This window comes from Lygodium microphyllum, chromosome 8 (genome assembly GCF_053477565.2).
Source record: "Lygodium microphyllum isolate KBCC chromosome 8, Lygodium_microphyllum_v1.1.10, whole genome shotgun sequence".
NCBI lineage: Eukaryota > Viridiplantae > Streptophyta > Polypodiopsida > Schizaeales > Lygodiaceae > Lygodium > Lygodium microphyllum.
The window spans coordinates 153,138,423-153,210,511 of record NC_141142.1 but is presented as its reverse complement, the minus strand read 5'-3'; the positions used below and the strand labels follow the sequence as shown (position 1 = coordinate 153,210,511).

General features: G+C 40.5%; 1 protein-coding gene across 1 annotated transcript; it reads right to left on the bottom strand.

Moving 5' to 3' along the window:
- Positions 1–33,317: 33,317 nt before the first annotated feature.
- On the bottom strand, positions 33,318–36,762 carry LOC148033014 (uncharacterized). The gene has a single exon (XM_087683718.1). The coding sequence runs from the start codon at positions 36,657–36,659 to the stop codon at positions 33,546–33,548; it is 3,114 nt and encodes a 1,037-aa protein (XP_087539844.1). The 5' UTR covers positions 36,660–36,762; the 3' UTR covers positions 33,318–33,545.
- Positions 36,763–72,089: the final 35,327 nt, after the last annotated feature.

Below are 72,089 nucleotides of genomic sequence, written 5' to 3'. Positions count from 1 at the left end.
GCTTATGACCATACAACCTCTCATATGGAGTTACATCATGAATCCTTGCTATAGGGGTTCTATTCAACACTTAGACAGCAGTCACTACTGCTTTAGCCCAATAACCATTTGGCAAACTCTTCTCATTTAGCATAGCTCTTGTTGATTCTATCAGTACCCTATTTTTCCTTTCTACTACACCATTTTGCTGTGGTGTATAGCTGCAAGTTAACTGTCTTCTGATCCCATGTTTAGCAAGGTACCTACCAAAGTAATTAGAGATATATTCTCCACCTCCATCTGATCTAAGACATGAAATTTTACACCTCAACTCATTTTCAACATGCTTCTTGAAGTCCTTGAATGCATCAAACGCATCATCCTTATGTTTCAGTATAAAGCCAAGTATACCTTCTGAAATCATCAATGAAGGATACATAGTAATGAGCACCACCAAACGAAGCATTATGAGACGTACCCCATATATCTGAATGTACCAACTACAAGGGTCGTGAGCTATTATGTACATGTCTCATAAATGGAAACCGTGCTTGCTTTCCAAACTGACATGCATCACATACATGTCCAAATTCATGATACTTGAACTTAGGCAGTCCAAGCACAATCTCCTTCTGTTGCATAGATTTTAGCTTTTGTGCATTCACATGGCTAATTTTCTTATGCCATATCTCAACATCCTGTATAGCACCATCATCATGTGCAAAAATGGTTGCTTTCAATTCTGGAATCGACGCATCAAGAGTAAACATTCTGCCATCTCTTTGGCCTCTGGCAATCAATTTGCAGCCATTACCATATTCTTCAACAAAGCATCCATCTCTACTAAATCTCACCTACAAATTCTGTTCTGCCATTTGTCCAAATGAAAAAAGATTCTTGGTTATTGTAGGTACATGTAGTACATCATGCATGCTCTTTTTCTTGCCATCAGGCGCATCAACAAAGATACAACTCCTTTATGTTGAATAGTATGTTGAGTGTCATCCCCAGTAAAACATGTCCATGCAAACTTGCAACCATCTCATCAAACCATTCTCCATGGGGTGCCATATGATTTGAAGCCCCTGAATCAATGTACCATCTCTCATCTCTGTTATGCCTAGATGCATTCTTAGACACATGTTGCATGGCAAAAAACCTGTCAACCTGTTCATCATAAGCACCACTAAAAGATGCATAGTGCCCATGTTGTTTTCCCTTTGCCTTCATATCTCCCTGCTTCTTGTAACAATCCTTTGCAATGTGCCCATTACTGCCACAGTAGTGACAGTCCTTATCTCTGTTTGACTGATCATTTGACTGCCATGAACTAGATCCACCACCTCTACCATGGGGTGATCTCCCCTTGCCTCTAAAGCCGCCAAATCCATGCTATCCCTATGTATTTGTGCCATGCTAGGCAATCTGCTGATGCTGTCCATAAGTGTTTTGAGTGTCTCCTCGACCTTGAAAATAGCCACAACCTCTGCCACCTCTACCATGCTGGCTAGAGCAAAGAACAATATCTCTGCTTTGAGATGTACTAGAACCTCTATTCAGCCCAAGCTTAACTTCCTCATGTAGCAGCAAAGCAATCAGCTCATCCCAATTAGGGGATTTGGCTCTCACAGAAATAGACATATCAAATGATTTATACTCTTTGCCAAGTCCATTCAATGTCACTGCAATCATATCATCCTCAAACACTGAAGATCCAATGGTGCCAAACTGATCCACTATGTTCTTGATCTCTATAGTGTAGGCTTGAATGCTTCTGACATTCCATGAGATGTTATTGAATTGTTGCTTTAGCTGAATCTTTCTTGCATGTGTTACATTTCCATAATTCTTCATGAGTATGTCCCATGCATCCTTTGGGGAACTGCATCTAGTAATATGTATAACCATAGCATCTGATATACATAAGGAAAACCAATGTAACACCTTGCATGCTCTCTCTCAGTCCATAGCCTATGAGCCCTTTTCTGATCATTTTTCGGATTCCTTTCATGTATTTCAAGTTCAACCTCATCACCTGTATATAAGTCCCAATAACCTCTGCCAACCAAAACATTCTTCATACGGAACTTCCATAAATAAATTTTTTTGTTGTCTAGCTTTTCTCCCACAATTTGAGTGATATTGTTAGTGCCTTGAGCATTTTGCCATAGTTGCAACTTAGATATTCAGTGATATATACAACCTATAGGTATCTGACTCCTTTTCCTACAGTTCAGGACGAGTTTCTTGCTATTCAGGAAAGTTTCTTGAAATTCAAGACAGTTTTCCTGACAACATGCTTGCTATAAACCATATTCCAACAATGAAAAAACACAGTCAACTGAGCATAAACCAAGCTCAAATCAATTCAAAACATTCTATGGTAGTGGCAAAACATCCCAGCAACAAACTATATCCATACAATATCAATGTTTGTAATGTATGCAAGTAGCAGTACCAAATACAGCCAGCCCACTACTATAACTAGTAGTATTTTTTATGTTAAAACAAGAGTATTCAGATCTCAAAACAGCCCCAAAACATCTCATTGAGTTTCCACTCTATGTAGGAGTTGGTACATGTCCAACTGGTCAGAATATATTGTATGTATGTCAAGTGTAGATGATAGGTATCCTTCCTGTAGACAATAACCAGTCAATACCTTGGTATAACCAGCAACAAATTAGTCCAAACTTTGGACTTTCAATACTCACAAAATCCCAAAAAGCATCTACCACTCAAGTGGTATGATCCAAGCATTTGTCACTAGCAAATAAGCATCATAGATACTTCAACCCTGCAGGTATATTGTTTCCAAATTCAGGACAGCAACCAGTTCACTATTTCCATTCTGCAAATAAGCTTCAAAACTGAGCATTTAACACTCCAATATCATGATCAAATGCATGATAATAAGGGCATATACATTGTTAGGATGAAAGCCACCAGTGCCTTGGAATCACCTGTTGTTTACTATAGTAAACAGCCAGTCTGCATAGGTCAATGCTGAAAATCTCAAAATCTGTGAGGAATTTGAAAAAAATTTCTTATGAAAAGTTGTAGACCACGTCGAAATGGTCAGGAATTGCAAGCCATTTCTCCAAAAACCATTTCTGTAGAAAAATATAGCTTCTGCAAAAAAACGGGCTGGATGCATAGTCTCCTTTGATGACATTTTCTTTAGATCTGATGTCTTGATGTCAAATGGCCACTGCCAAGCCTTCAGGCTTCAGGCTTTCAAGCTCTGATACCATGTTGGAAGAGAGGGAGAGAGACAGAGTGGAGCGGAAGATGAGCCTCAGCTCATTGTTGTTCTTCTTCCATTATTCTTCCATCATACTAATTGAAAGAGACTTGCACACATATGTATGACTAACCAAGACTAATTGTGGTTGAGTCATTGACTACACTGACTTATTGAATGTCACACATGTGTACAGCTGTATCCAGCTAATGTCGGTCACACACATAAAGATAGACTGGCTGAAGAGTAACGGGAGCTTGATATTCTAACAAGATCATGCCGATGCTGAGGAGTGATGACCAATGCTATTTGGAGACAAATGGTGTGTCCAATCTTTGTTTGGAAAAAGAATACTTGAGACGTGAAACACGAAATATGGTGATAGGTTTCTTTTTTAATGGAAATTTGAATTCTTTTTTATATTTTATGATGCAAATCTTGTTCATATGTGATGAGAATTTTTTTGAAGCTTGGTTGTGATGTATTTCAAGGCTATGAATCATAAGATATACAATCAATGTCTATGCATGTGGGTAATTAATTTTAAAAAACCCAAAATGCGCGTTTTAAGAGAAAAACGGTGTTTTTCTTGGTTCTTCGGGTGATTAAATCATGTTCATATGGGATAATATTAAGTGTGATGATGGACCAGAGTGTGCATTAATTTCTTGAATCATAAAATTAAAAAATAGTATTTTATATGAAGAAAATAGAAAAATACAAAAAATGCTATTTTGGGATAGAAAATAAGAAAAAAATATTTTTTGTGCGTGAAAAATAGTAGAAAATTAGGATTATGTTTGTACAAGTATAATGGAGATAAAGTATGAGGATTTACCTCACCTTACCCCCATTTGTATGTTAGTGTGTATTTATTGCTTACGTTATGAATAAATATACATGGAAACACCTCTTAACCTACCCAGTGTAAGAAAAATCCTAAACGATAGGGAGATAGGGGGTTTTTAAATGTTGAATATGGTTCAAAATCTGACTTACTTGCTACACTCTTCATATAGGGTTTGATCTTATTTAAGTATTAAGAGATACAGTGGCATAGAATAGTCCGACACCACCTTATCATCGCAGCAAAGTCATTAGTAAAGGAAAATCATGGAAAGAATTTAGCACATTCACAATGATGATTTCATTTAAGTAAAATGTTTGTGTACTCAAAGTTATTCACTTTGCATGGCATTGCATCGACATGGTATATAGAGAATTATCTCTTGGATGCATAGCACTTGATTTCAAACTACTGACCCGCGATGAGTGTGAAGCTCCCTATGCTATAGGTTTAGTATTATCATTTTCTTGGGGATTGATTTGATGAGGAATATACCATCTTCTAAAATGAATATTGTGAAGAGTGGACTTTTGTGCATATGTGTTATATGTTGAGATGGCACATTGTGGGGCTAATCATCAGAGTGTAGGAGAGCCGTAGTGGGCCCACAACGATAAGTTGGGGGGTGCTCCCTTCATTTGTGTTATGAGGCTCTAACCACCTATTTGTTTGGGTATGACTTCTACTTAGAGTCAAGAAGGGCATACATATTTAGCAACTAAGCAAGAAGAGTTGCTACGAGCCCCATTTCAGGTCAGGATGGTAGACCAAAGGAGGTTACAACCTCTGGGAATTCTCAGGAAGCAAGAAATTCAAGTTGCTGGTCTGAAGTTCAGGGTAAGCTTTGTGGTATTAAGAATGTCAGAGATTGGAGATTCTTACAAGATGTTGTTGGGAAGACCATGGTTTAAGATGGCTAAATTAAAGCAGGATTGGGGGAATGATTATGTCTATATACCACGGGGATTGAAAGAGATTAGATTATCAACCATTAATAAGGTAATCTTGAAGAGTTACGAGGCTGCTCTTTAACCTGATCTCCATGCAATTGATTAAATCCACTTGCTGTCCACCTTGTTTCAAACTGAGCTACATGACAATCTGGATCTTCCTTCTTCCTGCCTGAAAATTTAGATGCCCTCACCTTTGGGTTGAACAATTGATTTTGATTCATATTTTGTTTCTTCTTAGGTTTCCTTTGAGGTGGTAAAGGATTAAAAATTCAAAGATTTATTAACTAAAACCCTTGCATTCCTTAACAGGAATGTTCTCCCTAGAACTGCATGCTGCAGTCTTTCAAGTGCCTCTTTTGGGGGAGTACCCCGATAGTCAGGAGGTAATATTGGTTCTTCATTATTTGATACATCTGGTATGCTGGAAGGGGTTGGAGGTGTAGGGATGCACTCTGCAGAGGTGGTAGGAGAATGATATATTGTTGTAGTGCCCTCAGCAAAACCCACCCCCAAAAAGATTATGTCCAACATCTGTGAACTCCTCTTCATCCAGCCTGCCTAATTGCACCACTTCATCTATATTATTAGACCTTACAGATTGCTATTGCTGTCTTGACAATGCCTCCCTCAATGCTCGAGATTTGCTCCTCGTGAAAATAAGATTGGAGGAATGAGGATAATTCTCTGACATAAAGACTCCCCATGCAAGGCACCTTGTACATCTTCAATGCCATTAGCATCCTAAATTCCTGCAGCCAAATTGTGTGAGTATTTCTTCCAAGTCGTATACCTAAATCATGAGAAATATTCTCATGAAACTGGGCAGGATCGCCAAAGTGTTATGAACCATTAAGACCATAACAAGAAATCCAGGAAATTAGCACCGCAGGGAACTTCCTGACACAATTTACAGCCATTACACATACCTAATCTTCAGGAATACCATGCAAACATGATCTACATATCGTAAACATCAATGCTGAACCACTGTCCTGAAAACTATCACACAGTTTATCATCATCATATTCACTCCTGATCAAATAACTTGAAACAGACATCACGAATATTCAGGACACAGATACACAGTGTTAGCACCAAACATAAGCGACCAGAATCTGGCGCTGTCCTAAAGAATATCTCATTTCTCATCACGTAGGAATACAAACGACACGAACTCCTGACTGTCAGGAAGGCGCCTGCATGTCAGGTAAAAACCTGAATGCTTCATATGACATCTTAGGTCACTTTCCATATGTTGGTTCTACATGTATGCTAGTACTAAGGTATAAAAGTACTAATATAGTGCAATTCGAGCCTCGACAGGTATCATGTTGGACTACAATCTAGAGATGGTATCTACAAATGTATTCTTTTGATAAATCAGCTCTGGTAGTATCTATATGCTCCTAGTCGTGAGGTCATGGGGTTGTTTAGGTGAGTATAGGAGGCCCGCCGACTAGAGTTGTAGAGCTAGTATCAGGTCCATTTTTGGTCTTGACATAGTTATTACTTCTCAACTTGAAGTGGAACCCCAATAGCCACAACCCTTGGCTATGATCCAATCATTTCTACCAAGGAACAAACCCCTAATGCTTCAATGAAATGGGATACAAGCACTATCAACCTTGCTCTTGCCAAGAAGTGTTATTCTTGATCAAAACCTCTAGCACACTTTAAAACTCAACTGATCAAGAGATCTCTCATGGAAATGGCAAATGAAAAGGTAGAAAAGAGGAATAGACCAACCAATAATTGAGTGCTATAGGAAACTAGATAATAAAGTGAAATTTATTTCCTAGGTATCCATGTTGACCTTGGCTATTTAGTCAATGAATATGAGAGGTTCCTAGAATAGCCATTAACATGGGAAGAGAAAGAACGTGTTTGCGCACATTACCTAGAAACAATTGCTGTATTCACATTGTATATATCTAAATATAACATTGAGGGGCTTCATTTAATTTCTTCATTCCACATTGAGAATTTTGAAAAGAGCATGGACAAAGCACAAGCATTACAATTAAAGGAACAAAGTTGAAGTGATTTTGACAATGAATGATACACCATGCGAGCTTCAATCACAAGACTTGGAACTCAACTAATGACTACCATATGAGATTCTAGAAATGATTTGACATATATAATTTTGAATTTCCTCCAAGTGCTCACAATTGTATAAAATATTTAACTAATTATATCAATCCAATATCACTCTTTGTTAGATAAACTCCTCATGGAGATAGAAGTACACATTGATAGCGATTTGGGTAAGGGAGACATGGTACTTGCAATTATTTCTTACATATTAATCCTCCAAAAGACAAATCAATTTTTTATGCCTATGCTACGTTTCAATATAACCCATTAACTTGTTTGTAAACAATGAGGTAAACAACCAATTCATTGCAATTTTTACATATGAATTACCTTTTAAATAGAAAAATTCATTGTATCTCAAAATCAATACCCTTGCAATCCTCAAAAGCATTGCAAATTTTTTGTGCAAGGGGCAATAAGAAAATGAGCTACAATTGTGGTACTAATAAGTGGTAAACGTCTAAGTTTTTTTTTTTTTTGGCACAAGGATAAGATTCATGTTCTCTCAAGACGAGTGGATGTAAGATTTAAAAAATGTGATAAGCAGTAAAAGCTTGAGCTGAAAAGACTACACTAAGTAACAAAATTGCAAGGAGAGTTCAAAGACATAGAAATATTGAAGGCACAAGCACACATAGGAACCTCAATTGACCTGAAGGATATACAAGAAACCATCAACACCTAACTTCATCAAGCAAGATGTACCTATGATTTTTACCTCAAAGCTCTCTACTTCCTTAGAAGGATGTGCAAAAAGGCTCCTCCAAGAAGACCAATCCTCATCAATAGTTATGGTTCTTCATTGGCACTCAATACCCCAGGATCAAGGCTTGCGCTTCAATTTTCTTGGCTCAATATCCATTCCACATAAAGAGCCAAAATCACTATCATGATAAGCTTTACATTAATCTTTAGCATTTTTCATTCACTCATGTAAGGCTAAGAGGCTCATTGTATGGAACACACACACACACACACACACACACACACACACAAAATTTTATAAAAAAGAGAAGTAAGTACATATACACTCACAAGTAATACATTGTATGTAGAGATTCTTAGACACATACAATGGTCTGAATCGACTAGCTCTATCCCTAACCCCCTAGCCCTTCTTCTCAATTCTCCCATATTTATTAAGGGCCCATCGAGGATAAGACATACCTCGGGAGATTTAATCACTTACAATTAGTTCTATAATAGACATATTGGTAATTTTTCATTGTTTTTGCTAACGATGACATACTTTAATCTAGTTATACTTTTAGTCCCCTAAGTTATTGCACCTTTCTTTCTATATTACTCATTTACCCAGTGCCATCAAAAGCAATTATGAAGTAAGGTAGAAAAGGTACTTGAGGAAGAGTAGTTAGAACTACCACATGTAGTTGCAACCACTAGAGACCTTTTCCTTCAAAATCACTTTGTCTAACCTAGTAATGACATCTTCCTATAACCTTGTTTTAGCACATTTTTCCCACGGGGGGTCCACGTTATAGAACATGTAAGATACCACGTGAGTTCAAAAGAAAGGGTATTATATTTAGCAAAATTCACAATATTATATTTACAAAAAAATATTTTTAAATTATAATTTGAAAAAATCCTAAGTTTAGTAAAGTAAAAGGGATCATTTTAAGGCTTTATAGCATGTAAAGAAAGGGCATTTTTTAAATACCCTTTGAGCACATGTTATATAAATTATTTATTATAGATGCACCCACCCCCTAGGCTTTTTCCTCAACAATGATAATTCTTTCATCTTATATGTTTCCTTACTTCATAAACTATATCACTATAAAGAACCAATGAGCTCTCTTCTAAATCAACTAAGTATGCACATGCATTCACATGAGTACTTGCAAAATAATTTATAGATGATTTGGCTCCTCAAGGGTGAAATAACACTCCAAGCTTGACCCATCTACCAAACAAACAATCCATGTCCTACGAAAGAAGTATAATCCTAGTCCTAGGTAGAGAATGCATGACATGAGGTCTTCCATTGCATGTACACAAGTTTGCAAAGATACTTGTGCTATCACCTACACTTCAACCCCAACTTTCCCATCTTCTACAACCTCCGACCCTACTCCCATACCTATTCAAGTTATCCATGAATAGGAGCATCATTCAAGCATACATTAGCCAAGCATGATACCTAGTATCTTCATCTTAGCAATCACAACTTCAATCACCAACTATTGACTATCTAAAGTGTTCTTCATCAACAAATACCATTACTTCTCCAAGCTTCATGTCATGATTGTTCCCAACATTCCACATATATGTTGTATGCTAAAGCTGTAACATGTCCGCTTGTCCACTTGTGGGACACGTCTTAGCAACCCATCGGGAGGGGAGTCTAGAAAGCGCCACCTGGCACTCTCAAGGAATATCATAGGTTTTGCGATCTAGGTCTTCCCGAGTCTGCCCCAAAGTGGAAGTATTTGACCGTTCCCACTTAGGACCGCGACCTGAAGTCAGGGTTTCTTTCCTATTAGCCAGATGGAAGTGAGGAGAAGGGTTTCTCTCAAAGTTACACACATAAGAATGAGCTTGCAACTTTAGAATAGGATGAGAGAAATAAGAAGTTGAATGCATTATGCTATCACTATGGTAAGAAGGGACATTTGTGCAGGGACTATAAGGTGTTAGAAAATTCATGAAAGAAGAATAACAACAAGAAGAAAGATATGGACTCTTCAAATGAGTCATCCTAATACTCCTCCAAACTCCAACTCGAATCCTCCAATAAAAGTAAAGGCCAAGGCGTGGAAGGGATCATCTTCTACCACGAAGTGGAAGGGCCTGGAAGCCCCTCCTTCTACTACTTTCTAATGCAAGTAATTTGGTCATTGCTCATGACTATCCATTGCCAAAGAAGGAGTGTAAGAGGGTGGTAAGGTGAGGCAAGTGAGACTTATCTTTATATGTATATAGATGCAAAGGACTATAAGGAGTCGGTCGATTCATAAAAAAAGAAAAAGTTGGACATGGACTCTTTAGATGAGTCATCCTCATTCTTCTCCAACTCTGACTCAAATTCTCCAGTCAAGGCAAAGCCAAGGAATGGAAGGGGTCATCTTTTGCCAAGAAGAGGAAGAGCTTGGAAGCCCCTCCTTCTACTACTTTCTAGTGCAGGTAATTTACTCATTCCTCATGACTCTCCATTGCCAAAGAGGGAGTGTAAGAGGATGATGAGGTGGGGCAGGTGAGCCTCATCTATACAGGTATACACATGTAAAGGATCTAGAGAGGGACTTCTCTTCCGTATCATGTACATTCAAATTACCGATGTGGTTGGTACCTACATTGATATATGTTTCTAGTAATACTTGTTGGATATCTGTTAGTCCACCTACCCTAGTTTTATTGAAATATTTATTTAGTCATATTTTTAGTTAATGTGTTCACACTATGGACCGCTTGTATATTATGTATATTGTACCCTCTCTTTATTCTTAATAGACTATTATAGTGGAGAAGAAGAAGAATGCTTAGGGTATTCCTCTTGTGTGCATTATTTGTATGTTCTCTCTCTCTCTCTCTCTCTCTCTCTCTCTCTCTCTCTCTCTCTCTCTCTCTCTCTCTCTCTCTCTCTCTCTCTCTCTCTCTCTCTCTCTCCATTGTATTAAAGCAAGGTCTAGGCAAGGAGCTATGAGCCTTAAGCACAAGAGTCTACAAGGAAGCCTTGATGTAAAGTACACCTGCAAAGATCTCTCTCATCCAATCTTTGATTGATGAGATGTATTTGCAAGCCACTTGGACTTCTTAAGAGAGTATAATAGACCTCTGGTCTAAGTCTACATGGTTGGATTTGCATTTCCAATACATTTCAGTCTCTATTCTAGAGTTAAAGGCTACTTGGGTGCAAATCTAGACCTACAAAGATGTCCTCATATAACCTTTGATTGATGAGACTTATTTGCAAGCTTCGAGTACTTAAGAGAGTGTATTAGACCTCTAGTCTGAGCCTATGTAGTTGGATTTGGTAAAGAAGCTAATTCCCAGAGCAAACTATAAAATTGAAAATACAAGAGAATAGGCTAAATTGCTAAGAAACCATAGCCAAGTTGGTTAGGTCAAAATCATCGTACCATTAATGGTTGACAATCAGTTGTTGAAAGGCTGCAACATGGTATGCATCCCAATGTTATGGTGGCCAAGAGTATGCACCCTCTTAGATGGTGGGAGGTTGAGAGCTCAAACATGAAATGTTAGAAATGGAACAAAGATCCTTGGCAAGTTACAACTTAGCCTTTTATACTTAACCCTAGTAGACTAAATATTGGCTAAGGCATTAATACATTTTTACTCTATTACAAGCCATCCTAGCCTAGAAGAGCTTTGTCCCCAAAGCTGAATTAAGGACAAGATACAAGTATGAATATAAGGATAGCTTGAAATAGATGAAGTCATGTTGAAATAGAACTCCATGATGAAGAAGACCAAATAAGTCAATACAGAAGGACCATGCAAGTTGGAACAAACTACTAGAGGCTATCCAAAATAGGCTATAGTACAAATTTGGCCATATCTTGAAGTAGAAGTGTCTAATTTCCATGTGCAAGCTACAGAATTGTAGAGGACAATATGAATATCTAGCCATTCCATCAAAATTGAATTTTGATAAAGGAAAAGCAATTAATTTCAATAAATCTATTTATTATAGTAAATTGGTACTACTCATGAGTGAATTATCCTCTTGAAGAAGCCATGGAAATTGTTCTAAATACAAAGCATGCTACCAAGAAGACTCTTTCATAGGCAAACCCGTCCACTTTAGAAGACACTCCGAAAGAAATCGGTTCCTTAGAACCTTCTCTTTCTTATACCAACAATCTTTTCAGGTTCATAAATAATCAAATTGTCTTCATCAAGGCGAGGTAGTTCTTCAAAACTTGGATTTCATGGCCAACATACTTCTTGAGTTGAGATACATGAAACACATTGTGGATATGTGTATTTGAAGGTAAATCAAGTTGATAGGCAAGATCCTCAACTCACTTAATTATTTGGTATGGACCATAATACCTATGAGCAAGCTTATTATATCTTCCCTTAGGAGAAGCATAAAAGGATTTTGGAACCTTCAAGAAAACGCATTCATCTTTTCAAACTCCACCTGTCTTCTTTTCTCATCTGCATAGGCTTTCATTGTCTCTTGAGCTTTTCTAATGTTATCCATGCATTACTTCATGATGAGAGCCTCCATCTTCTCCAACTCTTCATTCATGAGCATGAAGATTCACATCATCATGAAATAATATGAAAGGCACTTGAATAACCATATAATGCTTCAAAAGGAGACATTTCAATGCTCATGTGATGAGTATTATTATAACAAAACTATGCAAGGTGAAGCCAATAGTCCCATTCATTTTTATTTTCATGGCAAAAATGATGCAAGTAAACCTCTAGCCCCATAGAAAAGAACAAACTCCTCCAAACACTGCCCATGCATTTAGTGTCATAATTGAACACAATCTTCATTGGCATTCCATGAAGACACATTCCATCAATTGATCAACCACTTGATTTGCTATAAATTGAGCCTTGGTTGGGATGAAATGGGCTGATTTAGTTAACCAATCTACAACCACATAAATGTTATTCCACCCATATCTTGTTGTAGGCAATCCCATTATGAAATCCAAGCTAATATCAATCCACTTCATGAGAAATAGGTAGTGGATGAAGCAAACCACTAGGAAGAAGCATGGAATCCTTATTTTGTTGACACAGAAGACATCTCATGACGTAGTCTTTAACATCTCTCCAAATATCCTTCCAATAAAAGCTCTTATAGATATTATCAAATGTTTTGAACAAACTATGATGTCCCACTAAAGGTGAAGAGTGCATCTCTCGCAAAATATGGTCTTTGAAAGATGATTGAGGAGCCAAGAAGACTCACCCTTAATACCATAAAAGACCATTATGTCACTTATAATTTAGATACTCTTCTCCTTTTCCTTGCTACAATTCCTTCATCATTTTGGATGCTTGCTAGTCAAGAAAATACTCTTCTTGAATTTCATGGATCCAATTCTTATGCAAGGCTGAAATGGTAGAAATAGAACATGCCCACATTCTTGATAAGGTGTCCGCTGCCACATTATCTTTTCCAACCATATAGGATATCTCAAAGGCATATCCTTGAAGAGTAGCTAACTATCTTTGTTTCGTAGGAGACAAAATTGGTTGTGAAAGGAAGTATTTCAACACATGATGATCACTTTTGACCTTGAAATGGCTGCCATAGATATAATGATGCCACTTTTTAGTAGCATGCAATATTGCCAGTTATATCTCTTGCTCATAAACATGTAATTGACACTCCTTTTCATCAAGCTTTCATCTTTCATAAGCTATGACTCCATGATCTTGACATAAAATAGTCCCAACTACTCTTCCACTAGCATCCGCACAAATGAAAACTCCTTAGAGAAATCCAGGCATACAAGGATAGGTGTTGAAATTAAAAGAGATTTCAACTCATTGAAACTTTTATCAACTATGGAGTCTCCAAATAAAGCCTATTTTTAAAGCCTATCCATCAATGGAGCTACCACATGAGCATAATTCTTTATGAACCTCCTATAGAAAGATGAGAATCCAAGGAAACCTCTCAAAGAAGTTGCACATTTGTAGGAGTAGGCCATTCTTTAACACATTTCACCTTGGTGGGATCCAATCTAATGCTTTGCTCTCCCACAATATGACCTAACTATTCCACTTTATATTCCATGAATGAACACTTTGTCATCTTGGTAAAGAGTGTGTGTCTTCTTAATGTATCAAAGACCTCTCATACATGCTTCAAAAGCTCATCCTTGGATTTGCTATAGATAAGGATATTATCAAAGAAAACAAGGATTGTTTTTAAACAAGAAGGGCTATAATATTTTATTCATGAGGACTTGAAAAGTAGTGGGCGCATTGGAAAGCCCAAATGGCATAACCAAGAAGTGGTATAAGCCCCTTTTAGTCCTAAAAGATATTTTGATCTCATCTCCTTGCTTCATTTGAATTTGATGATAACCCAAATAAAGATCTATTTTAGTAAAGATATTTACATCTTTAAGCTCATCCAAAAGATTATCAATTCAAGGAATAAGATACCTATTCTTGATCGTTGACTTGTTCAAATCCCTATAATCAATGCACATGCAAAATTATCCATCCTTCTTCTTAACTAAGAGCATAAGAGAGGCAAATGGTGTGATTGACTTGGTTGAATTAAACCCATTTGTAGCAATTCTTTGACTTGTCACTCCATCTCTTCCCTTTCAAACTTGGACAAGTGATAAAGGGAGGTTTATTGATGGGTTTGTGTTGGGCAACAAGTCGATAGGATGGTCAATCTCTCACTTTGGAGGCAAAGATAATGGTGGATAAAACAAATTCTTGCATTCCTCCAATAGCTCTTCCAATCTTGGATCCCTTTTCTTTGGAGAAGAAGATGGCTAATTGGCTTGCTCTTCATCTACTTTTGTAAGTAAAAGAGTGAAGATGCATGACTTGGCATCGATTTCCTTCCAGAATTTATTCATGGAGATGAGTTCTATATGTTCGTGGTCTATGCTATTCAATTCAATGTGTTGCCCTTTCCAATTAAATTCCATTTTTATTTGTTTCAAATCTAAAGTAAATTTGCCAAGGGTTTTTAGCCAATTACAACCGATATCAATGTCAATAGGCCCCATATCCAAAATAATCAAATCCACTTATATTGTGCAAGAGGGCACTAGTTCAATTGGAGTACATGGACACACTTCTTTACTAGACTCATATGCACCATTGGTATCTTGTATTTGCAAGGATGATTACATGTCAATGGGTAGAAACTTTATCCCACTCAAAGATTTACTATTGATGAAGCTATGAGTGCTACCCATATCTACTAGAATACGTGCAACTTTGCCATTAATGATACCCTTGAGTCTAAGTGTACTTTTCCCTTTGCATCCCATCCAACATCATGTGAAATAGCATAGAAGGAAGAATAAGAATCATTGCTGCCACTCGGATCAAATGGAAACCCGCCGTTCATGGGATCATAGAATCCTTCATTAGTGGCATCCTCTTATTCATAAATTTCTTCAACCATTGGATAAGCATCAAATTGCAATAAATTGACCTCTTATTCCTCTTCTTTAACTTCCACATCTTGAGTGATTGCCATATTGATTTTAGAATTCTTGGCTTTGCACTTCAGCTTATGGTCTTGGGACCACTTCTTCCCACATTTGAAACATAATCCTTTCACATGCATTTCCCTAAGCTTATAATGAGGAATAAAGTTGTTGTTATAACTATTTTGGGATAGTTTAGAAGCACTTTTAGCCCTTGAAAATTTGCATCTTGTCTCAACCTCAGTTCTAGAATTTTGCCCCTTCTTTTATGCATAATCTAAACAATTGCAAGACACAAGATCAAGGTAGTACTATTGTCAAATGTAGTGACTATAAACGGTATAGTATAGGTTCTACAGTAGTGTACATGCATGTGTGCATGTGTGTGCCAATGTTAGTGCTAGTGTTAGTGCAATGCAATAAGTGCACTCAAGTACATATGAGCATGCACAAGTGCATTATGTGAGGCTGGAGACAAGGATTATGAGTAGTGGACCTAGAATGGGTGAAGGGTGTGGGTACAAGTGCACAATAAGACACACAAAGTACACAAGTAGGTGCTAGTTCACACAAGTCTACATACCAGTACCAATGCATGCATGTTCATACTAGTGCACATACATATATGAGTGCACACTTGTGCATGCTAGTTCACTATATAAAGTGCCACCTTCCTTTTCATGCTCCCTTTCTTTGACTCTCCCTTGTGAATAGGGTGGGCATTGGGGTTAGAATTGAGAGGAAAAAGACTCTTGCAAGCACATGAGGTGTGGCACACTACTGTGCACTTGTGTATGCACTAGGGATTAGTAGTGCACTACGGGTGTATGATAGGATGTAGCAAAGTTAATCTAATCGTGGATGCACAATGGTATGTATGTGTAGTGAAAGTGATCATGCAAGGTTATGTGCAAAGTATACTGTACTAAGTAGGGTAGTTCACAAGTGTATGTACACCTATAATGCACAAGGATAAAGAGTGAAATGCAAATGATGGCATGTTAGTACACTTGGGTGATGGGTTCTATGTAAGTGCATGTGTGTTAGTGTTGTGCACTAGGCTGCTTAATGCACTAGGGTAAAGCTAGTACCCTACGGTGTGTGACGGTTTTAGTGATTGAGTCCTAAAGTGCCAAAGGGTGGATTTATTGCATGTGCAGGTTTCTACTACACATGCACACAAGTGCACATGCCAATGCCAAAGCTCGCACACACATGTGCATGCAAGTGGATATGCTAATGCAAGTATGTGTGCACTAGGTGGGTGCAAGTGCACAAGGGTGTGTAGAAGGATGCCTAATGATAATTAGGGGGCGATGTCTGAGGAGATTGCATGTGACTACAATATGGGTATTGGGTTGTAGGCAATATTTGAGAATAGGTGGCGATCCTCAACAAGATAGTAGTGACCCTAAATAGGGCAGTGTTCCACAATCAAGGCCGCAGTGATGGTATTCAAGATGCCATCTAGGGTTAGTCCCCCCAATGAAAAATAAATAGGTGTTTTTTTTGTTTGTTCTTTTAATATATATACACATATTAAATTAGACATTAGAAAAGGAAAAAGGGAAAAGAGGTCAGCAAGCCCTTGTTCCCCCATGGGGACACACATTGTATTTCTCTTTCTAACATGATTGTGTAAGCCCCCTACATGCAAAAAAGGGCTTACTTCTTTTTCTTCCAAAATCTTGTTCTCTCCTTTGTTGCCTAAGAGTATGTTTTTTCTCAATGCTAATGTGTTCAACACATGTTGTAAAAGTCCCAACAAGTCTAATACATTTCACTTCTTTTTATTGTCAATGACGAGTCAATTTTTTTTAAAAAATAATGTGAACTGTATTAATAGAGAGTATTTACATCAGCCACCAATGGTGGGGATGTGACCTAACATGCCAAAAGGCATAGCTAGCATTACTTCAATGCCTTATGCATTGCTTTAACGGGGTGGGGGGGGGGGGGGGGGGGGGGAGACATGATTTTTAAGGCCTTATTAGTGAGACATCTATGGACTTTCACCTAGGATTATTACAAAAAAAAAAAAATCATTTTTGTGCCATCAAATGGCCCAAATGTCAAGTTCTCTTGCAATGTTCCACATAATTGGTGAGCCTTCATTCATTGTACTCCCATCACTAAAGAGCATCATCTTAGCTGAGTCCATAGCATGAAAGCCAACCCTCTTGATTTATTTCTAGAGTTCCTTCTAGACTCCTTGAACTTCAACACTATCCCAAATCAGATGTTTGATAGTTTATTTCCCCTTGTACAAAGTCCACATAGGTGTGAAACATTGTTGGACTTGCTTAATCTCTCTCTTGTTGGAAACTTGTTTATTAATGTTTTCCACAAGACCAAGTTGATTCGCTTTTAAGGTGTGAGATGCCACACCCACCTGACCCTCCTTCTCCAAGACCTCATCCTAGTCCTCGAGTAGCTTGACTTCTAATATGTGCTCATCTTTAAGATGTGTCTACCATCTCTCAATGAGAAATCTTCACCCTTCTTGCAATCAACCAATTTCTTCCATGTTTTAGTTTAGTGACATATTTTTAAGCAGGCATGCCTCAGCCACGGTCTCATCCCAATATCATAATCAATACTAAGCAGTAGTCCATTGAGATGGGATGTCCTTCATTGTCATTGTAGACAAAAGGATTCATATATTCTTCATCTTCCTTGGATTCTTCAGTGGGTAATAATGGGCATCGGGGGGTCTAGGAATACTAGAGGGGTTGATCTTAGCCACTCTGTGATCTAGAGGAGCTAGTAAAGCCAATTGTGGAGCAAATGGGGCTTGCCAAGAGTAAGCAGCACCTTGATTATAATACTAGTTGGCGAAACTAGGACCAAGGAGCCTTCGTGAGGCTTTGTAATATGTGGCTTTGTGTCCAAAATGTCTACATTGTGCACATCCTTAGTGGTCTAAAGCATTTCAAAGGGGGGTGGTCTCCATCAGAGTGCATGCACTACATATGGTTTTGAGATTTTCAAGGAAGACTCTACCATGTTAAGAAACCATTGATGTTGTTTTTTGACATCGGCAATTAATTTACAATGTCTCTTTACTCTCTATCTATGCTTATCCTGCATGGCTATTTAGATGGGATCCCATTGTTTATTTTTCCCTATTATGCTCTCTATGTAGGTGGTCCACATGAATAGCCTCATTGAGGACATCATTGATGATGGACCAATTCAGCTCAAAGCTTTTGGCTAAGGTCTCATAAATCCTTTCATCGCAAATGCACTTGATCTCTATGGGTCAATGTGCTTCCTATCCCAATCATGATGGTTTGTGCAATATGGATTCAAACCTGGAGCATATTTGATGGGTCAAATAGTCTTCATTGCACAAAATTAAAGAGGGATTATTGTGATGAGCCAATTGCCCTTGCATTGAACAATATCCTATAGATGTTATCCATGTTTACTTGCGTAGTGGTAGGCTACAACTTGGTGTCATTGTTGAGATCAACCACGTAGTTGAGAGCAAGTGTTCCTAGTCCCGTTAGCTCTATCAGCTTCCATTGTAATGCTTCAAGGGTCATGCTTGAAACATCGAAGCTTGTACCTTACTAGAACCTATCAACCATGGCTTGAAAGTCATTAGAATTACCTCATGAGTTATCCATAGTGCTTGAGGCAACCCCCATGGTTTTCAAATTGATTGAGTTGATGATGTCATCAATGAGGTATGAAGCTCATGACCACTTCTTAAGCACATTGTTAACCCTCAGAAGAACAAGGTGGAAAATTTGGGAAATCTAAAGTAGAAGAAAAGGCTAATGCAAAAGTAGGAAAAAGTGAAACAGAAGACAAAGGTGTACCAAGAAAAAACTAGACACACAAGAAGTGAAAAAAATTCATAAATCAAGGAGAGAGGTGCACTAGAAAAAGTGCAAGTCAATACTTTTGTAAAAGAGCACAAGGCACACCATGATTTATTTTGTAAAAGAGTGCTGGCTCTCACCCATGAAAATGGTAAATGGTTAAAGGCACGGGCTGAGGCCATGCCAATAGGGAAAGAGAAGGAGAAGGGTTGGATGAATGGGTCAAGCCCTTACCAAAAAGGGGATGACCACCCAAAGGGAATTAGGGTTAGGGTTTTGTATAAAATGCAAAAAGTGAATGAAGAAGCTCATTCTTGTGTGTGGCCAAAAGTAGATCTCCTCTTCTTCTTCTTCTTCTTCTTCTTCTTCTTCTTCTTCTTCTTCTTCTTGCTTGAGCTTGTGCTTGAGAGAGAGTGTGTGAGTGTGTGAGGGTGAGGGACTGTGGTCGAGAATCTCTCTATCTTCTCCTCTCTTATTCTCTTCTCTTCTCTTCTTTTGTCTTCTTCGTGGAAATGGAGCTTGGAGCGTGGAGCTTGATGATTGAGCTTGCTTGAAGTTTACACTTGGATTGTGGAGCTACTCGCATGCTCAGGAGAGGAGGCAACTTGATTGGGCATGGAGGTAAGCTCAATACACCCATAGGTTGAGAGCGCCTAAGTACAGCTAGGTGAGCGATAGTCGTTGCATTTGGCTTGAAACGCTTGAAACAATAAGCAATCCATGGGTCTTGGCGGTCGAGCATGAGCTCCCACTACATTTTAGTTCCATTGTCGGGACCAACGGATTCAAGCCTTGAGTGCTTGTACGGTTCGAATTGAGCATTGAAGTAGGGTTTTTTCCAAACCGGTACTTGAGGTAGATAGATAGGAAGCGGGGGAGTTTGGAGAGGTATTCGATCTCCTTAGCAAGGAATTTTTTGGTTTTTTGGATTTGGAAAAGTGGGTTGGAGTAGTGTAGGTGTTTGTTTTGTGATTTGGATGCATTAGGGTAGGAAAATACAAAGAAAAATAGGAAAACAAGCATTAGGGTTTCTGCTTCATAACAAGGCAAGAGGGTTTCATTCGTTTGCCCATTTGTATTTAGGAGTTTATTTGCTATTCCAAGTATATACAATCCTTCATTAGGGTCTACTCTTACATCCTAGAAGTTTGTGTGACCCCTCATAACCAAAATCATTAGAATCAAGTTGATTTTCATCATCCCTGGAAACTTGTCCGCATAAGAATCAGACATTGTTACTAGAGTCTAATTCCCAAAATGGGACTTGGTCTGATTCCCACAGAATCGGATGGTTTGATTTTTGAACTCGAATATCCTAAAAAACCATCAGATCGGACACATGGGACTCGTCCCATCTAGACACTTAGACAATTGGACAATCAAATGGGCAAAGAATCAAAAGCATGAAAATTGAAAACACAAAATTTGAACCACTCGGACTTGGACCATCCAATCGGCCGATTGGATCAACCCAAAATCGGACGTCCGATTCTGATAATCGGACCTCTAAGAATTGGACAAAAATTTGTCAAAATTAGACAGGTGAACAAAATACAAATTTGATACATCTAACCCCTAAGACCGACCCAGAGACTATATAGAGTCCATAGCACATCATAGATCTATCACTGGGCTAAAATCTAGAGCAAGTCATTCAAAACTTAGCTACAAATAGTCATTCAAATCATACATGGTATTTAGCAGTAACGATCCTACAGGCCGGGGGGGATTGCCCCCCTAGGACCCCCACAAGGGGGCTCTGCCCCCTCCACACCTCCCCCAAGTAGGTTGGAGAGAAAATATGCACCATGAAAGGTCCTCCAAATTAGATCTTAGTGTAGTAATGGCTTTACACAAGCATAGATTCTCACTTGCAAAACAACAACCAAAAGCCCATACCCAAATAGAGACCCTACAACCTCAATGGGCCAATCTAGCCAACAAGAGAAAAAAGGACACACCACAAAAACATGTATATGTTGCATTCGGACTGCATCTAGTCAAAGCGAAATGTAACAACATCAAGCTACAGCTGTGAGGATGACTAGACATGATAGTCTTGATGATAAATGCACGTTGAACAACACTGCACAAAGACGACCCAAGATATCAGTAGAGAATCCACATGTATCAGAAGGCTTGAACTTGTAATTAGACTTGGGACTCTTGGACAAACCTATAGCAACAAAAGTACGAACACTCCCTTGTTATTGGGAAGAATTGAAATTTGTGTTTGTCAAGGCTTCTAAGGTAGCTACGGAGTTGATTGCCTCACCGAGGTTTCCCATGAACAAGTGCAGCAACAACGCCTCATCACCTCATATGACGAGCACACAACTTGTGCCAACGATCAAGAGATAGAAAACTTGAAACAGTTTGTAGCCAACAACTCCCCTTTCTTGAGAAAATGGTTCGGTCTTTGTCTCCAATGGGAGGTCAAGGGATGTCACATCATGTCAAATGCTGAACAACGATGCACAATCAAAACATTGGAGTATGACCCAACTTATGTTGCTCCAACCTCTTATAGGGTATTAACGACCATTCGTGACCAACCCATGGAAGAACATATTTAGTGACACCCCTACTTAGATTGCATCCTCATCGAGGAGGAATTGCACATTGCTAGTCACATGGACTCTAGTGACTTCTTGCTCGATGTCCTTATTTACATCACCTAGCTCGGCATCCGACCTTTCGACATGGACCGGTATGCTTAGATGAAATATAATCCAAACTTCTATGTTTGGCTCATGCAAGCACTATACCCATGTGCACAACGCCCTCTACACTCTAGCCTTCAATCCTAGGAATGACTCTTCTCAATTCTAAGGGGAAGGGTAAGGTAAATCAAACCAAGCACATAAGGAAAACAATAAAGGAAAAGCACACATTGGCAGGATGAAACAACTTGTGAGTGCGGAAAAGGTCAATAAAATTTGAAATCAATAGACTAATTCTTCACTCGAGCAATTTAGTTCTGCAAATATGTAGTTGTTTCCTTTTGTTTGTGACTATTCTGAATAACAGTAATGGCGAATATGGTTTCATGACAGGCACCCATCATGGCAGGACAAGAAAAGGCTGGCAAATTGAATTTTTCAGAAGAAGAACATGCAAAATACAGTCTTCTAGTGGAAACACGAGCCTTCAACTGGTTTAAGTTCCGGCATATCTTCAATCTAGAAGATGTGGCCATTGAAGAACGGGTTGTGAGGCAGATCATTGAACAATGCAATCTGCAAAAATACATGGAAGTAGTAGACTAGGGGGTAGACTACATTCACTATGCAGAGTTTTTGCGGACTTTCCACATGAACCACAACACCATAACTGTGCATGAGGGAGAGGAAACTCGTCAGGTGTAGATCGAATTGACCCCAAAGCTGGTGGAAAAAGCATTGGGCTTGGCAAACAAAGTAGAGAGAAAGCCAAAGAGAGATGTATATGCCTTGCTAGGAATGGACAAGGTGAAGGTCCACACCAATAATGATGTCAGCTTGGTGGATATTCTGGATCCCGAAGTCCAACTCCAAGCCAAGATGGTGCACACATTGTCGAGTAAACTAGCCAGGGAAAGGCTAAGAAGATGAAGAAGAAAATTGCATAAGAAAAGTAGGAAGAGGAGAGGAGGAAAAAAGAGAAAGAGGACTTGCAAAAGGTTCACAGGGAGTCCAAAAAGGCTGAGGAGGAAAGAAGAAGAAAGCACGAAGAGGAGGAGGAGGAGTCGAGAAGAAAGGAGGAGGAAGACATGGCCCTTGCAATGTGCAGGTCCATTGAGTAGCAGTCCAAGCAGGACGAACCAGAACCTACAAGCCTACTTAAAAATGAAGAGCCGAGCTCAAGCACCCACGTGCCATAGTTCCTGCCACCTACAGTGCGAGAAGGCAAGGGCAAGGCCCCAATCACCCCCACTCTCACTCCCCTGGCACCCACCACCACCACCACCACCATGTCCACACCTAGTTCTACGACCCAGGTGGACGCCAACAACCTAATGGCTTGGGTCCAGTACTTTGTGAATAAAGAAATGAGCCAAGGAGCCGGAGAAGGAACCCCTTTAGTAGGAACCAAAAGGCCAATAGCAGATGCCAAGTCGGAGCAAGACCCGAAGAGGCAAAAGGTGATAGCCTCCACAACCTCCGTTCCCACAACAAAAAGGCCACCCGAAGAATACGATGAATATGTCAAGGAGCTTCTCTCTCAACTAAAGAAATCCAAGGAGGAGAAAAAAATCACAGTAGTAGAGCTAGAAGCCAAAAAAGAGGCTATGGATACATCCCAGTTGGAGAAAGCACGCCAAATAGCCATGGGCCAAAGGGAAGTTAATGCGCTGAAGGAGCAACTACAAGCTAAAGAAAAGGCAAAAGTGAAATGGTAGGTGAGATTGGACGAAGAAACCGAGGCCATATGATGCCTGCGATGGCACAATGAAGAGATTATGGGGCTGTATGAAGATCTGCATTGAAATGGATAAAATCACTAAAGCCATAGAAGAACTGGAGGAGCTGAGGGAGGAAAGAGCTCGCATGTATGAAAGAGAGGTGGAAAGATTAACCCAAGAGGCTACCTCGACACATGAAGAGTAGCAGAAGCTAAGAGGAGAAATGGAAGATCAAAAACAAAGACTGACAATGCTAGCTCAGAGACAGGGGGAAAGCCTCAAAGACATGAAAAGGAGAGCAGAAGAATAGGCCAACCAGAATGAAAAAAGAGTTAAAACCTTGGCATGCTGTCTAGCTCAAGTAGAGAAAGACAAAATACTTGCTAAAAGTAGAGCAAAGGCTGCCCAAGTGAGCTTCCAAATGCAACAATGCGCCTTCCTGAATACCCTATTGGATGTCACCCAAGCAAAGGAAGGAGAATCCATAGAGGCCATGAAAAAGAATCTGGGGATAGCTCGTAGAGCCTTGAAAGCAAGACTATAGATGCTGCCAAAACCTAGGGGAGTTGGCCCATGCCTGGAAGAGCAACACCACTATCTCCTATTGGCAAGCGTAACCCCGCAGGAAGTGGATGCACTTGGATTCACCGATGAGGAGCAACAAGAGCCAAGGCAAGAGAGGGAGGTAGATATGAATTTTGAAATGGGACCACATGAGGAAGAGCTTGTCCTACCGCCTCCTTCCCCGTGGCTTGAACAACAACAACATGCAGACACCTCCGCAGAAAGAAAGGCGGAATTGAGGGAAATAAAAAGACAAATGGTAGACGAAACAAGAAGAAAATAGAATGCCAAGGGAGTGAGGGCACCCTAGGCACCTATCCCACCGTGTGCGGATGATACCCCAACAAGCTTCCACACCGACCTTGTAATCTAGGAGAGGAAAGAAACGGCCAGGAGCCCCTTCGACTTTAACTTCCAAATCCCCACCACCCTGCGTAGGATTTTTCCTATCAAGGTGGTGGAGGAGGTGATTAACATCGGAGGTAGGCTCGAACAGAAATGGCTGGAGGAGAAAGAGCAGAACCCCATATTATGGGCCACTGAAGATGTCGAATTCAGGCAAAATAAAATTTTTGAAGTGCCAAGGTTTATGCCCAGCTACAAATGTCAACCTACATGGAGAAGAAGAGTCTGCGACACCAACATGGACACTTGGATGGCCTTTTGCAACACTCAACCCTTCGAGCGGAATGACCCAACCTTTATGCCCTACCCTCAAAGGGTGGGAGTGGATTTTGACTCCAGTTTCCACAGCCACTACGATTTTCCAATAATTTATAATCCTCACTATACTACATATGAAAATGCCCTCATCTTCACATTAAAAAATTTGTATGATACCCTAATCCATTTTACCAACAAATTCTCTTCATACCTTGACCCTGCCTTTATTATTACTTGTAATTACCTTAGGCTGCTTAGGGTACTCCTTAGGCAAGACCCCATTCTGCAGAAGCACGGCCTCCCAGTCCTCCATTTTGACCCTAACACTATAGATAGTTGCGTGAATGGCTTGACTAATGATGCGAGCTGCTCTACTACCTTCATTTTTCTTGGCTCCTCTAGAGGATATGAATGATAGCCACTTCACCTACTGCAATCATCCATTCCTCTCCACCACCACCCTTCAAGTCTGCTTAAGCCTCAAGGGGTATCTCCAAACCCACCAATTCATTAACAAATCTATTAAGCCCCTTCTCCACCTCACTCTGATGACGAAGACTAACTTCTATCATGACTATGTAACTTAGCAAAAAAAAAAAAAAAGACGAAGAAGAAGAATAAGAATAAGGAGACGAGAGATAAGGAAAAAAGAAACAAAAAGACAATGAGGCACAAAGCGAAAAGGCAATCACAGAGAATGGAAATGGAAAGAGAAATCACACGTAGACACAGCAAGCTAGACATAGGTCACAATCACTGCACCTAGGGGTTCTCAAGTTAGGTGCGTCTGGGGCCTCAGCCAGCCAGCGGCTCCGTGTCTAACCCCCTAGACTTTTTGATCCCCCACCACACATGCTTAGGGGATATCAAGGGCAGGACATACCTAGGAAGGTAACTCTTATCTATGGTTGACTTGTCACCCTAAGCTCCCTGCACCGCACCTCCCTTATGCACAAACAGGGTCCTCAAGTGTGGGAAACCACCGAGGGTGTTTCCAAGGTTAGACTCATCTCCCAGTCCACAAGCACGTGCACCATGCACTCCACGGTAAGGCAGAGACACCCCCAGGTAGTGCACCTTCTTTTCTTTCTAGATACAAACAAAGGCCTCAACCACCGACTTCGGCGACCCCATCATCCATGCAATATGCCCTCGGCCCCCACCACCTTAACCGGGTGATTTATTTCTTCCCAAGCTCAATTCCTCTGTAACCTCGTCATCATTGACTCACACGCCCACTCTTTGTCAAGATTGTGGGAGAGAAGGAAGGAGTCTCACTTGTAGCTTTCTTGCTTGCACAATGGGAGAATACACACAAGGGTGGAGGCTGAAAACAGTTTTCCTCTTCTTAGTTATGTAAGCCAAAAGAACTCTCATACAAAGAAATAGAAGAACCCTATATATGGGTCTCAAACCAAACTCAACTAACTAAGGTGGCATACTAACTGAGCCACGAACTAGAGTAGATAAGGATAGCTATCATGTAGCTATTATTCATGGGCGGTGTACCAACCGCGTCTGCAACTGACAAGTCGGTGACATAAATACACAACGGTCACCCTAGCGTATCACGAGTGGAGCTCGATATCTCAACACTCCCCCTCGAGCTCAATCCCAATTCCTGCACACCAAGCAGGTCTCTGAACTTGCGTAGCTTCTCTGCGCCCAATGCCTTCGTGAATATGTCAGCTACCTGATCCTCTGTGCTGACATAAACTAGATCAATAAGACCTAGTAAAACCCTCTCTCGCACATAGTGATAATGCACCTCAATGTGCTTTGTTCTAGCATGATAGACTGGGTTATTTGCCAAGTGTATACTACTCATGTTGTCACAATAAATGACAACTGGCCCATCTGTAGACTGATGCATATCATAAAGTAGCTTATGCAACCAAGCTACCTCACATGCAGCCATTGCTGTAGGCTGTTTCTTGCTGCTCCAAGTGACTGCAACACTCCCAAAAGAGAATACATATCCACTGGTACATCGTCTATCAGAAATACTACCAGCCCAATCAGCATCAGTGTATCCATGCAACTATATCTGAACCCCAGTCTCATAAAATAGTCCATACTGCAATGTGGACTTCACATACCTGAGTATGCGTCTAGCCGCATCCAAATGCGGTTTCCTTGGAGCCTGCATAAACTGACTTACCAATCCAACAGCATAGCTCAAATCTGGCCTAGTAATAGTCATATAAATCAAGCTTCCTACTATGCGTCTGTACATAGTAGGGTCTTCCAGAAGCTCACCTGCATCTGCGCTTAGCTTCACATTCTGCTCCAAAGGAACTGAAATAGGCTTACAGCCTGTCATCCCATATTTGGACAGCATGTCCAATCCATACTGCCTCTGCAAGAGCTGTATCCCACTTGGTGATCTAATCACCTCAATGCCCAAGAAATAACGCAGCTCTCCCAAATCCTTCATCTCAAACTTCTGCTTCAATAGCATTTTCACATGAAGGATATCTTCATCACTGTCACCTGTCATAATCAAATCATCAACATAAATGACAAGCAGCATAATACCTTTCTCTGTTTTTCTCACATAAAGTGAGAAATCTGCCTTGGAAATCTGAAAGCCAATAGTGACAAGATACTGCCCTATCTTGTCAGACCATGCTCTAGGTGCTTGCTTCAAGCCATACAAGGCTTTCTTCAACCTGCAAACAAACTCAGGATGAACAGCATGCACATAACCTGGTGGCTGCTCCATATAGACCTCTTCTTGCAAATCACCATGCAAGAAGGCATTCTTTACATCCATTTGATGTAAAGACCATCCCTTTGATGCAGCCATAGCAATGACTGCTCTTACTGTTGCCATCCTTGCAACCGGACTAAATGTTTCTTCATAGTCAATGCCATATGTTTGTGCATACCCCTTGACTACTAATCTTGCCTTGTATCTGTTCACAGAACCATCAGCATTGTGCTTCACCTTATAAACCCACTTACAGCCAATTGCATTCTTACCTTTAGGCAAAGGTACAAATTCCCATGTAGCATTTGCTTCCAAGGCATCCATTTCTTCATCCATGGCTTTCTCCCATTTTTCTTTTCCCATGGCTTGCTCAAAAGATGTGGGTTCTGGTTCCTGTATCACTTTGACCATATATGCATAGTGAATGGCTGTAAATCCATCATATTTCAGCCTATCCACAGGATACCTAGCTCTTGTAGACCTGCGCAAAGTAGGTTCACTCCCAGGTGCTCTCAAAACATCCCTGGTCTTCCTTACTCCAGGTGTAACAATAGAAGGAATACCCAACTCATCATCAATGCTCTGTTCTGAGCCACTGGATTCACCATCCACATAAGAGTGACCTGCATTCACATCAAACATGGGCTGATCAACCTTCTCTTTTCCTTTTCGTGATACCTGCATACCACTATCTGCATTGCTTTGAGAAGATTCTCCTGATCTCAATCTGCCTGTCCATGGCGAAGAATGTGAACCACTGCTAGAGGACGCTCCAGGTCCACTAATATTTTGTGACTGCTGCTGTGAATTCTGTGTAGCATTACCATTTTGTGCATCTTCATCATCAATCACATTTACTGGTTTATACCAGCTACTCATCTCATCAAAAACAACATCTCTGCTCACTGTAAACTTACGAGTAGAAGGGTTATAGCATCTATACCCTTTTTGCTGCAGAGAGTAACCAATAAAGATGCACTTCTCAGCTTTTGGATCCAACTTGGATCTCAACTCATCTGGCACATGTACATAGGCAATGCAACCAAAAATTTTCAAATGAGAAATATCTGGTTTCCTACCAGTATACCTCTCCTCTGGAGTCATTCCATGTATTGCTGCAGTGGGAGTCCTGTTCATTATGTAGACTGCTGTAGCAACTGCTTCAGCCCAATAAAAATCTGGCAAGTCTTTTTCATTGAGCATGGCACGAGATACCTCTCCAATATGCCTGTTTTTCCTTTCTGCAATTCCATTTTGTTGTGGGGTATAACTGCATGAATATTGCTGCTTTATGCCATGCTCCTGCAAGAACTTTGCAAACTCATTTGAGAGGTACTCTCCCCCTCCATCTGACCTTAGGCATTTTATCTGCAAGCCTGTTTCTTTTTCAACCATAGCTTTAAGAGTTTTGAAATGCCCAAAAACTTCACTTTTCTTTTTCATAAAATACACCCAAACTTTTCTGCTATAGTCATCAATAAAACTGACAAAATAATGACAGCCTCCAAGAGATGCAGCTTTAGTTGTCCACACATCAGAGTGAATTAATTCCAATGGCTTCTCACTCTCTTGAACATGTCTAGGAAATGGTTTCCTTGCCTGTTTTCCAAACTGACAGGCTTCACATACCTTATGCATTTCTGCAACCTTGAATTTGGGCAATCCTGCAACAATATTTTGGGCCTGCATTGATTTACGTCGCTATACATTAACATGACCAATGCGTTTATGCCAGATATCAATATCTGCAACTACACCGGTCCCATGTGCAAACATTGCTGCACTCAATTCAGACATGTCTGCATCCAATGTAAACATTCTGCCCTTCTTCTTTCCTTTTGCTATCAAGCGACCTTTATTTTTCATATCCTCAACAAAGCATCCGTGAGGATTAAATCTGACCTGCAAGCCCTGTTCAACCATTTGACCAACTGAAACCAGATTCTTGGTGATATTCGGGACATGAAATACATCGGACAGGTATTTCTTTTTCCCATCCTGCATAGACAAAGGAATTTTTCCAATCTGCACAATAGGATGTGCAGTATCATCACCAGTCTCCACAAATCCTGGTTTTTCCATTTTCCTTGCATCCTCCATCCATTCTGCATGACCTGTCATGTGGTTTGATGCACCTGAGTCAACATACCATACATCATTGCTTTCTTCTGCACTTGTCACAGAATTGTTCATGTGCTGCACCATGAACAAATGCTCATTTCTGTCATCACCCTGTCTGTTAGAAGATGCATAATTCCCTTGTTGCAGTTTTCCATTCATGATGTCATTCTGCTTTTTATAGCAGTCTTTAGCCATATGACCCATTTTACCACAGTAGTAGCATTCAACATTACTGTTTGCATTTTGACCTCTTTGCCATCCACCACGACCTCTTTGGCTCCCCCTGCCTCTAGAGTTACTACGTCCTCCTCCATAGGACTGGTTTTCTTGAGTTTGCTGCATATTCTGATTTCTACCACGGCCTCCAAATCGGCCTCCTCTACCTCTGCCTCTACCTCTTCCAGCATTTGAGTAGAAGACAGCTTCTTTTGAAGTTCCTCCTGAAGAAGATGCACCACCATTTCTCTGCTCCTCAGAAATTAGAAGAGCAATCAACTCCTCAAAATCAGGAAATCTTTCACGAACTGAAATGGATGTCCGAAATTGTGCATAATCCTTTCCTAGACCATTCAAGGTCACAGAAACTAAATCATCATCTTCCACTGGCGACCCAATGGCCTCAAATAAAAAAAACAAGATCGCCAAGGGCTAAAGCCCTTTCCCGCAGCATATAGTGCCCTCTTGCTTCACCGCGAAGGGCGTCTCAACCTGAGAGAATGCACTCCTACACTTTCCGGCTGTGCTACCTGCAGAGATCTGCTCCCAAAACAGAAAATGAAAGCAACACTGCTCCTCTTACCAGAACACCGCGAGCTTGGCTTGCTTTCTTGAGCTCCTTACCACGAACAAGGCTCTGATACCATGTCAAGATTGTGGGAGAGAAGGAAGGAGTCTCACTTGTAGCTTTCTTGCTTGCACAATGGGGGAATACACACAAGGGTGGAGGCTGAAAACAGTTTTCATCTTCTTAGTTGTGTAAGCCAAAAGAACTCTCATACAAAGAAATAGAAGAACCCTATATATGGGTCTCAAACCAAACTCAACTAACTAAGGTGGCATACTAACTGAGCCACGAACTAGAGTAGATAAGGATAGCTATCATGTAGCTATTATTCATGGGCGGTGTACCAACCGCGTCTGCAACTGACAAGTTGGTGACATAAATACACAACGGTCACCCTGGCGTATCACGAGTGGAGCTCGATATCTCAACACTCTTTCTCATCGAACCCTCATCAGCTCAAAACCACAATATCTCGAGACTAGCAACCACCTTAGAGAGGGGCCATTTTATGCAACAACATTCCCATGAAGGCAAACCAAGGCAGTGGTAGATCGAGATAGCCCTGTTCAAAAAGTGAATGAAGAAGCTCATTTGGAACAACATAAGAGAAGGCATCACGGAGGGCCAAATGACGGATCCGTCCAACTTTATCTTCAATTTCAAAAATGGATCCGCACATCCACCTCTCTCCACGTAGGGATCCATCCAACTTTATCTTCAATTTCAAAGGTGGATCCACACATCCGTCTCTCTCCACATAGGGATCCGTCCAACTTTATCTTCAATTTCAAAGGACGAATCTCCTCAACACCAGCAACAAAAAAGGACCCACCCCAACTACGTCTTCAATTTCAAGGGCTGGTCCATCCAACACCATCCCCCACAAGGGCTTGTATACAAACTCAAAAAGGCATCTGGCCACACCCATCACCCCTTCCAACCACTCCACATCAATGCGAGAGGACTGGCACTATTCTAGGAGGGGGTAATGTTAACCATAGCTCGAGACAAAAGAAAAAGAAGTAAAATACAGAGGCAATGGAAGAAGCATGACACGGAGAACAAGTGAAGGCGCAAGGATGGCCTCTAAAATCAAGCCAAATGCAAAAACACATTTTTAAGTGGAAGGTGCCCCACAATTTTTGAAAAGGAGTGACATGCTTCCTCCTGTGCAAATTATAAAAGGGTAGACAGGTAAAAATCAAGGAAATAGACCAAGTAGAAGGGAATGGAAAAAATGACCTTGCCACAATGGCAAGTCATGTAAAAAAGGGGATAAGGGGATGACCACCCAAAAGGGATTTAGGGTTTTGTATATAAAGTTCAAAAAGTGAATGAGAGCTCATTTTTTTGTGTGTGGCAAAAAGGACTCTTCTTCTTCTCTCCTTCTCTTCTCTTGCTTGCTTGCTTGTGAGTGCTTGAAGGAGGGATTGTGAGTGAGTGAGGGAGTGAGTGTGTGAGGGTGAGGGATCTTGGAGGTGAAGCCCTCCACCATCTCCTCTCTTCTTCTTCTCTTCTCTTCTCTCATCTCGCGTGTGGCTATGGAGGATGGAGCTTGGAGGAAGATGCTTGAGGATGCTTGAGCTTGCATCATGAATGGTGGAGCCATCAAAGTGCTTGAGAGAGAAAGCAACTCAATTGGGCATCAAGGTAAGCTCACTACACTCGTAGAGAGGGATAACACATCAGCTATGTGAGAGGTAGTCATTAGTGCTTGGCTTGAAACACTTGAAAGAATAAGCGGTCAGTGGGTATTGGCGGTTGAGCTTGAGCTCCCCTCTACACTAAATGTCGTTTTCGATCAATGCTTTCCTTTTTCAAGTCCTAATAATTTCAAAAAAAATTGTAGTTTCCATGTTCACCCTCTCTTCATATCTTCATATCTTCAATTGGTTAACACGTATGGACATTGATAATAGACCGCCTGGTTAGATAGATTTACATGTCTATATTTAGCACGTTAGTGGTCATTATGATCCTCACATGACCAATGACTTATCACTTATTATATTTGGTTCATTACACCTACCTACAGTTGCCATAGTTATAATGTCAGTCGATTAGTATAGTTAGTTATACACTATTTGACTTAGTAGGGCATTTTTCTTTATATTGTATCTTATCTATACTTTGTGTACATTGTATTGTGTGAATAAGAAAGTAGAAAAACCAGCAAGAAAACAATTTGGCCTTCATCTCTCTTCTTGTGTTCTTGAGTGAGCTTCCTCTTGTATGTGTTTGGTATAGTAGCTCAAGTAAGTCTCCTAACCACATAATTCGTGACACTTAGAGCTTATTAGCTATATCAACAAAAGTTAATGAAAGATAAAACACATGTCATGTTGTTATCTCCTCTAATTTACAATTTCTTTTGAGGTTCTTTATTGAAACTTTCTCTACTCCCAAAAATCATATCACCACCTAATGTAGAAATTGGTTTAGACGCCTTGCATGATGAGCTATCAATATCTTCTCTTTTGCAAGTTAGAGCCCCCTCCCCGCATAGGTAAATGGAGTTGCAACAGGGACTTGACCACTTTAAAGTGGCAACTCCTTGCACAAATTAAAGAGCAAGTAGACCCTTCTCTGGTGGCTGGTGAAGATATGAGAGAGAGAGAGAGAGAGATGAAAAAGGAGGTGAGACAAAGTCATCTCTCTCTACTATAAGATAGAAAATTGTGACCTATCATTTAGAGCCACATCCTATTAACTTGTTGGAGTACAATATCACCATTTTTAGACATACTCCATGAACTGCACCAAGTTCCTAATTTTTAGGGGTCGAAGTTAAATGCCATAGTTACACACACACACACACACACACACACACCTAACTTTGACTTAGTTGACTCACATAAGTCATTTTAACTTACGCGTGACTTGACTCTTACTTTGCTTTGGTTAAGCTAGCAATATCCATTACAATTTTAGATTAATCATACCACATGTATAATAATAGTCTTTTCTGGCGAGATCTAAAAAAGAAGAGTTTGAATTAACAATGTTTATGTGATATTCCCATAATAGTTTACATGATTATAAAGGGTCGACCACATAATTTTTACAATTTTTACGAGGGTTAGATTTGAAAACTAGTTGGCAAAAATTACTAAGGAACCTTCTAACATGTGGAGGTGCCCACCTCCTTGGCCATTACTTGTGTACAATATATAGGAAGATTGAGTGGGTCCGAGTGTGAGCTATTGAGATGCAATACACACCCTATGGGCAATTGGATTGGCTCTCTCCTATAGCATTCAGTAACATGACAACCATCTGGATGGAGGGCCGTCTGAGGGGGTTTCTATGGAGACACAAGCAAGCCACATCCACCACCTCTTCCAACTGAGTCTCAAGGCCCTTGATGTGCAGCGAGGCATCGAGGATCTCCTGGGTTCTGCTCTCCTTCTTGAGCTCCTGCACCCAAGTCACAAGGTCTGCACACTCTTTGGGGCGGCAGATATCAACAGGCCTCCTGCCTGTCACCAGCTCAAGCAAGACGACCCCAAAGCTGTATATGTCACCCCTCAGTGTGGCATACAGTTTTTCACCATATTCAGGTGGTATGTATCCCAGTGTTCCCACCAGCTCTGTCGTGACGTGGGTCTGTGTGGACATCATGAGCCTTGCCAGCCCAAAATCTGCTAAGTGGGCTTCGAACCTCTCATCCAGCAGTATGTTGCTTGACTTGATGTCCCTGTGCACTATGTGGGGATTGCAGACCTGATGCAGATAGGCCAGCCCTTCGGCCGCCCCCTTGGCTATCCTCAGGCGCGTCACCCAATCTAAGCCCGCACCGCCTCCGCCTCCGCCTCCGCCACCGTCTGCGGTGCGCTCGTGCAGCCAGTAATCAAGGCTCCCATTCTCCATGTAGGCGTACAGGAGCAGCTTGTCATTGCCTACCTGCATGAACCCTTCCAATGGCACCAGGTTCTTGTGCCTAGCCTTGGACAATGCCTCAACCTCTGCCCTGAATTCCCTCTCCATCTGCCCACCCTCCCCTGTCAGCTTCTTGATTGCGAGCTTCGAGCCGTCGTCCAGGTCCGCCCGGTACACGAGGCCAAAGCCGCCACATCCAATGATGCGGGTGGGATCAAAGTTGTTGGTTGCTCTGCAGATGTCCTTTACAGTGAGGTTTTGGTGAGTGCACAAGAGGTGCACACTTATATTCTGAGCCTGAGAAAGGTTCTCTAGGCCCTCCATTTCCCTTGAGCTGTACTCCAACCCTTGATGCACCGGTACTCTTCTGAACATCTGACAGAAAATGGCAGTCATCACGATGACACACAGTCCAGCAGCCACGCAGGTTGACACCAGAACAGCAAGAGTTCTTCTTCCCCCCTTGTAAGCATGGTGGCTAACAGACGAATTGTCTAAAATCACAGTTGCACATTTTGGCATGGGCATGCCGCATAAACCCGGGTTTCCCTCATAGCTGTTAGGAGAGAATGTGGAGAACTGATTCCCTGAGGGTATCTGCCCAGACAGCTCGTTATAAGAAACATTGAAGGTGGAAAGGAATGTGAGCTGAGACAGGCCTGCAGGAATGCTGCCAGTTATCTGGTTGTCTGACAGATCTAACTTCTCCAAGCTGGTGACCTTAGCCAGTGATGCTGGAATGCTCCCACTCAGGTAATTGGACTTCAGATCAATGGCAACTAGCACATGGAGATTCCCGATTTCTGGCGGAATGCTCCCGGACAGTTCATTCTTTGACAGTATCAAGGATGGGGGCAATGCTAGGGGCTTATTATATGTCAAATCCGGAATCCCACTCTTCCCCTGGACTTCAAGGATGTCAGGTATATTCTGCAAGCCTGTGGTGTTGGTGTCATTATGCATAAGCGAGGGCAGCCTGAACAGCTGCGCAGGAAGGGTACCTGTGAATGAATTATTGGACAGGTCGATATATATCAAATGGGGGAAGCTTCCTAGCCATGGGGGAAGCTCTCCTTGCAACCGGTTCCACGACATGTCTAATACTTGCAGCTTGGTACAGTTTTGCAGCCATCGTGGGAAGGGCCCTTGTAGATTAAGAACCCCAAGAGCCAACACCTGCAGGTTTGGGAAGCCGTAGAAGGTGAGAGGGAGGGGCTCTGTAAAGAAATTCTTGGTGAGAAATAGACTCACCAAGTTGTGGCACCTCTCCAAGGAGGACAAGCTTCCGTGGAGGTTGTTGGTGGAGAGGGAAAGGGATGTGAGGTTCTGCAGGGAGTTAAAATTATCGGGGATGCGGCCAGAGAGGCCATTGATGGCGAGGTAGAGGCTGCGCAGGGACAAACAATGGCCAAGGGAAGAAGGGATCGTGCCACTGAAGTTGTTTGCGTTAAGGTCCACATCCTCTAGGTGCAGAAGCTTGCTAAAGTCCACAGCATCCAGTGAGCCCATCAAAAAGTTGTTCTCAAGATGGAGGACAGTGAGCTTAGAGTTAAGAGAGAGTGTGCTTGGCAGAGTTCCTATGAGGTTATTGTTATCAATCGAAAGGTATTGCAGGTTAGATAAGTTTCCCACTTGCTCTTTTAATGGTCCTGTGAGGCTGTTATTGGTCAGATCTAGATGTGTGAGAGAGGATATGTTGTAAAGATCGTCAGGAATAGGACCTGTCAGTTTGTTGAAGCTCAGCAGTAATTGCTGCAGCTGCTGGCAGAGGCCCAAGCCATAGCCGAGAGCGCCGTAGAGCTTGTTGTGAGACAAGTCTAACATCTTGAGGTGGGGTGCTTGCTGGCATATATTCTGTATGCTAATAGCTCCAGAAAGTCCAAGTTGGCTAGCATAGAGCTCTTCCAAAGCAATGGTACTGCCAACAGACTCAGACAGGCCTCCTGTGAATGAATTGTCAGTAACGTTGATGACCTTCAAGGAGGGCACACCTGCAAGTTGGGGAAGAGAACCTGAGAGGGAATTGCTGCTAAGGTTCAGTACTTGGAGATGAGGGAGAGAGAAGAGTTCCTGTGGGATAGTGCCATGCAGGTTGTTGTGAGAGAGGTCAAGGCTATTGAGGAAAGGGAGGCCACTGGCCAAGACTGATGGTATTGGACCAGTGAGGTTAAGGTAAGGCAGGGACAGGCTGACAATTCTTGAGGTGGGGGGTTGGCTGGGTTGCTCAGCGACCCAGCTGCACGCAACGCCCTGCCATTGGCAGCAATTGCCACCACCCTCGTCCTCCCATGAGTAGCTGAAGTTTGCGAAGGATTGCTTGAACGCTAGGAGGATCTGCTTCTCTGCTGGGAAGCATGTGAGGTTCGTTTGTGTTGATGCTGCAAGGGACACCACAACAAAATCAGAGAATGATGTTAGCGATGAGAGGAAGAGGGTGTGGAGCAACAGCCAATGCATTGTTTTCGGCCCCGAGAGAGAGAGAGTCGTGAGCTTATGGGTTTCTATAAGAGAAGAAGCTTGTCTATATGGCAAACACTTGGGAGGCGGACGAGACCTTAGTAATAAGTATTACTCCCACCACCTTGTAGTTTTGCAAAAAGAAGACTTCTAGGGCGGTCTTGTCCCCCCTCCTTTTCCCCCTCAGCACGCCTTCCCCCCCCCCCTCATCATGCACATGTAGACTCAACATGAGCACTATCAACCTAAGTCACCCCCTTCCAGCCATCATCAACTTGCCTTTCAACATCATCAAACTCCCCTCACTAACTTTGCATGGTATCACAATCAGTGCCATTCGACACACGAACAAGGTCCATGTATCCCCTCCGAAGGTCCTCCTTTTGAGTTATATGCAAAATATGTTAAGGCCACCTCTATGCCCACCAGAGAAGGATTATCAAGGGGGACTCTAGAAATTCAACGGATTCACAAGGCTAAGAGAAGGAACTTTTATACCTTGGCATCTGTACAATAAAGTCTCTCTTATACAGTAGATTGTTAAGAGGTATTGCAAATGTTTGTCAGAAGTATTTCGTAATGTTGGGCCTCTCAAAATGACATTAGTTTTTCATAACACAAACATGAGGCAACTAAATTATTAAAGTACACTAAGTCACAAGTCCTTTGAATGAGTATGAATGGGCCTATTGATTTTCCTATAAGCAAAACACATGAGTCTTTTGAAACCCCATTAGATTTCCTTACCAACTTCACCTTGATACTGAGGGCTTACATGTTGCATTTTCATATAGGCGTATCATTATTGGATTGACCTTATATTCGTGTTGGCAACTTTTGCACTTATTTGAACTCTTAAAGGACTACAAACTTTTGCCATAGGGAAACTACCAAAAAAACATAGATCTGCCACACCAGAATTAAGGATCTTTTCAACCATTGGCATGAATCGGAAGCATAAGTGCTAGAGTACTACTATAGAGATCAAATATTTGGCAAATCGTGGAAGTTCAACCAATATCTTTTTGATAGTTCCATGTTTTACCTTTTGACCTCCAAACCAGCAAAAAGCTTTTGACCTTTTATTTTGCTTGAAGAAACTTCAAAGAGATGCATATCGAAAACAAAGACATCATATCAGAGTAAGAAGTGTCATGTTGTCCTTTGTTTTTGCGATGATTTGGTACCTAGATATCTAAGTGAGATACCATATCAATTATTGTATATTTATTAATGTGAATGTAAAGCTTTCCTATATTGTGCGATGTTTGCCTCATTTCGTGTAAGGTTCACAATATAATTTATTTGGTAATAAAAGAAAGGCACATTTGTTATTATGTGCTAAGGGCATGAAAATATTTTTCAAAGGATATAAGGTCAACATTTTTTAAATCAACAATGTACATGCACTATCACAAGTATGTTGGTTGTGGCACTTGCACGTTCAAGCTGATTTTTGAGCATAATGATTGTTGTCCAGTAACATTCTTTAGAATACAACATCTCTTCAAACATTCTAAAGCATATATGTGGCCCCTTTTAGATTTATGCTCTTCCATCCTCTCAAGCTTCCTAGCCTACTATGTGCGCTTAACTTTATTACTTAGGTTTTTCCTTCCCTCTCTCAATGCGTCCGGACTATGGTTGTAGTGTATGGAAAGAGAAAGGCTATTCCTTGACTTGAAAGTAAATGAATGGCTTAACAATCCTAGGATTGAATCATGCACGCACTTGTTATTTGTAACTAAGTGATATTGAGTTTATCCTCCTTTATTATTGACGAAGTTTGTCGTGGCATTTCAAATTGTAACATATATTTTTTGACTTTTTCCTCTTCACCACCAATCCAACTCCCTGCATTTTCTATGGCTTGTTTTTTCATGTGATTAAGTCATAGTAGGCATAGGTAAAAACAACATTGGCATGTTCTATAATTTGTATAGATATCCTTGACTATAAGATAGTCCATGATCAATATTCTCTATTTAACTTTGTGGCACATGCCTAAATTTTCATGAATGCTTCCAAAAGGATTCAAAGTGATTTTCAATGATAGGGTCATTTGACCTATGACATGACAACTTCATCCTCAAGATTCAAATTAAGACACTAGAATACAAGGAATTTCGGAAAAAAACTTTTTCATAGAAGTTGAAAATGCTTTACATTTGAACTTGACATCATATTCTTTACATAAACACATAGCACACATTCGCATCCGTAAACTTTCAACTTGTTGATTATTTTATGGCAACAGAGAACAAAAGGTCAAAATAGGCATGCTAACTTTTTAGAATTTCACTTTCACCATAAGTATGCTAGTGGCAATTAAAGCAAAGGCATGTGCACAAAATTGTTCACTTGATTTTAGAATACGGTTGCCTAGGTTGATTATTTGCATGTTTTATTTATTTTTCAACATTGCTCAAATAGAATAACATGTAAAAAGAGTAAGTTGATTAGCAATTGTTAGAATATAATGTAAAAAGAGTAAGTTGGCTAGCTATTGTTAGAATATTATGTAAAAAGACCAAGGCAAAACAATCAATGTACATAATAAGAATTTTTATGTATTATGTAAAAAGGCCAAGGTAAAACAAGTAACATGCATCATAATGAGTTTTATGGTTCTAAAGTATTCTAGTAAAGATATAATATTATTAGGCTAAATAGCACTTTTTCAATTGTTGTAAAAAGGGCGCGCGCACACACACACACGCACGCACGCACGCACTCACTCACTCATCACTCACTCACTCACTCAAAAATAAATATACATGCATGCATGTGTGCACAATAGACCTATCTAGGACATTGTTAGCAAAACCATACATGCTTTTTAAAGCAAATTTATCATGGTTTCTAAAGCCAACTAAATATGCTAAGCTTACCCTGCTTCCATCCTAACACCTACAATGAGAGTTTCTTTAGGTCCAAATCAAGGCATAAACACAGTTTTAAATTAATAAGAACATTATGTACTACGAGAATTCTTCAACTCATTAAGAAGTCTCGTGAGAATGAGGCCTTTTTTATCACTTGTGCTTTTGAGAGAATGCAAGATGTCACACGTAAATTTTTTGTCATGTATGTGTTCTGATATTGATTTCTTTATTGCATACATTTCTCATATTTTCTTCATACATGATCTTAGTAGAAGATTAACATTTGTAAATAGGGTCAAATATAAATGTGAACCATTATTTTCACTATATGCAATCGTCCTTCCTTCACCCTCTATAATTTGACAATTTTTAGAAGCTATATTTGAGAATTTCTAATATCTTATCAATATATTCAATATAGAAGGAAGAGAAATATAGAACTTCACATAAGTCCTACATGGCAAGTGTATATTACACCCGATACATGCACAAATATGGAGTATTTCTATACTTGCAAATTTTAAAATTGTCTCTCTGTATTGGCCCCTATCAAATATAGATATATGACTATATGTGCCTGCACACCCTCACACATGCATGTGTGTGTGTGTGTGTGTTAGCTCTAAGTTCTTGCCCTAACAATGTGGTGAATCTAAAGACATGTTTAGTCTTGGCATCGCTACCCAAACCAAATTAAAAGTCAAGTCCATGGGAGGAATAATGAGTCAACACATTTGCGACTTGGAAGCAGAGAATGTGGTTTTGAAAAACTCACTTGCCAAAGTGCTTATGCACTTGCCCAAACTAAACAAAAATCTTGCAATAGAGATGGTTGCAACTAGATTGAAGATGCAATCAAGGAAATGATTATCAAAGCATAAGAGGAAGTACAAAATGAAATTAGAACAAGGAAGAAGGTAGATAACCAAGCTATAACTAGCACTATTTTTCAATATAGTTAATGAAGCTACATTGCAAAGGAAGATTACATTCCATGCACATTTAGAGGCCTTCTTGAAATATGGCATGAAGAATCATACAAGGAAGTAGATGATAAAGACTGCCAAGGATGTTTAGAGACATACATGCAAGAGACCAAACTAAGTTCAATTCTAGAAGAAAATGGGTTCACATGAATGATACCACCAAGATCATCAAGCAAGGGAAAAATCATGCAACTTTGGAGTTTGGAAGCATGGAAGACAAAGTTAAAGTGTTAAACCAATCAAAATGTTTCAAAAGGAAAAAAGTATGGTGCACATGAATTATGACTAGGTGAAATTGCCATTATGCAAGTAATTGGAAAGGAGGGAAAATGAGTAGCTTATTGAGGTGGCAAAAACATCACAGAGGACTTTAGAAAAGCTAAGAGACTAAGTTTATTTTGGGTCATGATATATTTAGTAACCGTTTATAGATTTAGGAATAAGTTTTCCTTTTTGTGCCAATGGCACCCCAAGGTGGTGTTGTTTTTGTAACAATGGCATCTCACAATGGGCTGTAACTAAAACCTTGAGATATGTCTCTTTGTCTTATACACCTTGAGGCAAAAAAAGGATGTTCAGGCAAATTTTTTTCTTTCTTTTTTCTCTCTCTAGGAAGATCCATGGAAGCCAATGGGCCTCTCTTACCTATAAACAAATGTTGGGCTACCACTCTCAAGTTCGGTGAAGAAAGCACAAAGAAAATGTGCATCAGGGCACACACACACACACACACACTCTCTCTCTCTCTCTCTCTCTCTCTCTCTCTCTCTCTCTCTCTCTCTCTCTCTCTCTCTCTCTCTCTCTCTCTCTCTCTCTCTCTCTCTCTCTCTCTCTCTCTCTCTCTCTCTCTCTCTCTCTCTCTCTCTCTCTCTCTCTCTCTATCTATCTCTCCCCCCCCCCCCCCCCCCAAATAAGCACAATGTTACAAAAGCTGAGCCTATGTTCACTTTACATTCTCAAGCCAAAGATGTGCTTCAACTTTGTCACTCATGACATACATGTAGGTTTCACCTTATCATCATTTGGCAATGCATGACATGTCACCACTTGACAATCAATTCTCTCCACTAGGTAAAAATTAGTGGCAAATTTTAGCCCAAAGGCTCTTTTTTGGAGGTTTTCTCGATCATTGGCTAAATTTTTTAGGCTTGAAAACTCAAAAAATAGCCCATATATATAAAGCTTTACATGTTTTACCCTAAAGTTCACCCAAAAATAACTCACATATGATAAGATAGTTATTCCACACATAACATAGTAAGACCAATTATAAGGCAAGGTGACACATTAGGGTGCTAGGGGACATGCTTTTTCACATCAAATATGTGAACCACATGATCAAGTGTGAAAGCACTCTCCGTGCCTGTTCTTGGAGCCTTAGACACCCCCAATATGTGCTTAGGACACCACATTGAATTGGAAAGCACATGAACTTAGGACATTGCATTGAACTACAAAGGACATATATCCATTAGGGGAGTTTTTGACTCACTTTTGGGACTTTTAAGCTCTTTAAGATTCTAGTGAATATTCCAATAGGGCAAATGAGGATGAGGCTACAATTATGGAACTTTTAAGGTTATTGTTTGATCAGGAGGCCATAACTTAAGCATATAAACTCTAAATTTATCGGACATTGGCGTACTAGAATCCTCTCAACAATATATTTTCAATGATATGTTACATGATATAATTTTGAGGTGCATTGGATATAGTTATCCATTGGGCCCCCTTTTTTTAATAAGATGATGATATGGAAATTCTTACGAGGCCCAAAAGTGAGTCCAAATCCGACCTAATGATAGACAGTAGTGTATACATCCATAATAATCTAACATGCATATAAGCTAGGTTGCAGAACACCCACTACTAGGTAACTACACACCATGTACATTACCCCCTAGACCCAACACTAGGTTACATTAGGTTTCCACCAACATAGCACGCCAACCCACACAACATGCATGCACCCCAATCCTTGAAGGGGGGTGGGGGAGTCGCTCATGAATATATGTATCATGTATCACATGACTTTAAAAACACATTTCCTGTACATTTTTTACATATAGAAAGGTGTCATATAAAGGGGTTACTTGGCAGATTGAATTAAAAAGGGTTATGTTTTATTCAAGAAAAAGTCACGAATAAGGATATTTATAAATAGGCCTTGAAAACAAGTGATATAGAGGACACACACACACACACACACACACATGCAAGATAACAAGGTCAAAGATAAGAAGGGAGCTAGTTATCTTGCCCTTGCATCCTAGGAAGAAGAGCTAGACATGCTTGACAATGTCCTAAAGGAGCTCCACATCCTTGCTTTCACACTTAGCAGAAGACAAATACAACTTGAGTCAAAGGGATAGAACACAAAACACATCACACACCCAAGCATTAATAGAGATTGAGTGCAAACCCCTAGGACCATCGATGACTTGAAGGCAACCATAGTATCTTGCATCTACTTGGGGACCTTCAAGCATAGTAAACTCATTGAAGTCACATTATTGAGTGCTGAAGAAACTCTAGTAAGAACTAGAACCCTAGAACTTTGCTAAAGAACCTCACGTGCCTTGGAGAACCTTCTTAGATTCCTTGCATTTGGTTGCATGCATATCTTGCATACTAGGAATAAGAGCTAGACATGCTTGGCAACATTTGCCATTGGTTCACGATACGAATATTTTTCGGCGGGATTAGCCTAAATAGAGATTGAGTGTTAACCCCTAGGACCATCAATGACTTGAAGGAAACCGTAGTGTCTTCTTGCATCTACTTGATGACCTTCAAGCATGGTAAACTCATTGGAGTCACATTATCGAGTGTAGAAGAAACTCTAGTAGGAATTAGAACCTTCTTGCAATGGAAATAATAAGAAGAACCACATTACTTTGTTGAAGAACCTTGCTTGTGCCTTGGAGAACCTTTCTTGGAGTCCCTAGCATTTGGTTGCGTGTCCACACACAGTTGCAAAATTGTAGACTATGTTCACATCTTTGACATTACATTTAATCACACCCCATCAACTTAACTAACTTCACTAGGCCTTACAAAGATTGCATTGCACTTAGGACCCATCCAGCTATGAGATAGGACCCAAAGAGACCATAATCAAATAGAGAAAGCACCATGCCTAAAACTCAAGGAAGCAAATCCTGTGCATTTGTGCAAAAAAGTTGTTTATGCATGACACACAATCAATTGGAAAAAGTGAAAAGCCTAACTGAGCATAGTTTGCACTTAGAAAACTTGAACTAGAATTGAACACATTGTTTGAGAAAAGTGAAATTGTGTTTGTGTGCACACGCAATTGTTAGAATAGTCGAGAAAAAGGGGCCCTTACACTACATAGAGGGAAAATAAACTATGGCCATATCAAACAAAATGGATTAGAGGGAGAAGGACCAAAATTGTGAAACAATAACAAAAGAACAATGGACTCTCATTGAAACATACCTAGCCATACAAGGGCTTGTTGAACCACTAAGGACGATCAAAGGAAAGGCAAGTCAAGAACAAAGAACTCCCTAGAAAATTTGATTGGAACATACAAGCCAAAAGATGAACTTCATAGTCTAAGAAAAACTCAACAAAATCCTTACTAGCCCAATAGAAACAAGGGCCCATAACATTTTGGAAATAAGGGAAACACCCAAATGAAGGAAACTAGTGATCTTGGAACTTTAAAGGCCCTTGTTGGCCAGTGAGGGAAATTAGGCCATGTATGAGCACATGCACACCTTTTTGGATTGCATTCGATCTAAACAAGACATAACACTCAAGAGCCAAACATGAAGATGACAAGAAAAACTCTAATGTTGAATGCTTTCCAAGTAGCATTTCATGGATGAGTCATGATTCTAATGCACAAACCACATCTAATATTGTAACTAGGGGCTCCAAAGGTTCATGTTCAAGACAATAGGTTTGAAGACTTAGATTTGGAAGACAAAGAACTAATAGCACCTATCTATTTTAGGATCAAACTCATTGTGAAAAGAGGGCATAATGCTAATGCTCTCCTTTTTAATGAAATAGCAGACTTCAACATATTAACCTAGGAAGCTTGGACAAAGATTGGACAACCAAACCTTATGCCAATGAACATAACCTTAAATTTTGATGGGGGAAGACCATGTTTTCTACTAAGAGAAATGACTGAAAAGCTAGACTCTCCAAAAAAATATGCAATTGAATCATCATAGCCTAATAATGTTGCTCAACATGACTTAGAGAAGCCCACGAGGAGATAGAAGGATTAGGGCCAAACAATTTAAAAAATGGCACTTCTAAGAAAATGATTAAGTTGCTAATTAGAAGAGGTTTTAGAGTAATAAACCCTCCAAATTTGGGTGTTTAGATATAATTAATAAGGGAATAAATGGTTCATTGAGGAGGTTGATCCATTCTTTATTAGTTCATATTAGGGATCACCTTTTCAGTCGTTTTTCTCTTGGAACTTACGAAATTTTCCAAAGCTGAGATTTTCACACCAAAACACCTTTGTTTGTTCTTCCAAGCTCATTTCTTGTGCTATTCTCTATTCTGCACATACTTTTCTTCTCTGTGATACCCTAAATTGGTTGAGTCTATTCTGTTAAAATGTCTAATAATACCTCTTCAAGTAACACAAGCACAAGTGCACACAAATATAAACTTGTTATTCAAATAGATCTAGTTTATTTATCTTGGAGAAGAATACATCATTGAGCATTTTGGACAGGGACGAAGCTAATAGGTTACAGCTAGAAGGAAAGAAGTATATCAATTTGTGGGTGGATGGAAATATTTATACCAAAGACCCTTCAATAGGTAAGCCTCCTCCTTTTCTTAATATTCATAACTTCGTAAGATATGTTGGAGATGCTTGTGATGGAATGCTTGGGTATTGCATGCGGTTAAGTTCTGCATCTTTTGTATGCACAAGACAGATGTTTAAAATGAGAGAAGCATTAATAATTGCACGAACAACCATTTCTAGGCTAACAAACAAGATTGACATTTTAGAAAACACTAACAAGTCCTTGCAATAAAAAGTATAAAGCTAAAATGAAACTTTGGTAGGATTTAGAGAAAGAAAAAGGCCACTAAAAAGTATAATTGACATGTGTAAACAAGTTATAAAAAGGAGACTAAATCTTGAAAATAGATTTGTCTCTAGTATTTCAGGCATTGATATTAGAGAGAATGAGGAGAGATTCAAGCTTTTAATGAAGGAAAAACATATTTAAAAGATTCTTCGATCTCGATTTGAGGATCAACATTCTCCTCCACATCCTTGTCAACCTCCATCTCCTAGAGTAGACAATAGTAGGAGGATTTCAATATCTCCATCTATTGCTCATTAGAACTTAATGGATACTTTACAAGGGAATACATAATGAATGCAACAGACTTCAACATAAGGCTACATTTCCTTGGAGAGAGCACAAAATATCTAAAGCACAAAACTTCTCCAAAGAATGCCTTCCATACTTCTTTGTGAATGATGCCTTCTCTATAGGTGACTTGCCAATAGATATGTAAACAAAAATCTTTGACTCCACTTGCACAATAGGGCATGCTAAATCTTCAAACTCCACATAGTCCTCCTTGCAAAATTCTTTGCAATGATTGACTTGTTGATCAAGATTCCATTCAGGATTGAACATGTCCTTGGCAAATGGGAAAAATGATACCTCAATACTACTTTGAATAAGAAAATTCAAAAGCCTCTCAGAGGGGGTTATTTTTGTGATTTGAGTGAGGCATGGGGTCTTGAATGGTAATTTTCCTTTGCTTGGTGGAGTCCAATGCACTTCCTATGGACCTTGGAGAGTTGACATAAAGAACATTTGGGACATGGCTTGCTCTTCTCTTTGTTGTCTCCTTGGATGCTATGGAGGTGACACCCCTTTTCCTTTTAAGACTTACAGCCTTGGTAGAGGAAATGGGGAGGGGACATGGCTCTTCAAATATGCTTGAAGGTTGTTAAAATGGAAAACCAAGAGGAGAGAGAAATATGCTTTAACAGCACGAGGAGAGGTAGTGTGAGATCTAGTCGGTGCACCAACAGTCGCACCGTAAGGGAAAGGTGGAGAATTGTTGGAATGGAAATCTAGGAGAGAGGTATATGCCACACTGGCACAAGAAGAAGCAATCCAAGATCTAGTTCATGCCCTAGTCACATTGTAAGGGAGAAGCCCAAACGCACTGACGTGCAACAAAATGTAGAGGAGGTATGATATGCACTTGCATCGTAATGGAAGGGATGAACCATCATGGACATGCAAAACATGAAGTCAAGAGTAGCCATATAGAGAGAAAAAAAACCTTGAAACAAAAGCTTCAACAAACCTACTTATAGGCACTCATGACAGTTGGTGAAAAACTAGGTGTTAGGGTTAAAAACATTGGACATGTGGTAGAAATCTAGCCATTGAACTTTTCAGTTGGAAGTATCCGTTTAAAATCCTAGATTCTCATTCTCCCACAAATAGAGCTTGTGGCAGGAGAGTGAGTAACTATAGAAGTTGGATTTTTTTGCATTGCGTCATTCACACTCCTCCTCTTGTGGAGGGATCGACCTTGACTTCACTCCTTCTTCTCAGCAACGGTGCGATTGCATCTTCTCAGCCCTCACGGACATCCTCCATCACACTGTGATGCTCATTTTCTCCACCACGTCTACAATCGCATGATAAGCATCTTCCTTGCCAATATGTACGTGCTCCATCATGTTGTGTTGACTGCTTTCTCTTGCATGTTTGCAATAGCGCCATAGTACCTTCCCAAATAGTTCTATTGGGCTCTCCATCAACTGCCTCCCTCATGCCATAGCGGCCATTCTCTTGACAACTTTCAAGGTTCCTCATCCTTCTTCTCTTGCTTCTGAGAGAACAAATTCCCAATGGCAAGGACCAAGTAGACTATGTCAAGGAAGGTCTATATCCAATAGCCACATCCACAAGCTTCTAATGTTCCTTTAGAGCAACAAATTGGCTAGTCTATCCTAGACCTTCTCATATTCCCTCGGGAGGTTTCCATTGAGACTCTAGCTAAAGCAACATCTTCAAATGATAGTCAAACTCCAACTTCTCCTATTCCTTAGGCTTCAAACCCTACTACTATTCCTAGCTAAGGGGAGCGTTGCCTTTAGTTGATGCTCCTAAGCATGGTGAGCCCTTAGTTATGCAAGTTGAGGAACCTTCCAAACCAGCCCTAGCCAAGAGAAAAAGGAACTCAAGGCAGTTTTACATGCAAAGATGCTTTAAAGAAATCTGTAAAGCCTAGAAATTAACCAACCATCTTATCCCAAAGGCCACATTTATTAGAGTGGTCAAGGATATCTCATATAAATTGTTCAAGATTGCCACAATTGTTGCACCCCAAAGGAAGTAGCAACTTTTAGCTAGTCTATGTTTACAAGAGGCCGGAGAGGACTTCATCATAGATTTTATGAGTGATGCTTACATTGTTGCTGCCCATGCACACATGGTCACATTGATGAACAAGGACTTCAGTATGGTGAGGAGGCTCAGGTATTGGCTTGACAAAGAGTTGAAACCAATGCCCAATATTGATTATAAAACCTTTGAGATCCTCAATGTTCCCCCAAAGTTTGGAAAGGTGACAGAGCCTATCATTGAATATGTTAGTCACTTGTATCCTACTAGAACTACAGCTCAAAGAGAGACTACCATATGTAAAGATTGTGGGAGAGAAGGAAGGAGTCTCACTTGTAGCTTTCTTGCTTGCACAATGGGGGAATACACACAAAGGTGGAGGCTGAAAACAGTTTTCCTCTTCTTAGTTGTGTAAGCCAAAAAGAACTCAAGTACATAGAAATAGAAGAACCCTATATATGGGTCTCAAACTAAACTCAACTAACTAAGGTGGCATACTAATTGAGCCACGAACTAGAGTAGATAAGGATAGTTTTCATCTAGCTATTATTCATGGGCGGTGTACCAACCGCATCTACAGCTAACAAGTCGGTGACATAAATGCACAACGGTCACCCTGGCATATCACGAGTGGAGATCCATATCTCAACACTCCCCCTCGAGCTCCATCCCAATTCTTGCACACCAAGCAGGTCTCTGAACTCGCGTAGCTTCTCTGCGCCCAATGCCTTCGTAAATATGTCAGCTACATGATCCTCTGTGCTGACATAAACTAGATCAATAAGACCTAGTAAAACCCTCTCCCGCACATAGTGATAATGCACCTCAATGTGCTTTGTTCTAGCATGATAGACTGGGTTATTTGCCAAGTGTATACTACTCATGTTGTCACAATAAATGACAACTAGCCCATCTGTAGGTTGATGCATATCATAAAGTAGCTTATGAAACCAAGCTACCTCACATGCAGCCATTGCTACACCCCTGTACTCAGCCTCTGTACTCGACAATGCAACTGTAGGCTGTTTCTTGCTGCTCCAAGTGACTGCAGCACTCCCAAAAGAGAACACATATCCACTGGTAGATCGTCTATTAGAAATACTACCAGCCCAATCAGCATCAGTGTATCCATGCAATTGTATCTGAACCCAAGTCTCATAAAATAGTCCATACTGCAATGTGGACTTCACATACGTGAGTATGCATCTAGCCGCATCCAAATGCAATTTCCTTGGAGCCTGCATAAACTGACTTACCAATCCAACAACATAGCTCAAATCTGGCCTGGTAATAGTCATATAAATCAAACTTCCTACTATGCGTCTGTACATAGTAGGGTCTTCGAGAAGCTCACCTGCATCTGCGCTCAACTTCACATTCTGCTCCAAAGGAACTGAAATAGGCTTACAGCCTGTCATCCCATATTTGGACAGCATGTCCAATCCATACTGCCTCTACAAGAGCCGTATCCCACTTGGTGATCTAATCACCTCAATGCCCAAGAAATAACGCAGCTCTCCCAAATCCTTCATCTCAAACTTCTGCTTCAATAGCGTTTTCACATGAAAGATATCTTCATCACTGTCACCTGTCATAATCAAATCATCAACATAAATGACAAGTAGCATAATACCTTTCTCTGTTTTTCTCACATAAAGTGAGAAATCTGCCTTGGAAATCTGAAAGCCAATAGTGACAAGATACTGTCCTATCTTGTCAGACCATGCTCTAGGTGCTTGCTTCAAGCCATACAAGGCTTTCTTCAACTTGCAAACAAACTCAGGATAAACAACATGTACATAACATGGTGGTGGCTGCTCCATATATACCTCTTCTTGCAAATCACCATGCAAGAAGGCATTCTTTACATCCATCTGATATAAAGACCATTCCTTTGATGCAACCATAGCAACGACTGCTCTTACAGTTGCCATCCTTGCAACCGGACTGAATGTTTCTTCATAATCAATGCCATATGTTTGTGCATATCCCTTGACTACTAATCTTGCCTTGTATCTGTTCACAGAACCATCTGCATTGTGCTTCACCTTATAAACCCACTTACAACCAATTGCATTCTTATCTATAGGCAAAGGTACCAATTCCCATGTACTATTTGCTTCCAAGGCATCCATTTCTTCATCCATGGCTTTCTCCCATTTTTCTTTTCCCATGGCTTGCTCAAAAGAAGTGGTTTCTGGTTCCTGTATCACTTTGACCATATAGGCATAGTGAATGGCTGTAAATCCATCATATTTCAGCCTATCCACAGGATACCTAGCTCTGGTAGACTTGCGCAAAATAGGTTCACTCCTAGGTGCTCTCAAAACATCCCTAGTCTTCCTTACTCCAGGTGTAACAATAGAAGGAATACCCAACTCATCATCAATGCTCTGTTTTGAGTCACTAGATTCACCATCCACATAAGAGTGACCTACACTCACATCAAACATGGGCTGATCTACCTTCTCTTTTCCTTTTCGTGATACCTGCATATCACTATCTGCATTGCTTTGAGAAGATTCTCCTCATCTTAATCTGCCCATCCATGGCGAAGAATGTGAACCACTGCTAGAGGACGCTCCTCATCCACTAATATCTTGTGATTGCTACTGTGAATTCTGTGCAGCATTACCATTTTGTGTATCTACATTATCAATCACATTTACTGGTTTATACCAGCTACTCATCTCATCAAAAACAACATCTCTGCTCATTGTAAACTTACGAGTAGAAGGGTTATAGCATCTATACCCTTTTTGCTGCAGAGAGTAACAAATAAAGATGCACTTCTCAGCTTTTGGATCCGACTTGGATCTCAACTTATCTGGCACATGAACATAGACAATGCAACCAAAAAATTTTAAATAAGAAATATCTAGTTTCCTACCAGTATACCTCTCCTCTGGAGTCATGCCATGTATTGCTGTAGTGGGAGTCCTGTTCATTATGTAGACTGCTGTAGCAATTGCCTATGCCCAGTAAAAATCTGGCAGGTCTTTTTCATTGAGCATGGCACGAGATACCTCTCCAATATGCCTGTTTTTTCTTTCTGCAATTCCATTTTGTTGTGGGTTATGACTACATGAATATTGCTGCTTTATGCCATGCTCCTGCAAGAACCTTGCAAACTCATTTGAGAGGTACTCTCCCCCTTCATCTAACCTTAGGCATTTTATTTGCAGGCCTATTTCTTTTTCAACCATAGCTTTAAGAGTTTTGAAATGCCCAAAAACTTCACTTTTCTTTTTCATAAAATATACCCAAACTTTTCTGCTATAGTCATCAATAAAAGTGACAAAATAATGACAGTCTCCAAGAGATGCAGCTTTAGTAGTCCACACATTAGACTGGATTAATTCCAATGGCTTCTTACTCTCTTGAACATGTCTAGGAAATGGTTTCCTTGCCTATTTTCCAAATTGATAGGCTTCACATACCTTATGCATTTCTACAACCCTGAATTTAGGCAATCCTGCAACAATATTTTGGGCTTGCATTGATTTAAGTCGCTGTACATTAATATGACCAATGTGTTTATGCCAGATATCAATATCTACAACTACATCGGTCCCATGTGCAAACATTGCTGCACTCAATTCAGGCATATCTGCATCTAACGTAAACATTCTACCCTTCTTATTTCCTTTTGCTATCAAGCGAATTTTATTTTTCATATCCTCAACAAAGCATCCATGAGAATTAAATCTGATCTGCAAGCCCTGCTCAACCATTTGACCAATATAAACTAGGTTCTTTGTGATATTTGGGACATGAAATACATTCAACAGGTATTTCTTTTTCCCATCCTGCATAGACAAATGAAATTTTCCAATCTGCACAATAGGATGTGCAGTATCATCACCAGTCTCCACAAATCCTGGTTTTTCCATTTTCCTCACATCCTGCATCCATTCTGCATGACCTGTCATGTGGTTTGATGCACCTGAGTCAACATACCACACATCGTTGCTTTATTCTACACTTGTCACAGAATTGGTCATGTGCTGGGCCATAAACAAATGCTCATTTCTGTCATCACCCTGTCTACTAGAAGATGCATAATTCCCTTGTTGCAATTTTCCATTCATGATATCATTTTGCTTTTTATAGCAGTCTTTAGCCATATGACCCATTTTACCATAGTAGTAGCATTCAACATTGCTGTTTGCATTTTGGCCTCTTTGCCATCCACCGCGACCTCTTTGGCTCCCCCTGCCTCTAGAGTTACCACGTCCTCCTCCAAAGGACTGGTTTTCTTGAGTTTGCTGCATATTCTGATTTCTACCACGGCCTCCAAATCGGCCTCCTCTACCTCTGCCTCTACCTCTTCTAGCATTTGAGTAGAAGATAGCTTCTTTTGAAGTTCCTCCTGAAGAAGATGCACCACCATTTCTCTGCTCCTCAGAAATTAGAAGAGCAATCAACTCCTCAAAATCAGGAAATCTTTCACGGACGAAAATGGATGTTCAGAACTGTGCATAATCCTTTCCTAGACCATTCAAGGTCACAAAAACTAAATCATCATCTTCCACTGGCGACCCAGTGGAAGTAAGTGCATCTGCAATCTTCTTCACCTTCATGTGGTAGTCATTGATGCTCCTACTTTCTCTTTGCACATTGTGCAACTCTTGCTTGAGCTGCATTTTCCTGGCTTGCATATTTGTGCTATACATTTTTGACAAAGTATCCCATGCCTCCTTTGGCATACTTGCATCTTGAATATGCACAATCATAGAGTCTGAAATGCTGATAGACAGCTAGTACATAACTTTCCTGGCTCTCTCATGCCATGCTTTAAATGCTTGCATTTGCTATTGATTGGGAACGTCAGGAAGAACTGGTTCTTCATCATTTCCTGCAACGAATTCCTAATATCCTTTTCCCATAAGGAAATTTGTCATTCTGAACTTCCATGCTTGGAAGTTGTTCTTGTCAAGCTTTTCAGTGACAATCTATGAAAGAGAATCAGAGGCCATTACAGAACACTGCAAAAAATTCTTTCACTATAAAGAACACAGCTTCAGCCTCACAAGGGCTAATCTATAAAACTAACGAAAGTGGTATTTGACCACACAGTCACTTCCTAGTGATGATTTTGCATCAACAGGCAATAAGGATGATTCTGTAACTCCCAATGTCTTTGCGCACAAGCATACGATGCAATTTCTACAGTAACTTTTCACCGACCTGTAGAACAGTGGTCACACAGCATAAAATAGGGCCTTTTCCTGAGTGCGTGCAGAAAACTTTCGCCTCCAAAATAGGCCCCAAAATGGTGTCAAATAAAAAAAACAGGGTCACCAAGGGCTAAACCCCTCTCTTGTAGCATATACTACCCTCTTGCTTCACCGCGAAGGGCGTCTCAACCTGAGACAATGCACTCTTGCACTTTCCGGCTGTGATACCTGCAGAGACTTGCTCCCAAAATAGAAAAATGAAAGAAACACTGGTCCTGTTACCAGAACACCGTGAACTTGGTTTGCTTTCGTGAGCTCCTTACCACGAACAAGGCTCTGATACCATGTCAAGATTGTGGGAGAGAAGGAAGGAGTCTCACTTGTAGCTTTCTTGCTTGCACAATGGGGGAATACACACAAAGGTGGAGGCTGAAAATAGTTTTCCTCTTCTTAGTTGTGTAAGCCAAAAAGAACTCAAGTACATAGAAATAGAAGAACCCTATATATGGGTCTCAAACCAAACTCAACTAACTAAGGTGGCATATTAGCTGAGCCACAAACTAGAGTAGATAAGGATAGCTCTCATCTAGCTATTATTCATGGGCGGTGTACCAACCGCATCTACAGCTAACAAGTCGGTGACATAAATGCACAACGGTCACCCTGGCATATCACGAGTGGAGCTTGATATCTCAACACCATAGAGGAGAAAATCAAAGAGCAGGTTGAAAGTGAGGATGTTATTTGCAAGATGAAGATTGATTCTCTTGGTCCAATTAACTATATGAGAGAATGGGCAAGGTATTTGGCCAAATGGCAATGAATGTATCTTGAGATACAAATATACAGGATTACCTTAGCATATCTCTAGAAGACAAGAGTATGCTAGAGAAGAAAGATGTTAAACTATGATCAAATTCCATTGTTTATTGTTGTCTTAGGTGAGGTTTGTGGTTGGTTTTATTAAGTTATTCAAAGTTCCTTGCACCTTCATTCTCTTATTTTGGGCTTGGGCTTTGTTCCTATACCTATAGGGTATACATTGCTTCTCTAGGTAATGAAATTGCAAAGAACATTTTCATTGTTGATCCACTTCTCTCTGTGGATCTTTTTTTAAAGCCTAGCTCAAATATTACATGATCTTTTAAATTTTTTGATAATGCCATACACAACTTGTTTTTTTCACATGTTGAAAGGTAAATCCCTTATATGTAGTTACTTTTGGTGATTTTTTTCATATTTGTTGTTAATTAATGTTTTGTTTACATGGGTCATTGGAGTCTTACTTTGATATTCTTGCTTGAGAGGTCATCCTTATGAATTCTCTTTCAGGAATTCATAGCATGGCAAAAATGTGTCATCAATAGTATTCTCTTGTTTTCTAGATTTGTTACAAGTACTTTTAACTATTTCCCAATAAGTTTGCCACGTAGCCTATCCAAGTCCACCAATAAAACCTTGTGCAAAATGTTGGGGGTAAAGGTGCCTCCGCCTAGCCGCCCGTGTATTACTACATTGACAATCACCGCCACTGCACATTGCAGGTGGCGGGCACTCATCACCATCACTTTATTCTTTATTCTTTTAGTGACAGTTTGAATAAAGGAAGGCCCGGTCACACATTGTGACTGTTGGAGTTCCCATTTCTTGTCTCTCTCTTTCTTGCTCTTGCTCTCCTGCCATAGCTCTCGAGTCCAAGCCTCGATCCTTCTCACCTTTCAACTGGTATCAGAGCTCGGCTTCCCAACTCTTGAGCTTGGCTCGTGGCATTCTCAGCTTCCCATCAACTCCCTATTCGCATTGGGTCTCCTTCCCGACAGCCATATCCGCCCGACTCCTTCGAGCTCCCATCACTCCCCGACTTCTCGATCTTCCCGGCATTGTTGGGCACCCTCAGGGCATTACATGAGAGGTATTGCTTCATTATCCACAGGGTTTTGCATTGTTTTCAGGTCACACAGGCTATGAACAGTTTGGGACAGTCACCATTGAAGCTTCCTTGTTTCATATCTATATTACCCTTGATCAAGACCCCTTGAGGCTTGTTGTGTGCCCCCTTGGGCACCTACTTGAGCCCCTCCTCCACCCCATTTATGCCACGTGGGTTGCAGGCCACCTAGGATAGCAGCACGTTGTTTATGCTTGATTCTAGGCTAGTCTCCATCTGCATCACAGGGTACTACTCAAGCTCCAGGCCATTGGGCACTTAAACAGGCTTCATTTGAGGCATTTGTACATGCTATGATGCTTGGTATCGAAGGTTTGAGCATTGACATTGCTTATGGTCTGATTTAGCACTGTTTTGGGACTGTCATAACAGTCCACAGGCAATTTATAATAGTGCTATAGTAACATTTGATGTTTATGCTTGCCTGGCATTGTCATTTGATGCCCGGTTGGTCTCGTATAATGCCTACATGTTAGGGGAATGTATGCCTATTGTTTGGCAACCATTTGGAGCTGATTTTACATGCTGAAATTTCTCAATTTTGACAGTCATTCTTGGTTGTAATAAAAGTGGGCTAAAGCTATTACACATGCCTTGGGTTATGCCTATTGGTTCCTGTCACGAATCGCATGGTGGGGGGGACTTGCTCAAGATACTGCGCCGAACATACACAGAATGCACAAGGAGAAGCTCACTCAAGAGACAAGAAGAGAGATGGAGGCCAAAACATTTTCTTGCTAGTTTCTTCTTCTTCTTCCACACACTTTACAATGTACAGAAAGTATAGACACGATACAACATAAAGAAAAGTGGCCTACTAAGTCAAACAATGCATAACCGACTACACTAGTCTACTGGCACTATAACTATGCTAGTTGTAAATAGGTGTAACAACCTGAATATAATAAGTAATGAGTCAGTGGCCATGTGAGAGTCATAATGACCACCGATGTGCTAAGTGTAGACGTGTGGACCCATCTAACCAAGCGGTCCATCATTCATGTCTGCATGTGTTGAGCTTGTCATCTCAACACTCCCCCTCAAGCTCAACTGCATCTCTGCAACTCCAAGTAAGCTTCGAAACTTTTAAAGCTTCTCTGTACCCAATGCTTTCGTGAAGATGTCAGCTATCTGATCCTGTGTACTGACATACACCAAATCAATCTCACTTGCTAGTACCTTCTCTCTCACAAAGTGGTAGTGTACCTCAATATGTTTTGTTCTAGCATGGAACGCAGGGTTCCTAGCCAATTGTATACTGCTCATGTTGTCACAATAAATGACAACTGGACCTTCCACATGCACATCTAAATCAGCCAATAACTTTTTCAGCCATACTACCTCACATGCTGCAACAACAACACCTCTATACTCAGCCTTTGTACTCGACAAAGCAACTGTAGATTGCTTTTTGCTGCTCCAAGTAACTGTTGCACTACTAAGAGAGAACATGTATCTGCCACTGGTAGATCTTCTATTAGATATACTACCAGCCCAATCTGCTTCTGTGTATCCAAACACCTGTACATCTGTACCTGCTTCATAGAAAAGTCCATAATGTAATGTGGACTTCACATATCTCAATATGCGTAAGATTGCATCCAAATGTGGCTTTCTAGGTACTTGCATAAACTGACTCACAAGACCAACAGCGTAGCTCAAGTCTGGCCTTGTAATGGTCATGTAGATCAAACTCCCCACTATCCTCTTGAACATAGTAGGGTCTTCTATCTCATCCCCAACATCAGCACTCAACTTTACATTCTGCTCCAACGGGACTGAAAGTGGTTTGCATGCTGTCATAGCATACTTGGATAACATATCCAAGCCATACTGTCTTTGGGACAGCCATATACCATCATCACATCTGATCACCTCAATGCAAAGGAAGCACCTTAGCTCACCTAAATCCTTCATCTCAAACTTCTTCTTCAAAAAGTCCTTGACTTCAGCAATCCCACTATCACTATCACCTGTAATAATCAAGTCATCCACATAGATGACTATGATGACCAAACCTACATCTCCCTTTCTCACATAAAGTGAGTGATTAGCATCAAAAACATAAAAGCCAATATTGACAAGATACTCTCTGATCTTGTCAGACCATGCTCTAGGTGCTTGCTTGAGCCCATAGAGTGCCTTTTTCAATCTGCACACATACGTGGGATGCTCTAAATCTTCATAACCTACTGGCTAATCCATATACACTTCTTCCTGCAAATCACCATGCAAGAAGACATTCTTCACATCCATTTGCTACAACCTCCAACCTCTCACTGCTGCTAAAGCAATCACACACCTGACATTGCCATCCTAGCAACTGGACTGAAGGTTTCATCATAATCTATGCCATATGTCTGGGCATAGCCTTTTGCAACCAGCCTAGCTTTGTACCTACTAATAGAACCATCTGCATTGTGCTTAATCTTATAAACCCACTTACATCCAATAGCTTTCTTGCTCTTCGACAATGATACTAGATTCCAAGTTGTATCGGCCTCTAATGCAGCCATCTCCTCATCCATTGCTGCATCCCAATGCGCATGACCAACAGCCTCCTCAAAACATGTGGGCTCAACATCCTCAATCACTTTCACCATATAAGCATAATGGTGAGCTGTTTAACCTTCAAAACCAAATCTTTTAATAGGGTATTTGACCCTGCTAGATCTACGTACCACCGGATCACTCAATGGAGCCTTTGCATTACTATGAGCTCTCTGTATACCTGGTGTCTTGACAGAAGGAATACCAAGCTCATCATCCAAGCTCTCTGAGCCACTAGAGTCTCCATCAAGAACTGCATCAATGCCATCTGACACTTTATTCTTTCCTTTGTCATTACCTATAGTGCTACTAGATGCATCTGAAGATGTAGAGCTACTCCTTAGTCTCCCAGGCCAAGGACTACTAGATGATGTCTCTGGTCCACTAAGAGTTTGTGATTCTTGCTTTTTAGCCTGCACATGAGTGTCATGTTCATCATCATCATCCAATGCATCACCACTAGATGCATACCAACTACTCATTTCATCAAAGATGGCATCCCTGCTCTCTCTGAACTTACATGTGACAGGGTTATAACAACGATACCCTTTTTGCTCTAAAGAGTATCCAACAAAGACACACTTTTCAGCCTTTGGATCCAGTTTCTTCCACAACTCATCTAGCACATGAACATATGCAATACAACCAAACACTTTCAAGTGTGAGACATCACGCTTCTGACCTGTAAAACATTCTTTAGGGGTCATACCATGAACTCCAACTGTAGGAGTTCTATTCATAATATAAACAGCAGCATGAACAGCCTCAGACCAAAAATGCTTAGGCATATTCTTTTCAGTCCCATCAAGGCGCATGCAACTTCTGCAATATGCATGTTTTTCCTTTCTGCAACCCCATTTTGCTATGGGGTATACATGCATGTGAATTGTATCTTTATCCCATGAGACCTCAGAAAATCATTGAACTCATTCGAGAGGTACTCTCCCCCTCCATCTGACCTCAAGCACTTTACTTTCAAGTATGTTTCTCTTTCAACTACAGCCTTGAAAGTTCTAAAGTGCCCAAATGCTTCACTCTTTTCCTTCATAAAATATACCCACAGCTTTCTAGAACAATCATCAATGAATGTGACAAAGTATGAACTGCCTCCAAGAGATACATTTTGTGTAGGCCCCCAAATATCTGTATGCATAATATCAAGGATATTTCTGCTTACATCTCTATCATGTGAAAAGGGTTGTCTTGCCTGCTTACCAAACTGATATGCTTCGCATACCTTATGAAATTCTGTAATTCTAAATGTAGGAAAACCTGTAACCAACCCTTTGGACTGCATTAATTCCAGCCTTTGTACATTTGCATGTCCAATACATTTGTGCCAAATTTCAATATCTGCAACAACACCTTTTCCTTTAGCATACATAGCAGCATTCATACTAGGAATTCCAGCATCCAGAGTAAACATACGTCCAACTCTACTTCTCTTTGCAACCAACCTACACTTGTCATTGAAGTCTTCTACAAAGCACCCCTTTGCATTAAATCTGACTTGCAGCCCTTGCTCTACCATCTGACCAATTGACACCAAGTTCTTTGTAATAGATGGCACATTTAATACATCTGAAATACTCTTTGTCTTACCATCATGCAAGGACAAGGGGACTTTTTCAATGTGTAAAATTGGGTGGCATGAATCATCAACCTGTATTTTGCAAATCCTACATCTCTCCAAACCATTTTGCAAGGCTAGTCATATGGTTGGATGCACCTGAATCAACATACCAAACATCATCATGTGTTCCCTTTCCTGTAACAGCATTCAGCATATGCTGCATAACAAACAGACGTTCATTTTTGTCTTCCTCGGGGGATTCACTATATATATATTCTCTATATAACGTGCATTCATGGCGTATTTATAAATATCCTAATCTGTGAATTTTTCTTGAATAAAACACAACCCTTTTCTATGTAATCTGTAAGTAGCCCCTTTATATTGACCCCTTATTTTGATCTCACGTTATATATACATATATTCATGAGTGACCCCCTCAAGTTGTCTTCATTCTGTCATGAAGACGATGCATAGTTTCCTTGCTGCAACTTACCACTGTGAATATAATCTTTCTTAGCATATATTGAACTCACGTTATATATACATATATTCATGAGCGACCCCCCCCCCCTGAGTTGTCTTCATTCTGTCGTGAAGACGATGCATAGTTTCCTTGCTTCAACTTACCACTACGAATATAATCTTTCTTAGCATAACATTGGGCTGCAATATGACTTATTTTGCCACAGTAGTGACACACAATACCAGAGTTGTTAGAACCTCTGTTCTGCCATCCACCTCTTCCTCTAAAGCTCCACCTGCCTCTAAAGTTACCACGACCTCCTAAAACCTGCATATCACCAAATTGCTGATTCAATTTGTTTTGCTGGTTGTCACTACCACGTCCTGTACCACAGCCTCTTGAAGAGGACCTGCCAAGTTCCCTTTCTGAAATGGAGTAGAAAGCTTGGACCTGTTCACCACTTTTTTCAGATGTCTCACTCTGCATGTTGATCTCTTCAATGATCATAAGGGAGACCAACTCATCAAAATCTGAAAATGGCTTTCTAACATATACGGAAGTTACAAAAGACTTCCAAGCCTTTTCATTGTTAAGTCCACCCAAGGTAGACGACACCAAATCATCATCATCGAGCATTGCATCAATTGCTGCCAAGGCATCTGCAATGCTCCTTACCTTCAGTGCATACTCATTGATAGACATCTTCCCTTTCTTCAATGTATTCAACTCTTGCTTGAGTTGAATCTTTCGTGCCTTTGTATTTATGAAAAACATACTTTCAAGTATGGTCCAAGCTGCATATGAATTCTCTGCATTTCTAATATGTCCCAGCATATTATTGTCAATTACTGCAGACAGCCAATACATGACCTTTTTGTCTTTTGCATTCCATTCCTTCCGTGCCTTTGTCTCTTCTGCAGTTAGAGGATCACTCATCTCCGGCTCCTTTTCTTCACCTAAAACAAACTCGTAGAGGCCTTTTCCAATAAGGAAGTTCATGACACGGAACTTCCATGAAGGGTAGTTGTTCTTGTCGAGCTTCTCAATGATGGGATTTCCACTATTCTCTTCCATTATCACAAAACTAATACCAAACAGCAAGAAAATCTTATGCAATCCTCGACATGTAGTGCACAGCAATACACCAGACAACCTTTTTCACTGTCTGCTCAACAATACATGCAATCTGCAACCAGTTTGTAGATAAACCTTATGTTTATTTGCTGGTAAACACCTTTGAACTTACAGATCTAAAATCTGTAACCTGTGCACCAGTATACGGCAGATACAACTGAAATTGCAGGATACCTCGAACTACTGACCGCAACCTTGCGAGTCTAAAACGGGGCCTGAAATGACCTCGGATGGCCAAAATAGCGCTCTTCGCGTGCACTAAAGCTCACTGCAATCTGAGATTTTTGCTCTGCCCTGCTTCTGGTGCCTCCACAGGCACTGTCCAAGAGAAGAAGTAGAGAATGGAAGAGCTTCTTATCCGTTGCTTGCTTGCTCGAATCCTTGGCTTCTCTCCTTTGCTTTAGCCTTCAAAACCAGCCTCAATCAATGGTGCAGCTTTGATACCATGTCACGAATCGTGTGGTGGGGGGACTTGCTTAAGATTCTGCATCGAACACACACCAAAATGCACAAGGAGAAGCTCACTCAAGAGACAAGAAGAGAGATGGAGGCCAAAACGTTTTCTTGCTGGTTTCTTCTTCTTCTTCCACACACTTTACAATGTACACAAAGTATAGATAAGATACAACATAAAGGAAAGTGGCCTACTAAGTCAAACAATGCATAACCAACTACACTAGTCGATAGGCGCTATAACTATGCCAGCTGTAAATAGGTGTAACAACCATAATATAATAATTAATGAGTCAATGGCCATGTGAGATTCATAATGACCATCGATGTGCTAAGTGTAGACGTGTGGACCCATATTAATATTCGCATGTGTTGAGCTTGTCATCTCAACAGTTCCGGCCTATGTCTTGGATATATGCCATAAAGTATTGATTTTCGGGGTATGACGTCGAGCTTGGATTTCATTCTGGATGCTTTTGTAAGAGCTTTGACATTACGCACTCATTGACATGGTTCATGCTTGACAATGATATATGCTTTGACAGTGATGCTCCTTGGGTTTATGTATACTTGTTGCCTACGACTTGATGCTCATGTCCCGCTTGATTACCCTATGCATACGTTGAGCTTGAGTGCTCATTGAAGCTCTACCTTGAATGCATTTTGGATTATCTGGAGTTGTCTTGGATGTTACTTGGCTTGTCAAAGTTTGGATTGGGATGTATTTGATGTCTTACATGCTTATGGATGCTACATACGAATGCTCTACCGTCTACATGTTCGGGATGTACTATTGATGTATTGTCTTGGACTTATGTCATTGGCATTGTGTCTTGCCTTGGTTTGAGCTCTTGAGCTCATACATACGGCTTTTGTGCCAGTGGGAGCATTCTTGAGTGCTTATTAGACATTGAGCATGTGGTGTTTTTATGCATTGAGTAGTTACATGCTATTGAGGAGTTACAAACACTTGAGACTTTGGGATTTCTTACCCTTTGGGATGATGCATGGCTTATATGTCTTGGTTCACTGTATGCTTATGAGCTGAGTCTCAGATTTGGATCCATATCTTTGTGAGTTGACACCTACTTGTGTAAAGGTTTGGTAGTGGCAGGAACACTTTGCCCCATTGACTGGGGGGTGTGCCTACTCACTGGAAGATGTTTGTATGACATGTTTGGGTGTTGGATTCATGCTTATCGATTGTCATATGCCTATGTTATGCCCGCATGATGACGGCTTTGGGCTTGGCAGTATCTGATTGACTTGGATCTGATTTTGGCACTGTTAGCTCTCATCTACTGAAATCTGTAATTTATTACAGCAAGCATATATGTATGGACTGACATGGATTTTTCATGCTGAAATATTTTGAAATGATGTACTTTCACTAGTACTTGGTGGGCAGTAGCTTTGGTTACACCTTTCTTGCCATTTTCTCTCAAATTTGGTGATTTTTTTGTCATTTTCTGCAATAAACAGCAAGCAGTTTTGAATTGTCTACAGTCTTCTAGCCTACATTATGGCGAGTTCGTCCACAGATCATGCTATTTTCAACATCACTAAGCTTGATGGTACGAATTACTCTTATTGAAGAGCCAAATTTGGCAGGTTTTGGTGCAAAAATTGCAAATCAAACCTTTGAGGTTGAGCGGGCATCTGCTTGCAACTATGCCAAATGAGGAATGGCTTGAGCTTGATGAGTTATGCAAGTCCACTATTGTATTATCTCTCATAGAATAGGTTCACTACAATGTATTTGAGGAAAAACAGAGTGCATGGCAGTTGTGGGATAAAATCAAGAATCTCTATGACACAAAAAGTCCAGCAAGTCAGATGTATTGGCTGAAGCAGCTTATGGATCTGCGCATGAAGGAGAATGTGACCATGTCTACTCACTTGAGCCAGTTTCATGCTATACTCAAGAACTTGACTTCGTAGGACATCACTTTCGCAAAGGATGTTACTCCTCTTTTCTTTCTTGGTACTCTTAATGAGTCATGGGATGTATTCCACACTGCATTATGTGCCTCTACTGCTATTTTGAAATTATTTGATGTTGAGAGTCCTCTTCTGTAGAGGAAGAGGTTAACCGTAAGAATTTGGATGCCTCTCGTGTGTCGCATGCTATGAGAGTTAGAGGCAGGGATTCTCAGAAATCTTGGTCCAAGTCTCATGGGAAGTCAAGTAGCAAATCCCATGGTAGAAATACAGATGTTACTTGTCACCATTGTGGGAAAAAGGGCCATATTAGGCCACAATACCATGAATTGCGCAATGAAAGGCACAAAGATAAGGGGAAAGATAAAGTGCAGGATAAGTCTTCTGATTGCAGCATAGTGCCCGCAAAGTCCAGTGTTAAAATTGAAGAGATCAATGTTATGCAGCCTGAGGATGTTGATGATGATGATTATATCCTTGCAGCTTCTTCTAGTGCTTCGCAGATGACAGAGATACACTCGATGTATGCACAGTGTTGGCTCTTGGACTCAGGTGCGTCCTTTCATGTCACACCTTGCCAAGAGTGGTTTCTTTCATACCATATTGTTTCGGGTTTTGTGCACTTGGGTGATGATAGCTCTCTTGATATTGTGGGCATTGGTGATGTTAGGCTGCGGTTTTCTTTTGGCAGTAGTTTTGTTATGCAGTCTCCTATTAGCTGGACAGCTTGATGATGCAGGATATCATGTATGTTTTGGAGACTCTGCATGGAAGATCACTCTTGGCAGACTTGTGATTGCGAGAGGTGCCAAGGCTGGCAGCCTCTATCCCTTGATTGTATCAGCTTCTTCCCTTGATCATGTTTTGTCTGTGGGTTCTATTCCACATGTATCTCTTTGGCATGGCCGTTTGGGCCATATGTCTTTGAAGGGAATGAAAATGCTTTCTGGTTTGCAGTACTTACCGCCCCTTGATTATGCATGTTTTGATTCATGTGAGCATTGTCTTTATGGCAGGCAGACTAGGTCTACATATAAGAAATCTAGTAGGCCACGCATGACTGAGCCCTTGGCATTGGTACATTTGGATGTCTGTGGGCCCATGTCTTGTTAGTCTATGGGTGGTGCAAAGTATTTTGTTACGTTCATAGATGATTTTTCACGGAAAGTTTGGGTGTATTCCATTAAGCTGAAAACAATGTCTTGGCTATGTTGTAGAGATGGCTTGCATTGGTTGAGAACTAGTCTGGGTATAGGCTAAAATGCATAGGACAGATAATGGGGGTGAGTATGTCTCACGTGCTTTTGAGAGTTATGTGATGAGAGGGGTATTAAGCGTCAGTTGACCGTCCCCTAAACCCCCCCAGAATGGTTTGGCCGAGCGGATGAATAGAACCATCCAAGAGTGTGTACCTAGTATGCTTAGCCACGTAGGCCTACCACAAAGCTTTTGGGCTGAGGCAGTTAGTACAGTTGTGCATGTCATAAACAGATCATCTTCTAGTGGTTTGGATTTCCAGGTTGTAGAAGAGGTATGGACTGGAAAACCTCCCTCTTATGCACATCTCCGTGTCTTTGGATGTGAGGTATTTTTCCATGTGCCCAGGGACAAGAGAAGTAAGCTGGATCCTAAGAGTGTCAAATGCATTTTCCTTGGTTATGGGGATGTAGGCGAGATGGGTTACCGTCTTTGGGATTCACAGGTGCGGAAAGTCATCCGCAGTCATGATGTAGTCTTCCATGAAGACAAAATAGGTAGCCTGAGAGAGTTGTTGGGATCCGTAGGGTCATATTTCAGGAGGAGCCAAGAGCTCCCACATAGCTAGTTGGACAGCCTACAGCTGCAGTAGATGCTCATGGTCAAGGCATTTGATAGGCAGCAGAGCCTACCGTGATATGGTCTACTAGAGACAAACATCCATGTGATAGATTTCAGCCCTCGATGCATTATGTCTTCATTACAGATGTAGGAGAGCCTTTCACTTATGATGAGGTTATGCACATGGGTGACAGTCACTCCTGGGAGAGGGCTATGCAATCTGAGATAGACTCCTTGCATAAGAATGAGACTTGGGATTTAATTTCCTTGCCTAAGGGCAAGAAGGCTTTGCCATGCAAGTGGGTGTACAAGCTGAAAAGTACCCCTGGACACCCCAAGCCAGCATACAAGGCTAGATTGGTAGCAAAGGGTTTTAAGCAAGAGCATGGTGTGGACTTTGATGAGGTCTTTTCTCCTATGGTTAAGATGACTACCCTGTGCTTAGTCTTGGCTTTGGTTGCTCAGCTTGACTTGGATTTATACCAGATGGATATCAAGACGACTTTCTTACATGGGGACTTGCATGATGAGATTTATATGGAGCAGTGTAAGGGCTTTGCAGAACCTGGCAGGGAGCACCTAATGTGCAAATTGAAGAAAAGTCTTTATGGCTTGAAGCAGGCACCTAGGGAGTGGTATCATAAGTTTGATGCCTTTATGCAGTCAGAGGGCTATAGTAGGAGTGCTATGGATCTGTGTCTTTACACGAAGAAAGCCCATGATGGTTCTTTATTGATTTTGGTACTCTATGTGGATAATATGCTAATAGCAGGGAAAGCTCATGATGAGCTACATGCTCTTAAGGCTCAGCTCAAGAAGAGCTTTGAGATGAAAGATCTGGGATAGGCCGCTCACATACTTGGTATGCGCATTAGATGCGACAGACATCAGGGATTCCTCTACTTGTCACAGAGGGAGTACATTCATAAAGTCCTTGAGCGCTTCTGCATGCAGGACGTAAAGCCTATTGGCTGTCCATTGCCTTCTTATGCGAAGGTATCACAGGCTGATTGTCCACAGACAGATGAGCAGAGGGTCGAGATGGCCAAGATTCCCTATGCATCCACAGTGGGCAGTCTTATGTATGCCATGATAGCCACTCGTCCAGATATTGCCCTTGCAGTTGGTGTTGTGGCACGCTATATGGCTACACCTGGCAAGAAACATTGGGATGCCGTGAAGGGTATCATGAGGTACCTGAAGGGCGCTGCAAATATGTGCATATGCTATGGAAGCCAGGATACAGGAGCCGTGGGGTACACTAACTCTGATTATGCAGGACATGCAAATAGTAGGAAGTCCACTTCCGGCTATGTATTCACATATGTTGGAGGTGATGTTTCTTGGATGTCTAGGGTGCAGAAATGCACGGCCCTTTCTACTACAAAGGCCAAGTATGTTGCATCCATTGAGGCTTGCAAGGAGGCCATTTGGTTGGGTCGTTTGGTTGCTGACCTTGGTATTGATGCTCTCCCTATACTGCATTTGAATTCTATGAGTGCTATTCAGTTAGCCAAGAATCCGGTCTTCCATGCGAAGACAAAACACATTGAGGTGAGGTATCACTTCATACGTGGGGTCGTTGAGGACAAGGTTGTTGATCTTGTCAAGATCTCGACTAACCAGAATCCTGCATATCTACTCACGAAAAGCCTCTCTATAGAGCGCTTTGCCTTCCTCAGGAGGTTGATGGGCGTGGGATGAGATGACGTCGTTCCTCATCCTATTGTACATGTGTACATGTTGTACTATATTTTTCTTTTTCTTTTCACTCCTCACTAGGGGAGATTTGCTTTTAAGTGGGAGATTGTTGGGGGTAAAGGCACCTCCACCTAGCCGCCCATGTATTACTACACTGACAGTCACCGCCACTGCACACTGCAGGTAGCCGGCGCCCGTCACCGTCACTTTATTCTTTATTCTTTTAGTGACTATTTGAATAAAGGAAGGCCTGGTCACACATTGTGACTGTTGGAGTTCCCATTTCTTGTCTCTCTCTTTCTTGCTCTTGCTCTCCCGCCATAGCTCTCGAGTCCAAGCCTCGATCCTTCTCACCTTTCACAAAATACTTACAAAGCTGGTTAAGCATTAAAGAAAATATTGGGATACCAAGCTCCTAGCCACACTATGGGCTTACCACACTTCCTTTAAAGTGGCAACCGGGCTCACCCCTAAAAGCTTGCCTTTGGCATTGAGGCAATTATGCCTTTGGATACTATAGTCTCCAATCTTTGGATTGTTGTCAAAGATTGTCTTCTTCTTGAGGAATGCCCCCGAGAGGGGTGCATCTATAAGAAATCATCTATATAGCGTGTGTTCAAAGGGTATTAAGAAATACCATTTTTTTACATGATATAAGGCAAAAAATGATCCCTTTTACTTTATTAAACTTAAAAGTTTTTTTCCAAATTATGTTTAAAATCCCCTTTTGTAAATATAATCCTATAAACTTTACTAAATAAAATACCATTTTCTTTGAGCTCATGTGGTATCTTACACATTTTATAAGTTGGAATCCCCGAGGGAATCCCTTCCCTTTCAATTAGAGAATCTAGCAGAGTTTGATGGATTTGGAGTGCTTATCTCTTGTCTAAAGTCCACCAATCCAAGTAGGAACACCAAACAGATTGCCTCTCCAAGAAGTGACTCTTTGAGTGCATACGAGCTGTCTTGGTCTTCTACACTTGGATGGGCAAGATTCTAAGAAAATTAAAGATGAGGTGGAGTGGTCCATTTTTTATCTTCCATAAAATTATAGCTAATTCCTTTTATCTTACAAATTTATAGGAAAATCTCATTCCTTAGCCTGTCAATAGATTCAAATTGTGGCATTACTATGCAGATAGACTAGTGTGCTCCTTCTCGCTCACTCTAAAGTACCATCTTGACCCAATAGCACTAGATTCCACACATGCCTCTGCAATCTCCACACCTAGTTTTGAACCCCCCCTAATTTCTAGAATACAGTTAGAAATTGATTCCGATACCACTATTTATGGCGGTGATGTAGCCTTGATTAAGTATCCCTCATCATACCATTACCCTGTTCTTATTACAAGCAACGATACAAGGCATCAAGATTTGTGCAATACTCATTATTCCTCGTGACCCTATGTGTTGACATAGCAAATATGAATTGGCCACATTCAAACCCCCCACCCGCCATGCATCCACCAAGCACCTCAAAAACAAAATTTTCATCACCTTTCTCCTCATTTTGATTTCTATTTTCACCCCCTTGTGCTGTCGACACACTCTCACACTTGTCATCTCTCTATAATTGCTCACCCCTTATTTAAAAAAACCATGCTTTCATTCATCCTTCCTCATCTCAGTAGGGTCCCCGCAAACCAAGAGCATAAGGATACTATCAATGTGTGGGCACATCACTTGTACCTTGATGCCTTCCTTGCACTCCCATGGAGAGAGCACCCTAGTGCATCCTAAGATTGAGTTCATCTTGTGATAGTAGCCACGTGAAGGCCCTCTTGTCCAAGTAAAGGGCCATGTCTATGAGCTCACCTCTCAGTATATGTAGCAGCATCTTTGCCTTCCTATGGATGGTGTAGCAGAGGCCCCCATACTACTTCCAATCAAAGAGATGGAGGCCATTTTTGGCCTTGTGTATTAAAATAAATATCGCCTCAGTACCATTGTCAACTTGCATAGGTTGAAGTAGAAGGTATTCAAATTTCTTCTTGAAGCTTTGTATTTGTAAGCCAAGGCCTTTAACATCTTGTGTAAGATGGCCTCTATGTTTTTCTTGCCAAACAACCCACTCATTGCATAGGCATGTATTTTTCTAAATTGCCTACTTGAATTGGAGTGCAAATATGTGGTGCATTATTCCTCAAACATCAAGTCGTTGAGGGTCATGTGTGCCCAAAACTTTACCTTTTTATTTTTGCCCCCTACCACAATGGATCATGCTAGCCTTCTTTGCATTGCTAATGTCAACCAACCCTCCCTTCATCCTTAGAGACTACTACATGAGCTATCATAGATGGACAACTGAATGCACTATAGTGAGAGGGTAACCCAATTGTTTTCACTAAACATTTAAGGATCTCGTTTTCCATTTGCACTTTTGTTAAAGATGGTGTAAGAGTTTATTGAATGAGAAGGATGCGTTGTGGAAGGCATTAAAAAAAGGGATTGAAGAGCCAATGAGAAAAGAAAGAAACTTTGATACGAAAGGTGGATGAATTTAAAAAAAATATCAACAAGGCTAATGAAAATACATTGAGTGCCAAGAAGAATATTCAAATGCATCTCAAAAGTTACAAAATTGATAGTCTTAAGCATCTCATTTTTATCTCATGTGTTCTTAGTTTTTATTAGCTTTATGAGTTTTGAAACTACCAAAATATGTTAGATCTCAGAGATTTTGGCCAAAAAGGAGAACAAATCCATGAAATTGTCTCTAGTATCTCCAAAGTAGAGGAGACAAGAATACCATATTCTTACACACATGGCATTGGCCCTTTCCTTAATCTAGTGATTAATAAAAGTTCCATTTTTAATGTGTTCTGATCATAATGAAAAAAAAGAACACTAAGAAGTAGATGAGTCATGCAATTAGTAGACCAATTGAATGCCTCAAGTCTCATATGTTTGTTGCTTCATTGTCGAAAAGAAAGAAAAAGAAGAAGAGGAGACAACAATAGTTTGCAAGCAACTTTGTGCGCAAAAGCTACCAAATTGGAGCACATGGACAACAACAACAAGATAGTAAACTTATCACAAAGTCAAACTATAAATAATTCCATACTCGTTTCTCCCAAGAACAATAAGCCTAAGAATACTTCCAAAGATTCTAAGGATTCAAAGCAACAATTACCATCAAGTGCTCCTAACAATACTTAGTCCACCAAAACTAGAACTTTTAATCAAGAGTGGACACAAAGCAGTTGCAATTACAAGATATAGAGTTTTTGCAATCAAGCCAAACTTTAATGCTTGCTATTTAATTTTCTTTTCTTAGAATTAGACAAAGAGGCTCTAGTCTCTCATGTGGATAGATAATGCATTATTGTATCATATCAAGATGGAATGGAGACCGTGTCTATTTTAAATAGACCCTCAAGGTCACTAACTTCAGCCAATACTTCTTTTGGCTCCTCGAAGTCTACAAGACATTCTACTATGCCTTGCAATATTAGTGGCTTACTCTTAATCTATAATCAAATCCTTGCAAAGTGATTAACTACTTTGCTAGGCGATTGGGTGGCTACAACTTGTTTAATAATAACCTCAGCTCTTCTGCCTTTGTGTAAAATACTATCTTCTCATACGTAATATAGTGCCTAAATTTCTTTGTGGCAAAGATCATATGAAGGCACAATTTTTCCATATATGTATAATTAATTTCAAGCAACCCAATTTGAAACTAGTGAATGCAATCTAGTGGTACCATTTCTCATCCCATATCCGAGCTAAGCAATAGAGCTGATATTATACATCATGGCAACAACTGAAAACACATAGAACATCTCACCTCTTTTAGGTGCTTTCAGGATTGGCTTTTTAGCCAATTCCCACTTCACATTATCGAAGGATATTTTGCACATATCACTACAAACAAACAAGTAGTTGAAGGATAATAAATTTTTCAATAACAACATCCTTTCAACTAGTGCATTAATGAATAATTTATAGTATCTAATAAGTGATAGGAAACTATGACTTGGCATTTTATAGTGGACTCATAGCAATAATGAGTTTAATATTTTTTGGATTAGTCATAATTTTGATCGAATTAACTACATGTCCCAATAGTAATCTATAGGGCACTCTAAACACACATTTTCTTGGTTTTGAGTAATGTAAAATTGCATGTAGTGCTCAAGAAATTTCCTCAAAGTTATTAACTATCTGTCTCTAGTGGTAGGTGCTCCAGATCATCAATGAAAATTTTTAGCTTTTTTTGGGAAATGTCATTGAAGATTTTGACGGCTATGCATTGCCAATAACTTGGTGCATTACATAGTCCAAAGGCCATGACATGATATGCAGAGTTTCCAAACACAATTATGAATGCCCTCTTTAACTTGTCTTCCTCTATGATGGCCATTTGATTGTAGCTAACAAAACAATCCATAAAGGAGTATACAGCCCCATTTGCTAGTTGATCAATGATTGTTGATGATTTAGAAAAATTGATATCACAACCATTTGTCAATATTGGTCACTGATCATATCAATGTAATGTTTATGATCTGTAAAGGGGTTGGTGGTTGGACATACCCTTGGTTTATGATGGGACCTTGCCTGCTGTGCTGCTTATAGACATTGTGGGTCTTTTGGCCCTATAGGTGTGGGTAATTGAAGCAACCCTTGATTTAAATTCCCTTGACTTTGACCCATGATATTATAAGGCGGTGCAAGTATTGAGTTATATCATATTAGTACCGCATTTGACACCATCCCACTCATTGAGAGAGATTGCTCTCTTGCCACATAGGTAGCTTGAACTTTCGACTCAATGCCTTTTTTGTTGTTATAACCCCATCTAGATTGTTTAGTGCAGTGTTACTCAAGTGCAGTTGGATCGTGAAATCCAACCCTCTTAAGAAGAATTACAACTAAGCTACGGGGGGGGGGGGGGGGGGATAACTGGATAGTATTACCCAAACACCGAAAGACTTCATGTATCTTTTGAGCATATACCTTTATACTCTCATTGAATTCTTCTCAAGTCTCATTTAGGACATGTAGCTAATATTAGCTCCCCCTTTCAGGAGAGAACTCTCTATGAAATACAATATATAATCCTTTCAATATCATGCTAAAGAATATCAAATGATGTGCTTCCTCATTGACTTGATAGTTAAATATAAGTTTTTGGAAGTCTTTGATATGTAATTTTGCATCTTTTTTTAGACTTCCACTAAAGAAAGGCAACAGATACCCTTAAGCACTGGGGGTAAAGTTGGTGTGGCCATTGGAACTTGTATTGCTTGATGCAATATTACATTGCCTTAATAACTCTTTCTCCATTTCTAAGAGAAGAGTCATACACTTATGAACTGAGTCTTAGGCCGCCCTTACGGGCATCTTAAAGAATCTAGAAAAATGCACCACCTATTGGGGGGTCTCCTTCGTG

What these genes read in the sequence shown, in the direction of transcription:
- LOC148033014 (XM_087683718.1), bottom strand. Translation starts at nt 36,659, where the DNA reads ATGCATTGGCTGTTGCTCCACACCCTCTTCCTCTCATCGCTAACATCA.